Source organism: Nicotiana tomentosiformis, chromosome 3 (assembly GCF_000390325.3).
Source record: "Nicotiana tomentosiformis chromosome 3, ASM39032v3, whole genome shotgun sequence".
Lineage (NCBI taxonomy): Eukaryota > Viridiplantae > Streptophyta > Magnoliopsida > Solanales > Solanaceae > Nicotiana > Nicotiana tomentosiformis.
The window spans coordinates 149660839-149711379 of NC_090814.1; the positions used below are offsets into that span (position 1 = coordinate 149660839).

At 38.6% G+C, this 50541-nt stretch overlaps 2 protein-coding genes and 2 long non-coding RNA genes across 6 annotated transcripts; 3 read left to right on the forward strand and 1 right to left on the reverse strand.

The window, feature by feature from the left end:
- Window positions 1-18118: 18118 nt before the first annotated feature.
- On the forward strand, window positions 18119-29951 carry LOC104116021 (uncharacterized). Of its 3 annotated transcripts, XM_009626788.4 has the most exons (12): window positions 18120-18354; window positions 18471-18562; window positions 19339-19463; window positions 19550-19732; window positions 19807-19906; window positions 19997-20024; window positions 21859-21901; window positions 22013-22165; window positions 24313-26347; window positions 26489-27899; window positions 28469-28552; window positions 29542-29951. In XM_009626788.4, exons 3-12 carry the CDS (start codon window positions 19405-19407, stop codon window positions 29604-29606), a joined length of 4161 nt encoding a protein of 1386 aa, XP_009625083.1. In that variant the 5' UTR covers window positions 18120-18354; window positions 18471-18562; window positions 19339-19404; the 3' UTR covers window positions 29607-29951. The 3 variants fall into 3 exon arrangements, with proteins under 3 accessions (XP_009625084.1, XP_009625083.1, XP_018633140.1); XM_009626789.4 differs by having other exon boundaries at window positions 18119-18562; window positions 26495-27899; XM_018777624.3 differs by having other exon boundaries at window positions 18120-18562; window positions 19273-19463.
- Window positions 29952-32372: 2421 nt separating this feature from the next.
- On the forward strand, window positions 32373-39592 carry LOC104116022 (ABC transporter B family member 19-like). The gene is made up of 11 exons (XM_009626792.4): window positions 32373-32542; window positions 32688-33143; window positions 33585-34032; window positions 34753-34807; window positions 34903-35078; window positions 35256-35420; window positions 35751-36046; window positions 36333-36649; window positions 36740-36963; window positions 37063-38979; window positions 39064-39592. Exons 1-11 carry the CDS (start codon window positions 32373-32375, stop codon window positions 39409-39411), a joined length of 4572 nt encoding a protein of 1523 aa, XP_009625087.1. The 3' UTR covers window positions 39412-39592.
- Window positions 32641-40157, reverse strand: LOC117281411 (uncharacterized). Its single transcript, XR_004512044.2, has 2 exons — window positions 39940-40157; window positions 32641-33156 (listed from the first exon to the last, which is right to left on the reverse strand). It is a non-coding gene; the product is annotated as an uncharacterized lncRNA (long non-coding RNA).
- A 12-nt stretch (window positions 40158-40169) lies between these two features.
- LOC138907269 (uncharacterized) lies at window positions 40170-41974 on the forward strand. Its single transcript, XR_011415079.1, has 2 exons — window positions 40170-40299; window positions 41461-41974. It is a non-coding gene; the product is annotated as an uncharacterized lncRNA (long non-coding RNA).
- Window positions 41975-50541: the final 8567 nt, after the last annotated feature.

Sequence of the window (50541 nt, forward strand, 5' to 3'; positions counted from 1 at the left end):
GCTCGGGTCAAAATCGAGCTCGAGTCAATATCATGCTCATAGACAAGAGCCATTGTAACCGCACTAGAGGAGAGAATCCTGGCAGGAATTATGGAAAAGCTGATTTATCATGGGTCTCCCATTTTTTATAACCTTGTTTATTTTTTATTTTCTACAGTCACCACTTGATATTCCTATTTACTCTTACGATTTGTGTCAAGTTATACCACATACCCTTAGAACTACGTACAAATTCAACTCTATCCGCTTTTCGGGTAAACAAGTTAAAAGACAATTTGGTCTATATTAGTTTAAACACTTTAGTTTAAAACTCATCAATCAAGTAAAACGTGAGGATACAGGGGCAACGACGTATGTAGCCTTTCGGCTATGGGTTCATGAACCCATAACTTTCGAAATTAAGTATGTGTGTATATATATATATATATACACACACACACACACAAAATTTCAACAAATATTATATTTAAACGTCATAATTTTAATAGTATGATTAGTTTAGTGCAAAGTTGTACTCATTAAGTTCCAATCTTGAATCCGTCTTTATGCGCAAGATATGGAACAATAGATCCATAGTCAATGCAAAAGTCAAACTGAAAAACCCTCAAGTTGCAACTGATCATAAGCTTTAGTCTCGAAATGCGACTTAAAACACGCATTGAAAATGTTTCCTTAAACTGCTCTTCCGTTAAAATAGAGAATCAATGACATGCATGTGCGACGACGATGAATATCAGCAAATGCCAGAGGCAGAGCCAATATAGATGACCAATGATTCGATGAACATAATTCGTGCAAGATTTGCGAACTTATAGCTTGTCTTAGTTACTGATTTATAATTAAATATTTATGCATATTTAACGAATGTCCAAATACAAATATAATGTTTTAGCAAAATTGACAAAGTTCGACTAAATCTGCACTTTGTTTACCCTCAAAATCAGATAATAATTAAATTTGTAAGTGGTTTTGAGGATACTCGAATTTGTTTGACACGAAGCAGTAAATAAAGACAAATTAAATAAATAAGGATAAAGTAAGCTTAAACCACACGATGATGACGAATTAAGCCTTAGTGAAGTATTTGCCCTCGATCTGGGCTCGTAACAACAAGCACTAACGAACGAAAGCAGGAGAATTAATAACATAAAAAGTAATGATATATTGCCTTGGAATGCGTGTTACAATGTATTTTATGAATTATCAGACCTCTTTTATATAGTAGAGGAGTCCTATTTTAGGTATAATTCTATGAAAGGTAAAAAATCTTTTAATTACTGATTGCCAGTTCTTTATTGGTACGTGCCGAGATTCCATCATAATATTCGGTCGGTCATGGATATTTCGATTTTCTGTTGGCTATGCTAACAATGTTTCCTCAAAGTCATTTGAGGCTGGTACCGGTACCGGGATCATGGCCTCGATATTCTCGAAGACATGCATCTTGTCTCCGGGTTCTAACCTAGTGGGACTTGGAGTCGATCTTTAGTCTTTTATTGTCATGTCTCGAGCCTGGCTTACCATGTCGGAGGCTGGGATAGCTCGAATTCGACTGTATACATATAGTCCCCTCATTTTTTAGAGAGTAGACGGCAAGAACCAACATGAGATTCTAATTCTCACTTCGATACACCGTGACATGAACGACAAAATAACTGAAATGTCTCGTTAGTCAAGTCCCGATGGCATTAAATGCATGTCAGCCGCCGATCGACCATTCCTGGATGCGAACCGTCACTGAAACACCATAAATACCTCTTCCTTTGTTCATTTTAACTTTACATTCACACCTTCTACCCTAGTACCCTTAAGATTTCAATACTTTTTAACACTTTCACTCCAATTATCTCAGATCCTTTGCAAGAACTCTTGTTTGTCTTTATCTCAAGCCAACAATTACAATCCTTCAACTTCCTTTATTTCTCCACTTTTCCTCCATCTTTTAAAGAAATGCCAAACACTTCCAAAATCGTCCCCCCAGAAAGAAACCCCTTCTACTTCCCGGTCGACTACTGAGATCGAGGAGACTGTTCCTCGTACTACCGTCGATGAACCAGTACCAGAACTCCCTTTAAAAATGTTCATCCCCAGAGGATGCTCGGCCAACGACGACTTCAAGGTTGAAAAGCCTTCCTCCGTACAAGGCCGGTGTGAGGAGGTCTCGAGATACATATGCTCGATCATGGAAGAAGTCATACATACGGTCTAAAAAGGCTGCAATTGGGCAGGTAAGGGCATAGTGATCCCTTACCCCAATGAAGCCATCACCACCCATGTCGAGGGATACCAAGATGTTTACACTCATCCTTTTACATTGGGCCCGATATACCCGGTCATTATTGATTTCTGTAAGAGATACGAGATGTGCCTCGGTCAGATTCATCCTTTGCTGTAAAGGATCGTGATACTCCTCCGGTTCTTCATGAGCAGAATTAATGGATGCTCGTTCACCGTCGACCATCTTCTACGCTTGTACAGTCCCAAAATCTTTTTTTGGGAGGGGGGACTGATAAAGCTCGTGCGCCGGGCGAGCAAAGCCCCATTATCGAGTATTGATGAAGACCGAGATCGGGGCTGGCAAAGCCGTTTTGTCCGAGTGAGAACTTTGGACCTGATTCCAGTTGAGTGCATGTCATTCCCCTAGAAGTGGAATATATCACGTAAGTACAATTTTATTTTCGAAAGTCGATTTTATACTTACTTCATTCTTCCTTATCAGTGTTTTGTGGATGTGCAACCATCGCTCGGGTACCGAATGTTGTCCCTCGACTCAAGGAGTGGGTTGAAGGTATCGTATCATAGATGCCCTACTCTGAGCGCTCATGGCACAAGCTCTCGAAGGGCCGTTGGGAGGCTCGTTCCTATGGTGAGACTCATTTCCTAAGTAGGTAATATTTGGATTCTTTTTTTATCATTAAGTATTTATTCCCTTTACTTCTTTTTGCAGGTTTGTCCAAGAATGCCGAACATAGGTCTCCAGCCGGTAGTGAGGACTTACCTACCGAGTCCCTTGATCCGAGACGGGCCAAATAGAAGAAAAGAAAAGAAAAAGGGCTCTGAGTTCCCTGAGCTTGGGGAAGAAGATAACATAAATAAGGCTAGTGCGCAAGCCAAAAGATAGCACCAGTGCCCTAGAACCACCTTTAGATTCGCTTTACTAGCTGAGAGACAAGTCCAAAGAAGAAGAAGAAACCTTTATCCCGATAGCCCGTGTGCCGTCACAGCTCGAAGGGCAAGGGGCCTCCGAACCAGAGAATCTCGAGACCGAACTGCCTCAAACTAAGGAGGTCGATGAGGAGGTTGGGGCCGAGGCTTCCCGGGATGCGGGCAGTGTCCCAAAGGAAGCACTCGGTGTGATAGACATCATTGAATCACCCTCATTTACTGAGTCCATGTATAACGAGGACCAAACAGTGAAAGAGCATCCCGACGAGGGGGCCCGTGGAGCAGACGACCCCTTCCGCAACTTTTTTGATGGCGTGGACTCCACCGCCACGGAGGACGTCACCGAATTGGGTGACTTAGAGGTACCGAAGAAGAGTCCTTCTTCGGGATAAAGCGGGCCTTCCTCAAGCTTGAAACTGATCAACGGGTTCCAGCTCCGAGTGTGGATCCTAACCGAAAGTGGTCCATCATCATCTCCATTCCGGAGGATGCTCGGGTCCTTTCTGCCCCCGTAGGGGTAGCCAGTTACCTTCAGTGTCTGGTGACCGAGATAGACCAACTCAAGATGAACGAGGTAGATGCGCCCTGCCTCTTCAACAAAGCACAATATGCGCTAAACTGGGTAACTTTAGATATCTCTTGATGACTTTAGTTCGTACTTAGACTAATTCATAGATAACCCTAACATTCTTCTTTTGTGTTTATAGGCCTCGGTGCTTCACCATGAAAATTTCCTTCGATATCCGGATGAGCTAAACCAACTTGAAGCCTAGGTCCGAGGGCTCACTGAGAAGAGAGATACTTACAAACTCCTCAGTGAGCAGCGTGAAGGTGAGGCTAAGAGCCTCCGAGCTGAGCTGAGCTGGAGGTGGCTCAGAAGGAGCATGCTGACCTGGTCGAACAGGTAAAAATATTTGAAGTTAGTGACGATGAGATAGACACAGTGACTAATGGTTGGAATCTGCAGGTCCAACAGAAGATCGATTGGATCGACCAACTCCGAGCTAAGATGGATGCAGTTAAAGCCGAGGCCGAAGAATGGAAAGGTATGAGGGACCCCCTGGCCTCGAAAACTCTTGCCAATGAGCTCGAAATGGCCAAGTCGGTGGTTGCTGTGGTCAAAGCTGATGCCAACGAGATGGTGGCTCAATATAAGGCCGATGCTTAGGCGGTCCAGGATTGACTCAAAGATGTCGTCGAGTACGCGAAGCGAAAATCCCGAAGAGAGGCCCTCGGGGAAATTCATGCTCGGGGTTTCGACTTATCGGCTAAGATTGAGAGTGCTAAGGGACTCAAAGCCGAGGCCAAGAAGTTGGTGTATCCCGAGGATGAAGAAGACTCCAAGGGTTCGAGCGGATCCGAAGGTGGAGGGGACTTCGAAGACCCTAGCGACGAGGCGGGCTCCGGTGAAGACCAGGCCGTTTAGGTGCCTTGTACATTTTTCTTTGTTTTTGTACTTTTGTACTTTTTGTTAAGGCAGTTTGGCCTTTGTAAAGACTATATATATATATATATATATATATATATATATATATATATATATATATATATATATATATATATATAGGCTTCTTTTTTCCCTTTGACAGTTTCTAAGTTTGTTTTTCTTTGCTTTATTTTTTATGTTTGCAAAGATCGAAATGCCTTAGCATGTAATAGTTAGGTCTTGTTCGGAGGTTCGAACAGGCCTTTCTTTCGATAATATTTCATTTACGATTCGTGAGGCTCGGTATGATCGGAAGCTTTCCCCAAAATACTTCGAACGTTTTAGATGATAATTTTGCCGATGGTAGCCTTTCAAACCAGTTTAGAAATTTTGAAGTCCTTATTTTTTATTACGGGTCTCAGACGTCTCCTAGCCATTTAAATATGATCGTAGCCTTTTTAGTTCGGGTGTTTCCTAGTGGGATTGTTACCCCGAGTTATCCAGGCTTGCCCAAGATAACAGTCCCCGAATGGGGATGGCCGTAGCCTTTAAGGTTCGGGCACTGCCTAATAGGTCTTGTTCCCCCGGGCTCTGATATCGCATACCGTCCGAGTTTGTCTTTGGATGGCAGTCCCCGAGTGAGAGCAATTCGTTGGACCCAGATAAATCGGCCCTTGGGCTCGATATCTTTAGGGGATCGAATGTAGGAAATTCCTTAAGAGAAAAGAAAGAAAAGAAAAAAATTTAAGGGACGCGATATTTATCCGCAAGGTAGGAACTCCTTTTATTTCTGTGTGTAATATATATGGTTGCACATGTGTATAAGCTTTGTGTCAGGGCTCGAGCAGTGTATGTGGGCACAGTTCATTTGACTATTTGGCCCTTACAACAAATCATGTCGATCGAGCCGAGACCATTCAATCACAATGTTTCTTTCCTTGCTAAAGTCATTATCCGAGAGTGATGCCCCCCCTCCCCCTCAAGTGTTCAAGGCCAATCATAGAGAAGCCTCGAATTCTGTTGTCATGATCTTCGATACCGGTTCGTAACCGGTCTTCAATTCCAAGTTAGCACAATTTACTGTTGTCTTGTTAAAAACCTTGTCGGAAAACCCATTTGGGACAAACCCGATTCAAGGGAAAAAGAGTGAAACGCGTGCTTTCAGGTCTAAAAATTGTGTCGTTCTTCAACGGTCGCCTGCAAGTGTTAGTTCAAAATGTAAATAAGTAAAAGGAATGATTGGGGTCGTACCTTAACAGTAGTATCGCTTCAAGTGAGTTATGTTCCATTTGTTCGTTAGTTGCTCACCGTTCATTGTTCCGAGTTTATATGATCCCTTTCAGGTGATCTCGATTATATGATAAGGACCTTCCCAGTTCGGCCCCAACTTTCCTTTGCTCGGGTTTCGAGTGCTTAGCATGACCTTCTTTAACACTAAGTCCCCGATATTGGACTGTCGAAGGTTGGCTCTTCGATTGTAATACCTCTCAAACAAGGGCGGCTTCACGCCTTTCATCTATTAGGTCCAGGCTCGTATTCATGGCTTCGTCGTTTGATTATTTTATTGCATATCAGAATGTGAGACTCGGTTCTCCAACTTCGACCGGTATTAGAGCTTCGACGCTGTAAATCAGCAAGAAAGGGGTGGACCTAGTACTGGAATGTGAAGACGTACGGTACACCCATAGGACTTCGGGCATGGTCTACCTCTTTTTGAGGTCTTGGAGTATGGTTTTTTTAGTGGACCCTGCTTGTCCGTTCCCACTAGGGTGCTAGGGTGTTGATAGGATCCTTTTGATCTTATGGTCTTCGAGAAACTTGCTTACTTTGTTGTCGATGAACTGTTTCCCATTGCCAACACGATCTCGGCCGACATTCCGAACCGACATATGATGTGGTCCCAAATGAAATCGATGACTTCCTTCTCCCTCACCTTCTCATATACCTGGGCTTCCACCCACTTAGAAAAATAATGCGTCATAAATAATATAAATTGAGACTTACTGGGTGCCCATGGAAGGGGGGCAACGATATCCATCCCCCATTACATGAATGGCCAGGGTGATAAGACCGAATGTAGCAGCTCCCTGGCTCGATGAATCATCGGATCATGCCTTTGACATTCATCACATTTTCGTATGAACTCCTTCACATCCTTTTCCATGTCGATCCAGTAGTAGTCGTCTCTAATTATTTTTCAAACCAATGATTCGGCGCATGAATGATTTCTGCATGTGCCTTCGTGAATTTCCCTCAGAACGTACTCGGTATCTCCCGGTCCTAGTCATATCGCGAGCGGGCTATCGAATATTCTTTTGAACAGTGTTCCATCTTCGCACAAACTAAATCAGGTTTCCTTCATACATAGGGCCCTCGATTCCTTTGGATCCGAGAGCAATTTTTCGATCCTTGGATATTCTATATATTTGTTTTCACAGTCTCAAGTTAGGCTCGTTGAGTTTATCTCGGCGTGGACTTCTTCCACCACCGATCTCATAAGTTGCACGACTTTCCCTGAGTTGAACTCATCGCCTTTTACCGAAAGTAAGGGCATCGGCCTCACTGTTTTGATCCCGAGATACGTGTTGTAGAGTCTACTCCTTGAACCAGTGTAATGTTACCTGCAACTTATCCAGGTGCCTTTGCATTCGTTCCTCTCTAACCTCGAACGTCCTATTAACTTGGTTTTACCACAAAAAAGGGAGTCACACTTAGCTAAGATTACCTCCGCCCCCAAGCTTTTGGCTAGTTCGAGAATTGCAATCATGGACTCATATTCGGCCTCGTTGTTAGTCAATTTTACAGTCCTAATAGATTATCTAACTACATTGCATGTTGGTGGCTTTAATACGATGCCAAGTTCGGACCCTTTTGCATTCTAGGCGTCGTCCGTAAAGAGGGTCTAGATCCCTGAAGAAGTCCCCGAGTTCAACAATAACTCTCTTTCGACCTCAAGTATCAGGGCCGGCGTAAAGTAGGGCATAAAGTCTACCAAAATTTGAGACTTAATGACGGTCTGGGGCAGATATTCAATATCGTACAAGCTGATCTCCATGGCCCATTTGGCCAACCGTCCCGAGAGATCGGGTTTATGCATTACATTCCTCAATGGGTAAGTAGTCACAAAGCATAAGGGGTGATATTGAAAATACGGTTTCAGCTTCCTGGAGGCGCTTAGCAAAGCGAGCGCCAATTTTTTGAGGTGAGGGTATCTAGTTTCAGCATTGCTAAAGTCCTGCTAATATAGTAAATTGGAAATTGCGTACCTTTCTCTTCCCGAACTAGGACTCCGCTTACCGCTATCTCTGATACTTCCAGGTACAGGTATAACTGCTCATATGTCTTCGGCGTGTGGAGTAGCGGCAGGCTCGATAGATATTGCTTGAACTCCTCCAAGACCCGTTAGCACTCCGGGGTCCACGAGAAGTTATTCTTCTTTTTCAACAATGAGAAGAACCGGTGGCTCTTGTCAGAAGACCTCGAGATGAATTGCCCAGGGCGGCTATGCATCCAGTTAATCTTTGTACGGCCTTCACGTTGTCCACAACAGTGATATCTTCGATGGCTTTGATCTTATTGGGGTTGATATTGATTCCCCAGTTGGATACCATGAATCCGAGGAATTTACCGGATCTGACTCCAAATGCACACTTCTCCGTATTCGGCTTCATATTGTATTTCTTCAATATGCCGAAGGTTTCCTGCAAATGTTTCAAATGGTCCTCTACTCATAGGGACTTAACCCACATATCATCAATGTAAGCCTCCATTGATTTTCCTATTTGTTCCTCGAACATCCGGTTTACTAGGCGTTGGTAGGTCGCACCGGCAGTTTTAGTCCAAATGCCATCACGTTATAGCAGTAAGTGTCGTACTTAGTGATGAATGAGGCTTTTTACTGATCGCCCCGGATCATCCTTATTTGGTTGTACCTGGAATAGGTGTCGAGTAAACTAAGGATCTCGTGACCAACTGTTGCACCGATCATGTGATCGATGTTGGGCAAAGGGAAGAGTCTTTGGGACATGCCTTATTCAAGTCTTTATAATCTACACACATTCTTAATTTATTCCCCTTTTAGGAACTACCACTACGTTTGCTAACTAATTCAGGTATTTAAACTCCCGAATGGACCCTATTTTAAGGAGTTTAGATACCTCATCCTTGATGAAAGCATGCTTGACCTCGGACTGGGGTCTCCTCTTCTGCTTGGCCGGGTAGAACTTCGAGTCCATGCTTAGCTTGTGAGAGGTTATTTCTGACGGGATCCTTATCATATAAATGTGGGACCAAGCAAAACAATCTTCATTAGATATAAGAAATTAAATGAGTTTTTTCCTGAGCTTAGGGCTTAACCCCGTGCCCAGGTATACCTTTCGATCGGGCAAGTGATCAATTAGTACGACTTGCTTCAGTTCCTCGGTCGTTGATTTGGTAGCGTCCGAATCGTCAAGGGCTATGAAAGATTTGGGAACTCCATAGTCGTCATCCTCGTCTACCCCTTGGCAGTCGGTTGCTCTCCGTACACTGTCTTGATTTCCTCCGGGCGTCGGAAATTTCAGCTCCCGGTGTAGTGTTGAGGGTATTGCTCTCATGTTGTGAATCCATGGCCTCCCGAACAAAGCGTTGTATCTCATATCTCCTTCGATTACATAGAACTTGGCTTCCTTAATGGTTCCGGTGACATTCACTCGTAATGTTATATCCCCTTTAGTGGTCTCACATACCATGTTGAACCCGTTCTGGACTAGTACCGCATGTACGATCTGATCTTGTAGGCCGAGTTATTCCACGACCCTCGATCTGATGATGTTGGTTGAGCTACCTGGATCAATTAATACACGCTTAACTTGAGATTTATTTATGAGGACCGATATTATCAGTGCATCGTTATGGGGCTGCACGATCCCCTCAGCGTCTTCGTCGTTGAAAGACAATGTTCCTTCCGGTACGTAATCCCGAGTCCGTTTTTCCTTGTGATGGATACTTTTGTGCGCTTCAGCATCGGCCCCACTAATGATCATGTTAATGATGTGCTGAGGTTCCTCCTGCTCGGTCTATTTACTAGAATCCCTGTTCCTGAAGTGGTTCTTGGCCCGATCACTCAGGAACTCTCGGAGATGTCCGTTGTTGAACAGCCGAGCCATCTCCTCTCTTAGTTGCTGTCACTCTTCGGTTCTGTGGCCATGAGTGTCGTGATATTTGCACATTAGGTTAGGAACCCTTTGGACTGGATCAGACTGTAGAGGTCGAGGCCAATTGGTATCTTTGATACGTCTGATGGCAGATACGATAGTGGCAGCATCAACGTTGAAGTTGTACTTTTGATAATCTTGGCGCTTCTTTAGGCCCGACGGGCCTGTCAAAGCTATTTTTGCTCATGAGTCCCCAGTTGTTTTGACCTCGGTCATTCTTCCTTTCATTTCTCATAGGATTTCGCCCAAAACCACCATTTCTTCGGTCTCTATTGTACGACTGATATCGATCCCTGATTGATCTTGGTTCACGAGTGATATCTCTCTTGACTTTGTCGATGGTTCTGACGGGATACACGGACCCGGAAGGGGCCCCAAGCTGATCATCTTCAACTCTGATTTTAGATTGATACTGGTTGTGGATATCGACCCAAGTGACATCTGGATATTCTACCAAGTTTTGCTTTAACTGTTGCGAAGCCAACGAGCTTCGAATGTTGAGTCCTCGGGTGAAATCCTGAACGACCCAATCATCAGCGACCGACGGTAGGTCCATCCGTTCCATTTGAAACCGTGACATGAACTCTTTAAGCATCTCATTATCCTTTTGTTTTAATTTGAAAAGGTCTGACTTTCTAGTCTCGACCTTGATAGCCCCGGCGTGTGCCTTTATGAAGGAATATGCAAGCATAGCAAACGAGTCAATTGAATTAGGAAGTAAGTTGTGATACCATATCATATCTCCTTTTGACAGGGTCTCCCCAAAATTTTTCAATAAGACATACTCGATCTCATTATCCTTCAAGTTGTTCCCTTTGATGGCATATGTATAGGAGGTCACATGCTCATTTGGATCGGTCGTTCCATTGTACTTAGGAATCTCGGGCATGCAAAACTTCTTAGGGATCGGCTTAGGAGCCGTGCTCGGAGGGAAAGGTTTTTGAATGAAATTCTTGGAATCCAAGCCTTTTACTATCGGTGGTGCTCCTGGGATTTGGTCGACCCTGGAGTTGTAGGTTTTCACCTTTTTGTCATTAGCTTCGATTTTCTTCTCCCATGATTCTACCTGTGTCGTTAGTTCCTCCAGCATCTTTATGATCTCGGGGTTGGTCCCCGATTCATTTTCATTCGGCCTCTCTACGACCGGTTCATTTCTGCGGGTCACTTCCCGGGATGGATCGAGTTCAATTCTGCTCGATGCGTTACTTTGGTTCTATAGCTGGGCTATCGCTACCTGTTAAGCGTGTAACATTTCGAAGATTACCCGTAAATTGATCCCGTCCCCTCCATTGTCTTGTGTATTTTGGACTGTTGATCGGGCTTCACCACAGACGCTATTCTCGGGGTCGGTAGGCAGATTTGCGTTGATGGCCATATGCGAGTTGGCGTCAATCGGGTCAGCGACCGGAATTCCAACGGGATCAACGGGTGGTGTCCCGCCACTGGGCACTATGTTATTTTCGTTGTGATGACCGGACTCATTGCCAATATGTAGAGGTGTTGACTGAGAGTTTGACATTTTGAGCTTTAACCTGAAATTAGAGACACTCAAAAGAATAAGTGTAAAGTAGTATGCGTAATAGAACTTTGTATCAAACAACCACTATTATCCTTAGCCCTACGGTGGGCGCTAAATTGTTTACCCTCAAAATCAGATAACAATTAAATTTGTAAGTGGTTTTGAGGATACACGAATTTGTTTGACACGAAGCAACAAATAAAGATAAATTAAATAAATAAGGATAAAGTAAGCTCAAACCACACGAGAGTGGCGATTTAATCCTTAGTGAAGTATTTGCCCTCGATCTGGGCTCCTAACAACAAGCAATGACGAACGAAAGCAGAAGAATTTATAAGAGAAAAAGTAATGATATATTGCCTTGGAATGCATGTTACAATGTGTTTTATGAGTTATCAGACTCCTTTATATAGTAGATGAATCCTATTTTAGGTACAATTCTATAAAAAGTAAAAAAAATTTCTGATTTATTGATTGCCGGTTCTTTATCGGCACGTGCCGAGATTCCCGCCGTAATATCTGGTCGGTCATGGATATTTCGGTTTTCCGTTGGTTATGCTGACAATGTTTTCTCAAAGTCGTATGAGGCTGGGACCGGTATGGGGATCATGGCCTCGATATTCTCGAAGACAGGCGTCATGTCTTCGGGTTCTAATTGAAGTCGATCTTCACTCCTTTATTGTCATGTCTCGAGCATGGCTTACCATGTCGGAGTCTGGGATGCACCACGAGCTCGACTTCGACTGTATACACACTTAATAGACTAATTCCGCTTCTGGTGAAAGCAATAGCCATCAATAGCATTTATTTTCCCGTTAGGCCATACAGTGGCAGGACCAGAATTTTTGTTAAGGGGTGTCAAAATATATAAAAGTAAACATACCACGAAATTAAGGGGAATCAATACATAGTATATATATATATATATAAATCTTTACCTAACTACACATTGTATTTTTTCACGCGAAGGGGTGTCATTTGACACAACTTCCTGTAAGGTGGCTCCGCCACTGGGGCCATAGACGTGAGAAACAAGCTAAGCTCGTCCATTAATATGTAGCTCGATATCTTTGATGGGTTTTACACATGAGAATGTACAGAAGGGGGGCCATACTTCTCTCAAAAGGGGATTTACAAAAAAAAGAGAGGAAAAAAGACGAAGAGATGAAGGAGACCCTTACTATTCACAATACACGCTCACGCACGCATACGCACACAGACAATTAGTAGAAGATGAAAAGGTGAGAAAAATTTAAGCAAGATTCTTTAATGACTTGAATGTTATCTCTAATTTTTTCGTTTTTAATACTATTTTTTATATATGTGAAAGTGAAACATTTTGGTAAAAACGGGATTCTATTGCAACTTTTCAATGAGTAGGTGGTCGCTGGTCAGAATTGACACAAGTTGAAAGCGAAATCTCATAAATTTTGCGGGGAGCAAATTCAAATGCTAATCGACGTAGCTCTCTAATACCTGTTATTTACCTTGATCGTTGCCGTTAATGCATTTCTATCATCTCAACATCACTGAATGTCATTGTTAATTCAATAAAATATGACTTTTTTTTTTGTTAGTTAACTAAAAGTTGTGTCTTATCTAAGTCTATATAGTCTAGCCTGTTTGGCGCAAAAATCAGCTTATATTTTTTAGATTTTTTTTCTTCTTAAAAATACTTTTGGCGAGATCCAGTTTGTGTTTGACTAATTAATTTGAAAAGTACTTCTGAGCAACAATTAGTGTTTGGCCAAACTTTTAAAAACTGTTTCTAAGTGTATTTTTCTCAAAAGTGCTTCTCAAAAAAATTTTTTTGGAGAGAAATTACTTTTTCTGCTTCTCCGAAACTGCTTTTGCTTCTCTTCAAAATCATTTTTTTTCCTTCTAAAAGCTTAGCCAAACACCTCAAATTTTGGAAAAAAAAAATATTTTTGGCTAAAAAAGAAGTTTGACCAAACATGCTATTAATGTAATATTCTGATTCAGAAGTAAATTTCTTGTATATGAATATATTGTTATTTTTTTATTTTAAGAATAAGAAAAAGTCTTTTTTTACTCAATCATCTGGGCCAGTGTATTTGGAATGCATTGGCCCGATTATTTAAATTCACGCAATATATAGTTCATTTAAGGGAAAATTAAAGCTCTTCCTACTATAAAAGAAATTTTATTAATGTGTGAAAATCGGTCAAATATTCTTATCCAAAACTTAATTCTTGATATAAATAATTATTTTTTGGGGTGGTAGTGGTGGTGGTGGGGGTGGGGGATGTGGAGAATATCTTGCTACCCATTTTTTTCTTCTTTTTTCTCCATATTAAAGGTCTTCAGATAGCTTTTACTAATAAATTAAGTTTCTTTAGTTCGTGGGTTAATTAAGGTAATGAGAAGAACATGATCTTTAATTAATAAAGTCAAAGAAAGAACATCTCCTTTGCTAGTATGTCAGAGAACTAAAGCAGATACAATTAGTTGATACTGCTAGAAACATACCATTGCACGTTAATATAGAGATTTTTAATGTCTGTAATACATTTATCTTATATTAATAAAAACTAGTATTAGTACCGGCGCGATGCGCGGACAAATATCAAATTATGATTTGGATTATTTGAATTATATGCAAATTACGTTAAAATTTTAAAAAATTACATATAATTATTAAATATCAGTTAAGAAGCAAGACATTAAACTGTTTATCATATTTCGTACTAGGTAGTATTTTATTTTATTTTATTATATATGTAGCAACCCAACCCCTTAATCTTAGTACTTGTATTTTATTCTGTGGTCAATAATAATAAATACTAAATATATCATGTTGTAATATGTCTTGTTTGAGAATATTGTTTTAACAAAATTCTTACTACCACTTTATGTTTTACCTCAAAGTCAAATAAGTCTTGTCATTCTACATTTTCACCTAAAAGAATTTTCTTTAATCTTTGCTTATAGTTGCTGCATTATTCACTGCTTAATATTGTTATATTTTTATATGATCTTTTATTAGCTTACCAATTGATTTAATATCTTTCTTATTACCCTTCTGATAATCATATATAAATATAAATTTTTATTCCTAAAATGTAATATATTTTTATTTTTTAATCCTCTTACTCAGAGCTCTTCCGTTATTTAAATCTATCAATAATATTTTTTAGTATTATTTAATTATTTAATATACTTATCCTTAAATTAAATCAAATTATAAATATTCTCTCTCTATATCTCTATTTCTCTTTATATATTTTTACCCCTATTATGAAATTTAATTAGATTTTTATATTAATATTTTATTGTATAATCAAAACATGTAGTATCACATTTTATTTTAAGTTATAACTCCCAATTAGTCTAAAATATTAATACATGTATTTTTAATTATTATATTTTAAATCTATTGTATTTTCTTATAATTATTTTTATATCACGTCCAATTAAATTTTCTTTCTCTTTTAGTTTCAGGATACAAATTTAACTTTTAATTTCGTTACTAAATTACCTACATGAGACATTTAATTTGTATTCTTAAAATTTTAATTTGTTATCCAATTATTATTTTTATTTATCTAGTAAAATTTTAATTTTGTAGCCCTATCCATAGTTTGAGCTTTTTTACCATAATTTTAATCTAATCTCAAGTTCAAATCATCTTTTCTTTCTATTTCTAATAATAAATATTTTTGAATTTTAATTATTGCTATTATGTTATATAATATATAGTATTTCATGTTTTCATGTGGCATTCATTAAATTTCCTCTTTATTTCATATTATTTAATATAATTTAGATAATGAGTAATTTTTTAATATTGATATACATATTTATATTATTTTAAATTAATACTCGAAATTATTAAATTATTTACATTTATTAATATTTTTTTAAGATTATATAGTAATATTTCCTATATTTTGATTTAGTTATTTATTATTAATAATTTAGAAATAAGTTATATGTGGCTTTTTTGATTATGCCATATGCTGAATTAGTTATTAGTTAATAGTAGTTAAGTGTTATTATATTATATGTGGCTAATATTAAGGTTGCCACTTGACTTAAGTGAATGACTTTTTCCTCTCCTTTTAATAATAAATCTCCTTTTAATAGTAAATAGATGTCATGAACAGTTACCAGTAACCATCTAATGCATACATGACGTAATTTAATGAAGCATGATTTATTTTCTAGAGTTATGCTTAAATTCCGGTAACATTTTTGCTTAAGAAGCAAGTTATAAATGTTTGTGGTATGTGGGTAATGGATATTCATTATTAGGCTATTAGCAATTTAATTAGTAAACAACTGCAGATTAACTAGATTTTCAATATAATTATTCATGAAGGGAAAGTACAGCGTGTCTGTTTCAAACCCGATTAGAAGTCTATAAAGTAGTTATTTTATATTAGCTAGCCGTTAATTGGTAATTTTTTATTACTTGGTTTTGCATTCTTATTTTGGCCGATTAAATTATGTTTTGTGATAAAAATAGCAAGGGGCTGAGGCAATTGGATGCTTGAGTACGCGACGCGTAATTAGTCCCTGTTGCTAAATGCTACCATTGCTCTTTCTTTCCGTCTTAAAATTGAACTACTAATTATTATTCATCTACTTCTCAATCCTGAATTAATGATTACGTAAAAAGAAAAAAAATAGTGACTACGTCATTGTTGGGTGTGTTTGTGACATCTTAATTCTAAGTATGTATTTAAGTATATTTTAAAAAAAAAAAACTTCTTCGGTATCAAAATTTTTTACTGTATTGCACGAGGTGATTCTTTTTAAAGATCAAATGTGTAATCTTTGAAAAATATTGTTATTTAACCTAAACTACATAGAATACTATAAATATTTTTTTAATTTAAAATATAAAAAATGATTGCAAAAATATAATCAAAGAAAAATATACTTGATTCTCCATAATAACACATTTTTTAAATTGTGACACAACTAATTTGAAATTTGTTGGCTTAATTTTCCTTTTTTATTATCATGTTTTATCGCTCATTTCATTGCAAAACTTTTTTTTTATGAAACATAGTATAAGAAAATGGTTCACATATGATTAACAATGTTTTTAATATCTACCCAAATAAATAGTTTCTTCCATCTCAATGAGAGGAAAAGAGTACAACAATAATCCAGTAGAATCCCACTAATGGGGTCTGGGGAGGGTAGTGTGTACGCAGACCTTACTCCTACTCTAAAGGAGTAGAGCGCCTGTTTCCGAAAGACCCTCGGCTCAAGAAAACAAAAAGACAAAACGACAAGAGGAGACAACATTAGTATCACCACAATAATCATAGAAAAAATAGGAACACCATGAAATGCATAAGAAAGATGCAAAGCAAAAACGATAGCTAGTAAATAGGACATGCACTGAAAAGCAAAGTAGTAAAACACAACATTGTCACTAGCTACCCTAGACAAAAACCCTACGTGGCCAGTCCCACAATGGTACGAAGTAAGTCAAGACTCAACTACATCCTAACCTACAACTTTAATACTCGACCTCCACATCTTCCTATCAAGTGTCATATCCTCGAAAATCTGGAGCCTCGCCATATCCTGTATGATCACCTCTCCCCAATACTTCTTAGGCCGCCCTCTACCTCTTCTCATGCCCTCTACAACCAGTCGCTCACACCTCCGTACCAGAGCATCTGGGCTTCTCCTTTGAACATGTCCGAACCATCTAAGCCTCGCTTCCCGCATCTTGGTCATCAATGGGAGCCACGTGCACCTTCTCCCCAATAACATCATTCCTAATCTTATCTATCCTAGTGTGCCCGCACATCCACCTCAACATCCTCATTTCTGCTACTTTCATCTTCTGGATATGTGAGTTCTTAACGGGTTAACACTCAGTCCCATACAACATGGCTGGTCTAACCACCGCTTTATAGAACTTACCTTTGAGTATTGGTGGCACTCTCTTGTCACACAAGACTCCAGATACTAACTTCCACTTTATCCATCCTACCCCAATACAGTGTGTGACATCCTCGTCGATCTCCCTTCCCCCTGGATAACCGAACCAAGGTACTTGAAGCTGCCTCTACTCGGGATGACCTGTGATTCAAGCCTCACATCCACGCCCACTTCCCCTGGCTCAACGCTGAATTTACATTCCAGGTATTCTGTCTTCGTCCTGCTCAACTCGAAACCCTTAGACTCAAGAGCCTGTCTTTAAACCTCTAGCCTCTCGTTAACACCGGCTCGCGACTCATCAATCAGAACTATGTCATCGGCAAATAGCATGCACCATGGCACCTCCCTTTGAATATGGTGTGTTAACGCATCGATCACGAGGGCGAATAAGAACAGACTGAGCGCAGAACCTTGGTGTAACTCCATTACAACCGGAAACTGCTCAAGGTCGCCTCCTACTGTCCTAACCCGAGTCTTAACCCCATCATACATGTCCTTAATCGCTATAATGTAAGGAACCGATACACCTTTTTGCCTCTAGGCATCTCCAGAGAACTTCTCCAAAGGAAAAGAGTATGATAGGAAATATAATAATTAACTATACGTCCAACTTATTTTAATTAGGAAATCAAATGCAACAACAATAAAACTTTGAAAGAAAAAGGAGCCAAAAGGAGTAATTCAAAAATTGTTGGTGCTAATTTTCTTTCCAAAAGGGGATATAACTTAAACCTTAAATAAAAAACTCTACACAGCTTGCGAATAAAAATATGGGCGACAAATGACAGATGGCAATCGATCATTAGCTAATTTGAAAACATCTACCCGCAAAAGACTTTTCTCTTTTGTCTTTCATCTTAGTTAAAGATTACAAAATACTGTAAAGATTGCTTATTTTGTCCGAAGCACTGCACTCTATGCCTCCACTCAAACTATTTCTTCTCTCTCTACTGTATCTACTCTTCACTCTCCATTTTTTCCTCTGTAACTGTGTGACTGTGTGTACATACATATAAATAAAGGGGGGGAGAGAGAGAGAGAGAGAGAGAGAGAGAGAGAGACAGAGAAAGAAGATCATTTGAGAAAGGAGTAAAGCGAAATCCATTTGACGACAGCTAGAAGTTAGTCCACTGTACATTGTAGGGTTTTCTTTGAAATTGGGGAAAACCCTTAAAAACACAATCCTTAGAAAAAAATTTAAAAGGGGTTTTAATTGTTTTTTCTAACTGACATTCAGCTTAAAGAAAATCAAAATGTCGGTTCGGATATGAACCGGATATCCGCCGATCTAGCTCGGTAATTCAAGATCTCCGCCTTCACATTGCTTAGGTGGGTTTTGATTTCTATGATCCTGTATCATTTCTCGCTATTCCTAATTGTTAGGGTTTTTGTGTTCAATGAATAATTTGTTTCATTTGTGCTCGGTTTGACTTGTGAAGACTTCAATGTTTTACTTTCTATATTTACAATGTCGTACATTGCCTTTTTGGCATTTGAAATTATATTTTGCCTGTAACTGGATCTGAAGAAAATGTGCTTTTGAGCAATGCATATTCGGTTATCACCCATTTTCAGATAAGATCTATCTATTAAATTGTCCCACATTGGTTGAGGGAGTGGGATGTTGCCTATTATATGGTATTGGGAAACCGCCGCTTCATGAGCTAGCATTTGGGATTAAGTTAGGCCCAAAATCCATTTTCCTGACATGGTTTTAGAGCTAGACCCATCCATATTCTCGGTTTACTCAATGCTGGCCCCTTATATTATGCTTTCCACGCCCAATTAACTAAGGCCTGGGCATGCAAAGGGTGTTAGATCGTCCCGCACTGGTTAAGGGATTCAGCTGTTATCTCCTTATATGATCTTAGGCAATCTCCCTCATGAACTAGTTTTTGGGCAAAGGTCCATATTATTGACACTATTATCTTTTAAAAGCATGTCTCATTTCCTTCTTTTGTTATGCTTATGAAACTGCTGAATACTACTGATTCTGAACATAGACTTAATTTTCTTTCTATTATATACCTGTGGAACAGTTGCGTGCTTTAGATTTGGAAGTGGCTTATGCTCATCGTTGACTATATTTTTCTGAAATTTAAAAGGCGGGGAGGTTATATGAAAGAAGCTAAAGGGAACATTGTGCTGATTTAGTGAGGGTGAGGGCAAAGATGGAATCTGATTCACTCCTTGATTATGCGGTCTTCCAGCTGTCACCAAAGCGCTCTCGGTGAGTGGTAGATATGCTTTTGTTTATGTATGAAAAGGTATATGAATTCGCTAATATTTCTTGTATTGTTGGAATTGCTTGGGCAGATGCGAATTGTTTGTTTCTCGTGGTGGAAACACAGAGAAACTGGCATCGGGATTGGTAAAGCCCTTTGTGACTCATTTAAAAATTGCAGAAGAGCAAGTTGCATTGGCAGTTCAGTCTATCAAGCTTGAAGTTGAAAGGCGCAGAAAGGCTGAATCATGGTTCACAAAAGGAACCCTGGAGAGGTAATGGCTTTTGTAGCTTGCCCGAAAAAAGATGGGAAAATGAAGAATGATTTGATTTTGTTTCTTCTTTGCAGGTTTGTGAGGTTTGTCAGCACGCCAGAAGTTCTGGAGCTTGTCAACACATTAGATGCGGAAATGTCTCAGCTTGAGGCAGCCCGAAAATTATATTCGCAGGTGGCAAACGCTATCATGAACTCACTGTAACCTTCATTTAGAAATGACTAAAATTATCAGATAATAATAGAATCTGTTCCTTTATTTCAGGGAACGGGCGACCAGTTTAATGGGACTGGTAAGATTACCTCATAACCAAATTTGGCTTTCACATTTTATTAAGTACTTCATGCCTGTAACCTCAGAAGAACACGACTGCCTGTGTCACCTCAAAGTGATCTTCTGTGCTGGCTAAGCTACCTCCCTTCTCGTCTAATTAGTCATCTCGTCTAATTAGTCATCTCCTTAAATTTCTGTGCATTCTCTCTTGGTGGTTGTTGCTGTTTCCCTTTTAGTATCACATCATGCTATTCATAATTTTCACCAGAAAGCATATGTAAATACTGAAATTATCTCTAGATTTTGGTTTTCCATCTTACTAGGGTCTACATTGTAAGCCAAGGTTAGGATTGTCAGTCGTGGGAGATATGATGGTGTCTGCATGGTTTATATGTCTGTTATCTGCTGAGATATGTTGAGATAAGACCATAAAACCTAAATAAACTACCAAATCAATTTTCATAAAGAAATATCTTTTACTTTTAGTTTGATAGAGAAGACATGAAAAAATTACTGACAAATATAATTGTGTTTTATACCTCTAACTGATTTGTTCTCAAAAAAAAAAAAGGGAAGGATGAGGAGAGACCTAGTCCTCTTCTATTTATTCGTCCTCATTAAGAATAAAAGTGGCATAACTTATTTTTGGTTGAATAAATTTTTTTACTTTTACCAAAAAAAGGTGGCATAACTTATAGGGGTCATCTATTGCCTACTTTTTGTTAGTTCAAATTTTCAATTGAACAATAAGAAGAATGAAAACACAAGGAGTTGTTGCTGGGGGATGGAGTTGTTGCTGGGGGATTCTCTCCTGAAATACCTGAACTAGGTATCTTCCTTTAGTAAACTAGGTATTTTCCTAAAGCATCTATCCTTTAGGAGTGATTATTAGGTATAATGCAATCTGCCATAACATAATTGCATCCATGGAGGACTAGAATACTCTGTCCCTCTACCTGTGCCAATCTTGTTGAGCAAACTGCAACCTGCTCCTCATGGATTGACAAACTCATTAATTACCCTATTGGTAGAGAAGAGGTTCACTATCTCCAATACTTTAGCATTTTTTGCTGTTCTTATATGTTAGCTGCATATCTGTTAGCTCATGCATCCCGTGCATTGTCTTCACGACCAGGATTCTTAATACCTAGGAGCTGCGTAAGTTTGGGGCTTAATTACTCTTCTCTTCCATAGAGACCAAAGGTTAACCTTTGTCTATAAATGGATTAGCCATCACCATCCATGATTACTTTGATGACCAAAGATGCCACGGGAACTAGCACTTTCTTCTATTTCTTGTTGTTCCCTGTGGACAATAAACAGTATTGTATAATTGAACTGTAAAGATCAGCTTACAAAATGAATAATCCTTGTATCACACTGGTAATTAAAGGTTAGAAATAGATTGCATGTTGTTAGATCCTGTGATCAAGATGATAAAGCTTACAAAATGAATAGACTGCTTTTGACGTATTTGGGTAGTCATCAACGTCTTTTATAAACATCCAACAAACGTTAGTTTTGATAAGTCTTTGTTTTCTTTAATACTGTTGTAGCAAACCGTGAAGTCTAAATTTGAAAGGAAAGTTTTTTCTTTATGTAGCTGTACCAACTCTATTGATTCCATTTTTCATGTGGAAGTGATCACGAAAGAAAAAAATTCATGCCTCATGTGGAAGCTTTGCTGCCTGGCCCCCGAATTAATTCTTTCATCTTATATATCGCTTTTGTTAAATTTGGGCATGAGAAGTGAAGACTGAATTTATTAAGAATTATCTTGTTTAAACATCACTGATTCTACGGCCCTATAGTGGTCTTTATCTGACAACCTTTTTGCTTTATTACTTATCCAGGTAGTGGTGGATCCGGGGTTACAATAGCAGCTGATGCGACAAAGTAACTTCCTCACTCTGCTTCTTCACGCATCGATTGCTTGTTACTGTTGGTTTTTTAGTTTGCTGCCCAGTAAAGCATCTTCATTTCATGTTCACTACTACCTATTTACAGGAAGGAGCTACTGCGAGCCATTGATTTGAGGCTTACTACAGTTCAGCAGGACTTATCTACTGCTTGTTCTCGTGCAGCAGCTGCTGGTTTCAATCAGGAGACTGTATCTGAACTTCAAACTTTTGCAGAACGGTTTGGTGCCCCTAGATTGAAGTAAGATTCTGGTGCTTTGACTTTGTTCATAGATTTCTCAGCCCCTCCATCCCTCCCTGCGTATCTGCTCGCAGAAGAATTATGGCTCGTCAAAATATTCTAGTTTTTGTAGTTCACGTAGGAGGGCATTGCTGTTCGGATTCTGTGTTTCTGCCAAATGACAGCCAGCTGACCATTGTGTTTAATTTAGCTGGTTAACAAAGAAAGGGGAACAATGTTTAGTTCAGGGTATTCCTATGAGATGCAATTTTGGTGGTTAGGTGACTGAGAAAGCAAATAACTGACCAAGCGCAGTTGCTTCCGAGGCGCATTAAAGCTTCTTTTTTTCTTAAGGATCCTTGACCTAGTCCAAATGAAACTTGACTCGTTGAAGCCCAAAATTGACTATAGTGATGGCTCAATAAATAGCAAAGTGATACCAATATTGTGTCCTTTTATCGCGTGGTAAGAGTAGATAAAAGTTCTCGTGCTTGGTTTCAGAGTGATAATATTTTCTAAGATCAACGGGAGTAATTGATTGATCTAGTAAAATGGAGAACTGTATACCTCTCTTGTCCAGATGGTAGTGAAGTATTTAGATTCTCAGCACCTAGATAAAGGCGGGCCAAAACCTGGGAGAAGCTGGAAGGGGTCACTGAAGCAAACCGTGTTTCCAGAAACTCCAACTGAGCTATCTTCAAGGTCCAGGGTAAAGCACACCGACAAGACCTGAGAGACCTTAATCAACACATCAAAGATAAAAGACACCTATCTGATTATGAATGTTAGAACAAGACTGAGGAAATAAAGTGAAATTAAGAAAAAGGAGATCTGCTGTATTGTGGGCCTAGCTGGCAAATGTGCGTTGGGGAATTTTATTCAAGGTCATATAGCTCTTAATATTCTACTTCTTTTACATTAATATAATTTGTGCCACATTCTGATTTTGAAGTATGATGCTGATACGGTGATACCAACCACTTTAATCATTTGATGAGTGGGTTTAGCTTCTTAGATGACCCACAAACTAGTGTCCATGACTATTTTGGATTTAAAACATCCGTTGCGAAGTACGGTGAATTTAAAATGAAAGGGCGCAATTAAGATTCTTTCTCTGACGTCGGGAGTGCAGAAGGTGTATCCGATTTTCTCTTTGTTCTTGCAGTTTTCCCCACGTAAAATTGGAAGAGTGATTCTGACATGTCTATAAGGACATCCACTGCACAGTTGAATTTAACCATGAACACCAGGTCCTTTCTTTACTTGCACAAAAAAGTTTGGTCGTAGCAATAGGATAATCTTTCTTGCTCTGCTGTTTGTGTCAGCGGGATTTAGTCATCTAGAGTTGACTGCTGAGATCTAAAGAAATGAAATCTTCTTGAGCTACTTTATGTATCACTTTTGTGTCAACGCCCTTTGGTTGAAACAACTGATTGCACTGGTTAAACTAGTGAGAGGCTATACTCCTTTAGTTTTTATTTCTGAGTATTTAGTTTATCAATAGGCAGCCTATGAAGTACTAGTACATTCCTTCTGTTTGACCAATTCTAGGAATGGTGTCAGGAAAAGATAGTGGAGAGAGGAAAGAAAACTTTTATGTTGTTTTCTTCCTGGTCACTTAAATAACTGGAGAATAAGAGAGTGATTTAATGCAACTTTCCTGTCTATTTGGCAAATTGATAGGAAATAAATGGATGAAAATTAAATGGAGCTAAAATTGAAGAAATTATATCTTGTTTGACAAGGGGGAATTGAAACAAATAGCTTCTTTTTAATTAAGCCTGCTATATGTGCTTTATGAGATCACACTGTGGTTAATAGAAATATGCTGTGCTTGTTTAAAAAAAAAGAAGAGATTATTGCTTGCAAATTGTAGCTTAGTTTTTTTATATTACAAACGTCAATTAAGAATCATAAAATGTTTTGACTTATATAATATTTTTCTCACAATTAAATTAAGATATCAATTAATTTAGCTAATTAAATTACACCTATATTTGTTTGTCCCATTTTTTGTTTTTTCACAACAGGGTTAACAATAAAACACACTAGGGGCGTCTATATTTTTTATCCGTATTATATTTCTGGTGATTGCAAAATAATTTTTGCACTGATTAAAAAAGTAGATTTGCGTTGACGACTGATAAGGTTCTATTGTTTTTTTTCAGGGAAGCCTGCAACAAATTTTTAACATTAAGGGAGAGGCGACCAGAATTGATCAAGTCACGAAAGGTGTCTGAAAGAGATGACGGAGCCGTACGTTGCTCGTATGGATCCGACATGTCTATCGACGAGGACCCCACTACTCCAGACCAACTACTTTCTGGGTCCCACTCCGCCGGCCCCCAGAAGTCCTCAACGTGTCAGCAACCAAAACCCCTTTTCGTTGCCTCCACTTCTCAATGTAACAGCAGAGAGTCCAGCGTGGAACCATTCGAGAACAGCAACGAAAAAAATTCCACTGCTGAAAAAGGGAAGGAGGACGTGAAAGAGGAAGAGAAATCCTCTGATCAACCTCAAGGTCCTCAACTGAAAAGGAGGCTAAGCGTGCAGGAACGAATCAACTTATTCGAGAACAAGCAAAAGGAGAATTCTGGGGGAAGTGGGAAAGCTGCTGTGGCAAAAGCCCCAGAGCTTCGTAGGTTGTCATCTGATGTGTCAGCCCCACCGGTGTTGAGAAGATGGAGCGGCGCCAGTGACATGAGCATTGATTTGGGTGGTGACAGGAAGGATATAGAGAGTCCTCTATGCACCCCATCTTCTGCCTCTGTTTCTCAGTCTAAGTCCAATGAGCAGAAGTCATTGAGTTTGGCTGATGCAGCAAGTCTAGAGACTAACTCTAATCTGCAGGTTCCATATACAAATGGGAAGGAGGAAGCTGATGGGGCGAAGCTTTTGACTGATTCTTCGAGGAGTATTCAAGATTCTACCAAGCTCATATCAAACTCAAATTCGGGCATCTTTGATAGTGATAAGGGTCGTGGGAAGATCAGGTCAAGCTCACATATCAGCGGGGCTGAGGATAAGAGTGTGAAATATCAACTGGATTCTGGAGGGCCATTTGCTGAGGTTGGTTTGACTAGTAACGCAAACTTCAAAGTTTCTCAAGGCGGTAAGGAGCTTGGGTGGAGCAAAGGACAAACTAGTCATCAGGTTATTGGCCTGAAAGATCAGAGTAGTCTACTGGGAGCTGCGCAGGCTGAGATTTGGCATCAGAAGGAGGATACTGTATCAACTGATCACTTGGTTTCTAAGCGCGATAAAGCTCCTCAAAGGACTGCGGTGGCCTCTGCCCAGTTGGTTAGTGGTTCAAGCTCAACAGTTACAGAAACTCCCGCTGCTCAAGTCCTTGAAGGTAATACACCGTATCTGCAGTCAAGGCGGCAATCACTTCCAGAATCTGAGGAAGTTGAAAAAAATAAGTTACCCCCAACTGAGAAATTAGCTAGTGCTTCTCAATCAAAGGTCAAAGAGCTTGGACATGTACCAATGAAATTTAAGAAGCAAGGGGGTGCTACTGAATTGGTTAAGAAGACTCAAGATAGGACGGACGAGATCATGATTGGAACTAGCAAAACACCGCTGTCAAGTAAAATGGTTTTGGAGCCTGAGGGGCTTGACTCATTTTTGACACCTCCTATTGAGCAAGTTCAGAGGGTACGGCAGCCCAAAGCAAACCAGGAAATGAATGATGAGTTGAAATTGAAAGCTAATGAGCTAGAAAAGCTTTTCGCTGAGCACAAATTACGTGCTCCTGGCGATAAATCTAATTCTACCAAGAGAAGCAGGCCAGGTGACGTGCAAAGCCGTCCAGTTGCTAGTTCATCCTACAGGAAATCTGTGATAGATAATTCTAATGTTGGAATTTCTGACAATTACACGTCCAATGAACCTGCCTCAAGTTTCAATGATGTTTTAAATAGGAGTTTCTCTGAACTAAGTTTTTCGGATGGTTCTCGAGGGAAATTCTATGAGAGCTATATGCAGAAAAGGGATACCAAACTCCGGGAAGAATGGAATTCTAAGAGAGCAGAGAAGGAAGCCAAACAGAAGGCTATGGAGGATAGCCTTGAGAGGAGTAGAGCTGAGATGAAGGCCAAGTTTGCTGGATCTGCTGATAAAGACAGTATGGTTTCTAGTTCTCGTCGGCGTGCTGAGAGACTCAGATCATTTAATTCGAGGTCTATTATGAGAAGAGAGCAGGTATAGTTCTTTTTCTATTCTGTAATAGATGCAGCAATACTTACTCATACATAACGTAGCCATTTCTATTTCTTGTTCTGTCTGTTGGTTTGGTTCTCTTGCATTACATGTAACTGACCTTGAAACAATTTGTTTTGGCAGCAACAGTTAGTTTTTGAGCAAAGTGATGACGAAGAAGATATGTCTGAATTATCAAAGCAGAAAAAATACGGTGAAGACAGGTCTTTCGACGAAACATCTTTTGGGGATGATGTTCGTAAGAACACTCGGAGTAAGAAGCCTTTACCTGTCAAAGGTTTGTCTTCATCAACACCTCGCACCACAGTAGCACCTGTTTCGAGGTCTTCTGGGAAAGCTTCTAGTAATACATCAGGTAGGCGAAGAATTCAATCTGAAAATCCTCTGGCGCAGTCTGTCCCAAACTTCTCTGATCTGAGAAAGGAGAACACCAAGCCTTCTTCCACAGCTGGTAAGACAACTCGTTCACAATCTAGAAACTACACCCGTAGCAAAAGCACAACTGAAGAGATACCCCTTGTCAGGGAGGACAAATCACGAAGATCACAATCCTTGAGAAAAAGCACTGCCAATATGGTGGAATTTAGGGAGACATCCGCTTTCGATTCTGAGGGTGTTGTTCTGACACCTCTCAAATATGACAAAGATGAGATGGAGCGGGGTATCATTGAAAAATTTCCAAAGAGTTCAGGTTCAAAGACTTTACTAAAGAAGGGCAAGAATACTGACTTCAGCTCTAGAGGTGGTCTGACTAAGACAAGACCTTCTGCTGCATCTAAGATTGTGGATGGCGATGACGAGTACAATGATATGGTATATGAGCCGGAAAACTCAGAAAGCAGGGGCCAGGATGAAGAAGAGGATGAATTTGAGAACATGACAGCTGATATTCAGGAAAACTTTGACAACGGGGAACCAAGACTGAGCCATGATTCAGAGAAATTGGAAAACTCCGGATCAGAAAACGATGGTGTTCTGAGATCATTTTCTCAAGTGAACTCTGCTTCAGAAGCTGTATTGACTTCTGTTGTGACTTCCAAGTTGTTATCTGGTGGACTTGTACAAGATTCACCGGGAGAAAGTCCTGTCTCATGGAATACACATGCTCATCATCCATTTTCGTATCCTCATGAGATGTCTGATGTTGATGCATCCGTGGACTCTCCTGTGGGAAGTCCTGCGTCCTGGAATTCACATTCTCTAAGTCAAACGGAGAGTGATGCAGCTAGAATGAGGAAGAAATGGGGAATGGCTCAGAAACCTATGCTCGTGGCAAATTCTTCTCAAAATCAATCGCGCAAGGATACAGCCAGAGGATTTAAACGGTTTTTGAAATTTGGGAGGAAAAATCGTGGCACAGATAGTCTAGTTGACTGGATTTCTGCTACCACTTCTGAAGGAGATGATGATACAGAAGATGGACGTGACCCTTCTAATCGATCTTCAGAAGATCTGAGAAAGTCAAGAATGGGCTTCTCACAGGAGCATCCATCTGATGATAGCTTTTATGAGAATGAGTTTTTCAGTGAACAAGGTGAAATAATATGCTTCACTCCCTAAAACAAAACATCTAGTTTCTGTATGGTGGATATTTATTGTTGCCTCAAGAATAGCTTCTGATGCTTGATTCTGTTTCTTGAGTTTAACAGTTCTTATTTCTCTTTTTGTGGGTACATTAATACCCGGAAAAGTTAACTGCCAGCACCTGACAGTAGTACGATCATTGTGCTGTTTTCTTGTTTATTAAGTGAAGATCCAGGGAGGATATCAAAATTCTTTTACATAATAGAAAAATAATAGGAAATGTCGGGAAGCAAAGGCGAGCCTCAATTCTAGCTTTATCTGTTATTGGTGGTAGTTTTGCAAATGGTCTTTGTGTAGAGAATGAAGCATATTAAAGGAACTTAGCAATGGGGTTTGAAGTTTAGTTCATACCTTAAACTAGGATAACTGGAATTCAGATTGTTTGGGAATTGCTCAGCTGGTGCTCTTGCTTGTTCACTTTGCTTTTGATTCCATCTTTTTTGTTTGTTGTTCTTCAGTCTTTCAACTTCAGTATAGAGCTTCTTCAAGTCACTAACCAATGATCCTTTCTTCTGGCAGTTCAATCCTTGCGCAGCTCAATCCCGGCACCTCCAACTAACTTCAAATTGCGGGAGGATCATTTATCAGGGAGCTCAATAAAAGGTGACCAGCTAGTATAAGAAGTTTGTCCTTCCTGTCTTATTGCTTGTGTTTTGTGCATGATAAAATTTCATTATGTGAAGAAGTCATCTTGGCTGAAGGAGAAAAACTAAATATAAAAAGTTTAGAAAGCCTCTTGTATTTGGTCTATTTGCAACTTAGCTCCATGAAATTGTAACCATAAAGGTCATTTTCAATTTATGCATTAAAGTCACAATCCTGACTTACATTAGGAGGTTGAACATGGCCTTACATTAAGAGATTAAACATGGAGGAAAAATAAAGCTTTGTTTTGTTTGGGTTGGGCAAAGAGCACTCCTTACTAACTTCATCTGACAGAGTTGGTTTTGACACTTCTTTTTGGTCTTGTCAGACATATTTTGTTGGGGTTTGCTCTTTTAATGGAAACTAATGTGTTTTTAAACAGATATCCTTGTTTATGTCACCAGCTTAAATTATATGGAGTCTATCTAGCTCTAGTTCTGGTGGGAGTATGGCAAAATTTGGATTCTAAAAGGTAATGATCATACCATCGCGAACTGATCACAAGAAGCAAAACTTGTCCAACAACCTAAACCTTGCAATATTCTGCTTAGAACTCAAGAATACAGTTGTACGAGCCTATAGAGCAGATCCTGTTCTACTAAGGTCGTAACCTTGCAAAAGTTCTGCTTACTACCAAAAATATTCTCTTTAGGACTTTCTTCTTATTAGCAACACACAGCACTCTATCATCTGTGTAATGTTAGCATAGACACGCAGAAAGTTGGACATAAACTTGTGTGAATCAGACTTGGTTATTCTCTTCCCCATGAGTTCTTATGTAGAACTGATCCAATCTAAGGTGATTATCAAAATATATAATACACAGAATATATAACTAACTTAATGATCACACTAGTTCTGATTTAGAATTTATAAATAAATCTTAATGCTTCCGTAATTTGAGGATATGCGCTCTTAACTTTTGTCACTTCCTAATTATTTTACAGCTCCAAGATCATTCTTCTCCTTATCGACATTCAGAAGCAAGGGAAGTGACTCAAAGCCAAAGTGACTATCCGAAGCCAAAGATAACTATTTTAAAGGATAAAGTTCCACTAATGCTTGGAATTGCCTTGTGATTGTACCAAACTTCAGACAATATTTCGCAGCAAGAGGTTGAGGTAGATGAGCTTCAATCATCGAAATATGATGTATACTTGTACTTAGTAATCACGGGGCTTGTGAAGCCTTTCTTGTGCTTAGCTGTTTCTAGTAGTTGTCTCAGAATATATGTTGTATATTGTCTTGAGAGGACACTGGCGGAATATTAATGTGATTTTGGTAGTCATAGCATTCTTTCTTATGTTGTTATTTACTCTTGATTTATGGTAAATATCAGAAGTTAAATTTTGTTCAATCAAGTATTGACAGTTTAGAAAGGTCCAGGGTTGAACTATTTGATTATGCTACCTTTACCTTTGTATGATACATACTATGACAGATTTGATGACCTTGTTATCTGGTTGCACAATTATTTGTTGCCTAGACGGCTAGACCCCTCTGGATATTTTACAATGACACACATAAAAAAAACACATTTGTCTTCATGCTAAGTACAGCATGCTGTCCAAATTTGCATATATTGTTGAAGGAATATCATAAAATTATCTTTTTTTTTAAAAATCACAATTATAGGATGTTGTCCAAATTTGCATAGAAATTGTTGAAGGAATATCTTAAAATTATGTTTGTTTTCATACCAAGTATAGCATGCTGCCAAATTTGCATAGAAGTTGTTGAAGGAATGTCTAAATCATCCAGTCAGAGCCTTACTCATGTTAGGGAAATTTCTTTAATCCTTGTTGCATAAATTAATTAGAGCTGATTCTAAAGCATCTCCACGGAGTTATTGAAGGGTGCTTTATAAGGATTAATTATTTTTGCGGTTTGTTAATTTCTACGTAGAATAATTTATTTACGTTTAGCTCTTGAATTTGAAATATGTTAGAGTGTCAACGCCAGAAAATTGCCAGATTTAATGCTAAGTGCAGAATTAGAAATGTTTAAATGGATCACCGAAATGTAGTGTCGTGGAATGATTGGAATTCTTTTAATTTTATGCTAAAGTGCAGAACTAGAAATGTATAAATCGACCACCAAACTGTAGTACTTTTTTTTATCCTTAACTAGAGGTCTTGAGTTTGAGCTGACTTGACAATCTTTCGGTAGAAAATTTGAATATGACGGGCGAACTAACAAAATAACAGTCCATTCAAAATGTATGGGAGAGATCTCCTTGTGACATTTGGATACATGATGTTTGATTTGCCCGAAAGGACACAGAATTACATCAATTTCCGGGGATCACTTTCGCTTGTTTCGTTGTCGGAGTGCATATTGTTTTATCGTTTAATTGACTTCTTCTAGAGGGAGGAACATGAGATTAATTAGTTTAGTAACAAAGTCATGATTTACCTCTTTCTATAATTAAGTTTTTTGCCAAGAAGGGAATCACAGAAGAGAAACAATGTCCTCTTTCAAGTGGCATTATAGGCAATTGTCACTTCAAAGGACAAGATACAGACATGACCAAAGGTAAACAAATAAAAGATAAGAAACAAACAACTACGTAAAAGCCGTTAATTCACTAATTCCTACGTTTTTGCATGGAAATCTGACCCCCTCATTAGCCGAAGGCCGACTTCAAGAGGGACAACTTTCTTCATAAAAGATTTTTCTTAATAAAACAGCTGGAGTTGAATGCTACTTTAACCAAAACGACCATGCGACCAAATCACAGATTGTCAAAATTAATAGTTCCCACTACTATGTGATTAAGAGTTTGAACTTAACATAAATCTAAAAATTGTTTAGTTTACTAACCTCTCTTTATATGCGGAGTCTAGAGAAAGGTCGGACCACATTAGGTCCACTGTATGCAGTCTTACCTCGCATTTCTGCAAGAGGCCATTTCCATGGCTTAAATCCAGAACTATTTATGTAGCCTTATCTTGCAATTTCTGCAAGAGGTTGTTTTCACGTCTTGAACGCGTGACTTCATCCGGGACGAAGCTAGAGTGTCGGCTACGGGTACGGCTGAACCCAATAACTTTGGTTCAAACCCTATATTTATCTTAAAAAATTCATCCGGGACGAAGCTAGAGTGTCGGGTACGGGTACGGCTGAACCCAATAACTTTGGTTCAAACCCTATATTTGTCTTAAAAAATTTATTGAATATATACAAATTATTAATTTAAAAACCCGTAACTTAAAATAATTACAACCTGACGTCCTTCAAATCCGGCTTTGTACTTTATTGTTATATGGCGACTAACTCTTAGCTCCGTGCCAACTGCCTAGGCTCCCCCTCTGCCCAATGTCTAGACCACAAATCATTCTCGCGCCGGCTGGTCAGCATATCCTATAAACTAAAAGCCGGCCTACCAAAGTCACTAATTAAAACTAAGTGACCTAAGATAAATCTTTTTTCTTTTTCTTTTTCTCTATAGATTACGAGAGCAGTCGACAGTCATCAGCTTTATTTATAGAAAATGATGATTGGTCAATCATATATTGTCCTGAAATACTTAAAAACTTTACAACGTTTGAAAAACACAAATGCAAAACCACTTATTTTTGGTCTTCGAGAAGTCAGAAGGCATCTTAATAAGGCGGATTGATCAAAGGCATTTTGTTGTTCAAAAACATTCATCCTAGGAAAATTTTGCTAAGAGAGAGCTGTAAATATACCTTTTTATGTTCATATTTGTCTACTACCATTCTATAACTTGAAAAGAGACAATCAGAATTCTTCACCATCAACAGCATTAATCCAAATGGCTCATTCTGAGTTTTCATCTTCCACTAGGCAGAGACGCCATACTACACCTGTGGTGTCACAGCAACCTTCCACATCATTCTCAATGTCAATGTCTACCTCCTACAACAACTTTAGTCGTGCGCGCAATCCCACGCCTGCTAGTCCTTTTGCCTCCGATGATGACAGGTCAGTCGCGTAGTTAAATGTATTGAAAGATGTACAACTGAATCCCATTGTCGGAAAGTCTTACTGTGCAAATAGGCTAAAACAATGTTATATATATATATATATATAAATTGTTGAAGTAAAAGTGACACAAATAGTTTGACAGGTCATGGCAAGGCGAGCTTTCTTGGCAATTTGAGCCAATAGGGTGGCGCGATAATCGCAACCTTAGTGCAGCACTAAGTCCGTGGACAGCTTCTGATGCTTCTTTCACTTCAGCAGCACATGGGAGTAGGATTTTCAGGAAATCAGCTAATGATTATTACTTATCGCGGACGACTAATGGTGTTTTCCATAGCTTCATTAATCCATCATATGATCATTCTTATTCTGGCCTCCAGCCTTCTGGAAGGCTTGAGCTTCAAAGTTTTGATTCCAGGGCCAGTGGGAATTCCTATGCCTCTCGTGATTATAAGGGCAAGCCCCACAAATCTTCAAAATTGGCAACTATTACAGAAGGGACCAGTGCTGGGAAAAGTGGTCCTTTGGCTGTGAAAGACGAGCTCCAGTCGATAGAGTTTGACAGAATAGAAGATCTTGAAAGGCAAATCCAGATTGACGGGTCAGATACCAACCTATATCATTAGTAACAATGTTAAATTGTGTGACTATATCATCTAAAAGCTAAAACTGTTATAAAGAGCACACATTTTTTTACGTGCATGTCTGATTCTTTTTACATGGGCTAAGCATGTGGAAGAGCACACTTTTAATCACCCCTTACTTAATGAAGACTTAACCTAAATAGCCACCCGCCTAACCGCGTAAATTAGGAATAGCCGACGAATGTATAATCCATGTATAATATGTGTATAACTATGTATAATCAGTGTATAATCTATATATACTGGGGCTAGGAAAAGTAAACAGTGAATCCAGTCGACTATTTGTGTAAAGATCCACTTAATTATATTATGTATTCAACAAACACAATGACTCAAAATGGTTTCAGTATCAAAAGCTTATACACAGGCAATACTAATCATGCTAAACTACGTTGCAGGTCAAATGCTCATAATCATGGCATCGTTAGAGATCATCATGGACACCTTGATCAGATGGAACATAGCTTCAATATTAATGATACCTCTGATTGTGACGTGAAATGTGTTGATCATGTTTACGACGAACACAGCCACCATGTTCAATATTCTAAACAATCAAATTTCCAGCAGTATGGAAATGATTTGTACAATGATATTGACAAGAATCCTATAATACACGATGAAGAAAATGATGCAGAGGATGAGGCAGCAGCTCCTAAGCCAGTAGGGTTGTTGAGCTTGTTCAAATACTCCAGCAAGTTGGATATACTATTACTGCTGTTGGGTTGTATGGGGGCTCTAATAAATGGAGGATCTCTTCCTTGGTATTCTTATCTTTTTGGTAATTTCGTAAACAAAATTGCCCTGGACAAAGACAAAGATCGGATGATGAAGGATGTGGAAATGGTAATATATACTTACTATTTCATTGTATGCTCCTCCTTCCCTGCAATTTTTTATCCGTAGAAAAGTTGACATAGAAGAATTTGGTAGAGGTGTAGGTGGCAAAAGGGCGGGTTGGGTCAACGGGTCAAATCAATAAGCTAGTCATAACTCAACCTGCTGAAAGTTTGCTTGGGTCAAAATGGGTTAAGTAACAAGTCATAACCCAACTTGTCTAAAGATGACCCAACTTTCCCTCCTTTTTTATTTTGTTTTTTTAAGAAAAAATGCGAAGCTAATGTATTTTTGTTAAATTATTAGCTTCAGTTCTTTCAAATTTACATAATTACCGATCTCCAAATTATATTGTATATTTGGGTTTGAGTTGCATTTTGACCCGTCAGTTACATTGTTTTGACCCATTTTGGATCAATAGTTTGATCAGCCATTTCGGGTTCAACCCGTTCAGTCTAGTTAACAAACGAGTCAGAAGTAAACCGCTTAAACTTGGGCGGGTTACTAAAAATGGGTTGATCTTGAGACCTCTGTATGGAGGATTTGAATAGAGTTAGAGTAAGAATGAAGAATCTGTCAAGGATCTCAGTTAATAACTCCTTTCTCTCCTGCTAGCGGTTAAAAGAGAAAAATGAATGAATACTATTAATCCTAAATAGAGCAACTAATTGCCTATACACTCATTATCTAAATCTCAAGAGATCTTATAATAATTGATACAATCTTCAGGTGTGTGTGCTTATGACAGGGCTAACAGCAGTAGTCGTGGTTGGAGCATACTTAGGTAATTTAGACATTTGTATTCTCATATATACTATTCTGGATTTTAGAGTTTAAAGGAGAGTAATCACAGTTGACACTTTAATCATCTTATGCCAGAGACAACTTGCTGGAGATTGGTGGGAGAAAGATCAGCTCATAGAATAAGAACAAAGTACCTAAGAGCTGTTTTACGACAGGACATTGGATTTTTTGATACAGAACTGAATACTGGTGAAATCATGCATGGAATTTCAAGTGATGTGGCACAAATCCAAGAAGTGATGGGAGAAAAGGTACTTCTTTTTGCCCATTGATACTCTAAACTGATAAGTTTTCACTTCTTAATAGTGAAATAAGCTGTGTGTTAACCTTTACCACACTTATACAATGGCTAAACTAATCCAAAGAGAACTCACACCAAATGCATACAACAGCCTCTCTGATCCCGTGTAGTTTTGTACTTCATGCAGATGGCACATTTTGTTCACCATATCTTCACTTTCATCAACGGCTACGCAGTTGGTTTTAGAAGATCGTGGAAGGTTTCCCTGGCAGTTTTTGCAGTCACACCACTGTCTATGTTCTGTGGCCTTGCTTATAAAGCCATCTATGTTGGCCTCACACAGAAAGAAGAGGTGAGAGGCATGCAATGCAATTCAGCGTAACTCCTCCTCTCCCAATTTATATGACACTCTTTCTGTTTGGACCGTCCAAAATTGTTTCACAGCATTCCTAAAACCTTCACAAGTTCCAAAATCAGCTACAATATTGAAGTGGCATTTTCTCCATCAAACTAACAGTTTCCTTGTTATTTTAATACTTTCGCCTACTATTATTTCTGTAACAAATGCATCAAAATGCCGTTCCTATTCAAATAGTTTAAACTGCACACTGAGTTCACTTTAATATTTCTCTGTTTAGTTCACTTTAAACTGCACACTGAGTTTTGTTGTTCTTTTGTAAAGGAATCTTATAGAAAAGCTGGCAGCATTGCAGAGCAAGCAATGAGTTCAATTAGGACCGTTACTGCTTTTGTAGCAGAGGACTTTTTAGATGCAAAATATGTGGAATCTCTGGAGAATTCGGGGCGTTTGGGGGCAAAGGTTGGTTTTGCTAAAGGAGCAGGAATTGGAGTTATTTATTTAGTTACTTATGCGACATGGGCATTGGCTTTCTGGTACGGTTCAATCCTTGTAGCAAAGGGAGAGCTTTCAGGTGGTGAAGCCATTGCTTGTTTCTTTGGGGTTAACGTCGGGGGCAGGTAAATAATTCTGTCATTTTTCTCTCTATCTTCCCTCCACCAGAAGAAGATTTAATAAGCTAATCAACTTAAATTAATAAATGAAATTTGAGGAAGTCTCAAACTTTAAAGGAAGCAAACATTTAACAATCATCAATGTATTGCAGAAGAATTCAGCTTATTGACAACTATTCCATAATAGGGAAATCATAATAATTTACCAATTGATGTAAACAGAACTACTAAATTTTTGCCATTGGCAGCATATCTGGTCTGGCTTAAGTAAACCATATGTCTATTTGTGCAGGGGCTTGGCTCTATCCTTATCTTACTTTGCTCAGTTTGCACAAGGAACAGTTGCAGCTACTAGGGTATTTGAAGTTATAGACAGGATTCCAGAGATAGATCCCTACAGTTCAGAGGGAAGGAGGTTGTCAACTGTAAGAGGGAAAATTGAATTTAAATGTGTTACCTTTGCATATCCGGCTCGTCCAACTGTCCAGATTCTCCAGTCTCTTAACTTAGTCATTCCAGCTTCTAGGACATTAGCATTAGTAGGCACCAGTGGAGGGGGAAAGTCAACGATCTTTGCTCTTATAGAAAGGTTTTATGATCCTGTTCAGGGTAAGCATATGAATCTTTCTTATATAGCAAGTATAACTGTTTGTGGATATTTTTCATGTCTGATTAAGGAAATTACAAATATCTGGGCAGGTCTAATTACCTTGGATGGTCATGATATAAGAACATTGCAAGTGAAGTGGCTGAGAAGTCAGATAGGTATGGTTGGTCAAGAACCGGTACTATTTGGGACAAGCATACTTGAAAATGTGATGATGGGAAAAGAAAATGCTACCAAGAAAGAGGCTATGGCTGCTTGCGTTGCGGCAAATGCTCACAGTTTTATCTCAAGACTTCCAGAAGGCTATGATACACAGGTGCAGTATATGGATTATCAGTTCATATTCCACAATAATCTAACAAGATAACGATATGCATATTAAAAGGGTACTTCTAAACTTAATGTACCTGTACAGGTTGGAGACCGAGGAACCCAACTCTCTGGAGGACAAAAGCAGCGGATTGCTCTTGCTCGAGCAATGGTTAAAGACCCAAAAATTCTTCTGTTAGACGAACCAACAAGTGCCTTAGACCCCGAGTCTGAGGCCATTGTACAACGCGCCATTGACAAGATCTCCAAGGGCAGAACCACGTTAGTGATTGCCCATAGGTTAGCTACCGTAAGAAATGCTCACACTATAGTCGTTCTTGATCGTGGTTCAGTTGTTGAGACAGGTAACCATGATCAGCTAATGGAAAAGGCTGGGGTCTACTTTGGCCTCATCAAGCTTGCTTCAGAAGCAGTCCCAAAACCTATGTCAAAAGAGGGAGATGTTCCAAAGGAAATGGAATTCTCTGCCTATGAGAAATCAATTTATGATGTCTCGAGAGTAAAAAGTGTATATGAAATCTCAAAATCAAAGTACCTAGAATCTATGCAAGAAGGAAGCCACAGAAAAGAAGAAGGAAAGATCAACAGCTATCGTCTCTCAGAATTATGGAACCTGCAGCGACCCGAGCTGATAATGCTATTAGTTGGGCTAATATTGGGTATGCTTGCAGGTGCAATTCTCTCCCTCTATCCCTTAGTTCTAGGGCAAGCACTTAAAGTCTACTTTTATACAGACATGTCAAGATTGAAAAGGGAAGTTGGATACCTCTGCTTGATACTAGTTGGTCTTGGATTTGGGTGTATATTCACTATGGTAGGCCAACAAGGCTTCTGTGGTTGGGCTGGTACCAGGCTAACCATGAGAGTTAGAAGTTTATTGTTTAAAGCTATACTCAAACAAGAACCTGGTTGGTTTGATCTTGACGAGAATTCCACTGGAGTTCTAGTGTCAAGGCTTTCTGTTGATTGTGTCAGTGTCAGGTCTGTTGTTGGTGATAGGTTTTCTGTACTGCTAATGGGCCTGAGCTCAGCAGCTGTTGGACTTGGTGTGTCATTCAAACTTGAATGGAGATTAGCTCTTTTGGCCACTGCTCTCACACCATTTACTCTAGGAGCAAGCTACCTCACTTTGATTATAAATGTAGGAGGAAAACTAGACAACAGCTCTTATGCGAAAGCTAGCAGTATAGCTGCAGGGGCTGTGTCAAATATAAGAACTGTGGCAACATTCTCAACTCAGGAGCAAATAGTTAAATCATTTGAACAAGCTTTATCTGAGCCCAAGCGAACATCAGTCAGAAGGTCACAAATGCTTGGTCTAGCACTAGGCCTTTCTCAAGGTGCAATGTATGGAGCATATACCCTGACTCTCTGGTTTGGTGCTTACTTGGTAAAGCAAGGCTATACCAATTTCGGTGACGTATATAAGATTTTCCTAATACTTGTGCTGAGCTCATTTGCTGTTGGACAACTTGCTGGCCTTGCCCCAGATACTTCTATGGCTTCAACCGCAATACCCGCTGTTCTTGCTATCATTAACCGTAGGCCTACAATAGGCAATGAGCGTGTGAAAGGAAAAAAGATTGAAATATCAAAGCCATTTGATATAGAGTTTAAGATGGTCACATTTGCATATCCGTCAAGGCCGGACGTCATAGTGATGAGAAACTTTACTCTTAAGATCAGAGGTGGGACAATGGTAGCATTGGTTGGAGCAAGTGGATCTGGAAAGTCAACAGCGATATGGTTGATACAGAGGTTTTACGACCCAACACAAGGAAGAGTACTAATGGAAGGGGTTGATCTGAGGGAGCTGAATTTGAAGTGGTTGAGAAGGCAGACAGCTCTGGTCAGTCAAGAACCAGCCTTATTTGCTGGCACCATTAGAGAGAATATTGCATTTGGCAAGCCTAATGCTTCATGGGCTGAAATTGAAGATGCAGCAAAGGAAGCTCACATTCATAAATTTATCAGTGGGCTTCCTCAAGGTTATGAAACAGAGGTAAGCCTCACATATGTTTTTGATTTTAAGAGTAAGGTGGGCATGACTTGACTAATCTCTAGAGTTTGGCATGCTATTTTACAGGTTGGTCAGAGTGGCGTTCAGTTATCAGGTGGACAGAAACAGAGGATAGCAATTGCAAGAGCCATACTAAAGAAATCAAAGGTGCTCTTACTGGATGAAGCTAGCAGTGCATTGGACTTAGAATCAGAGAAGCATGTTCAAGATGCACTCAGGAAGATTTCCAAGAGGGCTACCACAGTTGTGGTAGCTCATCGCCTTTCTACAATTAGAGAAGCCAGTATGATTGCTGTTGTGAAGGAGGGCACAATAGCAGAATATGGAAGCCATGACAAACTCATGGCTTCCCACCTTGATGGTCTATATGCTAGCTTAGTTTGGGCAGAAACAGAAGCCTTGGCGTTTTCTTGATCTTGATTATGAAATATTTGGAAGCTCATCAAAACATTGTCCTTAGGAATTACTTCATCATATATATTAAAAAATCCATAGCTTATTCAGTAATCTCGGGAAATAATGTAAAAGTTTACGATGAACAAGTATCATTTTTGGCTTTAAGGATGTTCTTGATTCTTGAACAGATTAAATCGAACACACTGTACTCAGGCGGATAAGCTTTAGTATATGGGTTGTGGAACCTAGTAGTTTTGGCTCAAACCATATATTAAGAAATTCCACTAAATATGTAAAAATTTAAATTCATAACCCAATTAATTACTAGCACTCGAAGTCGAGTCCGTAAATTCAGAACCCAAAAAGTTCAAATCTTGGATCCACCTCTGACTGTACTTAGTATCAAGTATGCAAAACAGATCAATGCTTTGAAGAAATAAGCTCGGAAGACTCTATAAGCTGAAGCTCAGATATGAAAGTACATTACATGTCATTTTCAATAGTCCTACATACAACTGCAAAGTCAAAATCCAATACTTTTCTTACCTCTCGAAATAGTTACACCTCCTCTTCCGGGAAGTGACCCTGCGACCAGCACAACATTCAAGAGAAAAGTGACCGGATTACCCTCAAAGTTCCAACACATCATATTCAGGATTTGGACAAAAAGGGTCATCTGAAATCAAACTAGATAATGGAATGGCCCGGCGTCTTGGCTTAGAAGCTAAGGAAAGTTTGAAGCCTTGCAATGGAAAAATATAAAATTTGCTTCTTGGCTTGGTTTCCACATCGTTCCGGCTCTGGGATTCCCCTCCGTCTTCAGTTTTTGTTTTTTCTTGGCCCACTATATACTTGATCGTAAGCTTTAGTGCCTCCTCCCATTCACACTGGCAAAATCACAAACAGGTAAACTACATTCTTGGTCATAACTGGAGTACTTGAAAACTAAGAGTAGAGGTCTTATATGCCATCGGAATATAATTTGCGTAATGTATAGGTCTTATATGCCGTCGGAAATATAATATGCGTAATGTATAGGTCTTATATGCCACCGGAAATGTCATTTTCCTCATACTTTTCACCATTGTCTGATGCTCTGCTTCCTGTGAAAAAGGATTTGCTGTTTTAGTTAGAAGCATAAATGAGTTTTGGTGGCGGCCAATGAGTTATGCAGGATTATTGCACTTTGGAGTAATAATAAATTTGACAAAACACATGGGTAGTTTAAATGGTTTAACAATAAAAAAATTATTAAATTTGTCAAGATTCACGAGCAGCAGGATAAAACTGCACATTTCAATTATTTGAACCTTAAATATATTAACTAAATATCAGAGGACCAGATTCGACATTTATTAATATTTCAGGGACTAAACATGCAAATTTGTATAGTTATGTTCTTTTGCAGTACGTACGCATGAACTCCACTTCCATAGACTACTTGGAAAGAACATAGTGCAGTTTATGATCAAAGAAATATGACAATTAAATATGTAAGGATTCGTTATGCTGAGATTAATTTTACTGTGATTAGTTATCATCATATTATTTATTATTGATTATTTAGTATGTTGTATTAATTCTAGGGTTGTTGAATTTACTGTTTTATCCTGGGATAACTTATCCTGGATTACTATTTCACTATCTGGCAGGTATAATTTATTCTGGTACTATTTTTAATCCTGGAATAACTTATGTCATGATTAGTGACCAAACAAGGAATAAAATATTACTAAGTTTTTATTCCATGATTATTTTTGCTTATCCATAGTTAGTGGATTAGTTGTATGGAAATGCAGTAATGCCTATCTCGTTTTTCTTAGGTTCTTCTTGATTTGGATTTCCTTTGATGTTATCGTTCCACTGTGCCATTGTTACTGCTTATTGTTACTGCTCCACCGTCCTTTACCATCGTCGTGAGCCTAGGGTCTATCAGAAACATCCTCTCTACTCCTCCGTAGTCCAAACTCCACTTGTGGATTCTACAGGGTCATTGTTGTTGTTGTCTTCTTGATTTGGATTAGTTTTATTTAATTCATTTAACATGCATATATTTGGCATAACCAGGAGCAAAACAAGATGGAATCCCTCGTACAAGTACTTATTAAGCTTCTTCACAGTATGAATACCAATAAGAAAGTTCGTGGGGAATATATATAGATCAATCCATTTACAAGTAATCAGCATTGTCCCTGCCTTAAATGGATATGAACTGTGGCCAAACCACGGCTTCGTTGTTAAAGTCTCAGATTCTTCTCATTCACATGCATTACACTATCTAAAGAGGAGAACGAGCTCATTTAGAACTACAAATTGCAACTTGGGCAGCCCGGTGCACAAAGCATCCCGCGATCACGCAGGGTCCAGAGAAGGATCGCACCCCAAGGGTGTGATGTAGGAAACAAGAAACTGTTGGAGAAAACAATCAATCCTCAGAACATTATTCATGCCCTGGTCTTGGCTACCAGTAGTGACAGGGGCGGAGCTACCGTATATATAGTTTATAGATTCGGCTGAACCCAATATCTTTGGTCCAAATAACCTTGTATTTATTTTAAGAAATCTATTGAATATGTTAGGATCGGGAACCCGAGTAGTGCGGAATTTAGCCAAACAACGGTATAGTGACAATAACAAAGACAATGAAAGTTGATAACAACGACAATTAAAGCATATAAAGAAGACACAAATTTAACGTGGTTCGGTCAAAGTGACCTACGTCTACAAGCGGAAAGAAGCAATTTTACTATGCCAATAAGAGTACAAAAGAGAATACAAAATTAGAGTAAACACTCTAATTAATCCCAAAAACCCTAAGAGAATAACCTCACAAGATCACTCCAAAGAAAAGGTTCATACAAGTGCTTCCCAATACTTAACTTTCATACAAAATACTCTTAATAAAGAAAGAAAGGAAGAAACAAGAAATGAAGACTCAAATCTTGTTGGTGTGTCTAAAATGAACTAATGACCTTCCCTTTTATAGGCAAAAAAGTCTTGACTTTTTAGGTGTAAAAGAAGAGATACAACTTGTGCACATGATGTCCATCACACAATGTAGTATTTTGGGTCCTAAAGAATATTGCCAACAAAGTCTACACTTTACAAAGATGCTTATACTTATGTGAGATTGACTCCATTAGCCAAAATATTGGCCATAATTATAGAATATGTACAAAAGCAAGTGCTTAGCGCCAAACGGAACCAAAATACCAAATAGCTCTTACATTATCACAGCTTAAGCTTGCATTTAAATGGTTGGACAAGCTAAGAAGTACCTTAAGCTCAGAAAAAAAAAACAGTGTGGTTGAGAAAGTTGATAGATTGAAGCTAAAACTCTACACTTGCTTACTACTTTACGTGGATTCAGCCGCTTCAGCTCTTGGAAAGCCAACCTCATTGTGAATGATTTAATTGACGTGTTCTTCATATTCTATTTAGATAAACATTATGCAATAAGCTATATATTTAAAGGTGGTCAATGTTAATAATTCTATATGCAATTATTTCATGTATTTAAAAAAGAATGGTGGCTATAGTAAATTAATGAGGACTTACCTGCATTGCTCACTGTCTAATCTTTTTGGTAGCCATAAACTCGGGTTAAGACCCGAGTGTCATTATTGGCGGGGGTTTAAGCTGGAGGGCGAGGGCACATGCAAAATTCTCAAAGGATAGAAATCCGAGTAATCTAGCATGTGCCCTGCTTCTCCAGCTTAAATAATCCGTCATCTACAAATCATTACCTCGACTAATTAACCAGATACCTACTATATTCTTTGGTTAACGTAAGCCGTTTGCCCAAGGAATGTGGATGATCAAGCAACCTTTGATGTCTTTAATTTTGCTTTTAGTAAGCTTGAATAATTTTTCCTTTTTTTGCTGGAAAGAGTACATGTTGCTTGTATATATATAACACTAAGAATACTTGGTAGCACTTTTCAGGTTAGATTGGTAGTTGATCTTGTGTTTCTTCTTTACAAATTATTTGTTCTTTTTTTAATACAGTAAATGCCAAGCAATAAAAACCATTTTTGCTTTGCGACTGTTGAAGTTTGGCAGCCAAAAAGGAAATGCATAAAACCGGACGTCCACTAATTCAGGGAAGAAGGAGATACTCTACCAAATGCAACCTAAATATACAAAGACAGGCCACCCACCCTTATGGCCTATTAAAACTTCAAAACTTAAAAAAACTGAGGTATAGGAAAAACATTCACCAATTCCTAAGGCTTTATTCAGTTACTTTCAGCTCTAATTAGGTCTGCCAATTTGCTTATTAAATTGAAAGAATGAAACTAAATAACTATTAGACTAGAAGAAACGATTTCTTTGTAACAAAGTGCATGCTTCTATGTATTTTCTACAAAAGTTAATGTTGTTAGTTAATTACAGGTTAGACATGAACAAAAAATTAGACATTACATGCCCTTCCATGCCCTTGTAGAGTACTTTGTCGTGCTCAGGGGCGGATCTATAACCCCAATTATGGGGCACGTGAATCCGTGGTCTCATAGCCAAACTAGGTATTTTATGTATGTATTTTCTAGAATTAGTCAGTCTCTACAACATCATATGAGATATGGAAAGGACGTAAGCCTAACCTTAAACATATTAAAGTTTGGGGTTGTCTAGCTTATGTTAAGAGACTGCAGTCTGATAAACTTGATTCAAGATCTGATAAGTGTAGGCTCATTGGGTATCTCAAAGAAATAATGGGATATTATTTCTATCACCCTTCTAACCATAAAGTGTTTGTGGTTAGAAGAGCAACCTTTTTGGAAAAGTAATTTCGTTTGGAAAGAAATTATAGTGGAGAAATAGAACTTGATGAAGTTCAAGAAATTAATGAATCAACACAAAATCAAGATCACGAGACACAAGTTGAAGAACCTTTATTCGATATTTTGAAGTTGACAAAGAAGTTTCCATCTTCAACGGTTGAAGTTCAAGAACTAAATGTAGTTCAAGAACAAGTTAATGAACCAGTTCCAATACAAATTGAATAACAACCAAATCCAACACAAGGTGAGCAAATTGTACAAGAGCCTCTTAGAAGGTCTACATAAGAATGTCACGTACCAACTAGATTGAATCTAATGGTACAAGATGATGTATCAAATGAGGTTGATCATAATGATGATGGCCCTAAGACCTATGAAGAGGTGATACAAGGTTCTGACTATAAGAAATGGCAAAAAGTCATGAAATCCGAAATGGAATCCATGAAGGAAAATTAAGTATGGATTTTAGTTGAATCTTCAAAGGATATAAAACCTATAGTGGAATATTCGCTTTAACAAGACAATTGAAAGTTTCAATTTTGTTAGATGCGAAAAAGAACCTTGTGTGTACAAAAGGGTTAGTGGGAGCACAATTATATTCTTAGTAGTGTATGCTGATGATATATTACTCATAGGGAATGATACACCGGCATTGCAAAGTACCAAGATTTGGCTAACTGAACAATTTTCCATGAAAGACTTGGGAGAAACAACTTATATATTAGGAATAAAGATCTATAGAGATAGATCGAGGAAGCTGCTTGGACTTTTCCAGTTTTTGTATATTGGTACCATTTTGAAAAGGTATAACATGGATAATTCCAAAAGAGGCTATCTATCGATAGGCACTGGAATTACTCTCAGTAGGGAGGATTGTCCTAAAACACCTGAAGAGAGAGAATTCATGAGTAGTATCCCATACGCTAGTGCAATGGGAGTTATCATGTATACCATGACATGTACACGTCCTGATATGGCTTATTGTAACGACCCGACCGGTCGTTTTGAGAGTTATAACCCCGTTTTCTCCATTCCTACTTCTTTTATGTTATTCAGCTATATTATGTTATATCGGGTTAGTTGGTTCGAGTCCGGAAGGAACTCGGAGTGAAATGAGATACTTAGTCTCATAATTAAAAATTTTAAGTTAGAAAAGTGGACCGGATATAGACCTATGTGTAAACGACCTCGGATTTGAATTTTAATGATTCCAATAGCTCCGTATGGTGAATTTGGGCTTAGGAGCGTGTCCGGTATATTATTTGGAAGTTCGTAGAGGAATTAGGCTTGAAATGCCGAAAGTTTTATTTTTGAGAAGTTTGACCGGGGGTTGACTTTTTGATATCGGGGTCGGAATCCGATTCTAAAAAATGGAATACCTCTGTTATGTCATTTAGGACTTGTGTGCAAAATTTGAGGTCAATCGGACGTGATTTGATTGGTTCCGGAGTTGTTTGTAGAAATTAGAAATTTCAAAATTCATTAGGCTTGAATTGGGGTGTAATTCATGGTTTTACCGTTGTTTGAGGTGATTTGAGGATTCGACTAAGTTCGTATGATATTTTAGGACTTGTTGGTATATTCGGTTGAGGTCCCGAGGGCCTCAGGTGAGTTTCAAATGGTTAACGAATCAAATATTGAACTAGAACAACTGCTGCAATTTCCTTCTGTTGGAAATTGCTTCTACCCAGAAATCGAGCCCAGATGTGAGCCCAGATCGAGCTCAGGGTTGAGGGACACGATCAAAGCCAGATCGAGCTCCGGGTCGAGGGCCACGATCGAAGCCATGATCGAGCCCAGAGTCGAGGGCCACGATCGAAGGCATGATCGAGCCCAGGGTCGAGGGTCACAGTCGTAGGCCGGTCGAAGACATAATCGAGGGCCAGGATCGAGAACCAGGATCGAGGGGCAGGACCGAGGACCTCGATCGAAGGCCAAGATCGAGGCAGAACCGAGGATGTCTGGGCAGAATTATAAAACAGGGACTTCGTCCCATTTGCCATTTTTGACAAATTGGAGCTTGAGGAGAGGCGATTTTTGATATATTTTCAAGGAAAACTTGAGGTAAGTCCCTTGTGATCATTTCTACTCCATAATATTGAATTATCATCGAATAATCTGACTAGATTACATGATTTTGAGGTGTAAATCGGAGATTGAAACTTAGAAATTTGGAAATAAGATTTATAGATTTGAGGGTCGAGTTGAGGTCGGATTTTGGTAAAATTGGTATGGGTAGACTCGTGGTTGAATGGGCTTTCGGATTTTATAACTTTTGTCGGGTTCCGAGACGTGGGCCCCACGGGCGATTTTTGAGCTAATTTTTGGATTTTTATGGAAAAATCATTATTATCTTGTGAAATTAATTCCAATGAATTTTATTGACTGAAACGAATTATTTGTGACTAGATTCGAGGTATTCGGAGGTCGATTTGCGAGGCAAAGGCATAGCAGAGTAAAAAGTTTCACGTTTTGAGGTAAGTAACGATTGTAAATCTAGTCCTGAGGGTATGAAACCCCGGATTTTGTATCATTCTGCTATTTTTAGTGACGCACATGCTAGGTGACGGGCGTGTGGGCGTGCACTGTTGGGGATTTATGACTTGGTCCGCCCCATAGCAACTGTAAAGTTGCATACTTTGTTGAAACCATTGATACTTATATGTTTTAGAAAGATTTTCTGTAAATTGGGCTGAATGCCATGTTTGGGCCTTGCGCCAATGCTGTTTGGACCCTTAGGGGTTGTTTCTTACCATCCTCTCACTGTTTTCGATTGAAAATCTATACTCAGTCATGTTTATACTTGTTTACCGCATAACCCAGTTTTATGACTCTATTTTGATGCATATAAATGTTTTGGGCCGAATGCCCTGTTTTACTGAAATGCCAGAGTGGCCTGATTTGTGAGGATGAGTGTGGATCGGGGCTGCCCGCCTGCAACATACTTTATGACTGAGTGAGGCCGAGGGCCTGATTTGTGAGGATGAGTGTGGATCGGAGCTGCCCGCCTGCAGCATACTTTATTATTATCGCACGTGAGTTGTCCGTGCAGATTATAGCGCTTGGGCTGAAGGAACCCCTCCGGAGTTTGTACACACCCCCAGTGAGCGCAGGTACCTACTGAGTGCGAGTGCCGAGTGCCGAGTGCCGTGTGCTGAGTGACTGGGAGGCATGAGCGATTGTGAGGTATGCCCGAGTGGCAAGAGTGATTATGAGGTATGCCCGAGTGGCACGAGTGACTGTGAGGTTTGTCCGAGGGGCTGTATATGAGTGATGTTTTGTCCGAGGGGCTATTTATGATTTCATCATTTTTGCTCACCTTTGCATTGAGACTTTGTTTGAAAAATTGTTGGAAAACTGTCTTAAAATGATTTTTACTGGAACTGGGTTTAAACGAGATGTTTGATTCAAATCCTGATTTTTAAAAGCATGTGGTATTTTACTGAGATTTCATGATATGAGCGTTATATGCTTTAGTGCTCGTCACTACTGCTCAGTCTTTATTTATTGTTGTTACTTACTGAGTTAGCGTACTCACGTTACTCCCTGCACCTTGTGTGCAGATTCAGGTGTAGCTGGACACGGTAGCGGTTATTGAGTGTTCTGGTTGCAGATTTTCTTGGAGATAGCAAGGTAGCTGTTTGGCGATCGCAGCCCCTGCTCTTCTCCCTCTTATCTTCCTCTAGTTGTATTTAGCTATTTTTCGGGCTGAGTTAGCCTTGATATTGTTAGACAGATTGTAGTATATGCTCATGATTAGTGACACTCCAATGTCGGGCTTTTCTTTTCCGCACTTCTATTTTTCTTTGATTTGAACTCTTTAAATGGAGGTTTTATGTTAAATAACCTTAAAATTATCTTTGAAATAAAAATATTATTTTGTTTTGGAAATGAGTCGGCTTGCCTAGTTCTACGATAGGCGCCATCACGACATGGGTTAGTTTTGGGTCGTGACAATATAGCAGCCAGTGAAGCTGCTAATTGTTCTTAAGTGAACTAGGTGTGGTTCCTTCAATAAAAGGTGCGGTTCCATTGTTGTGTGACAATACTGGAGCCATTGCTCAAGCAAAAGAACCAAGATCACACCAAAAATCCAAACACATTTTGCGAAGGTATCACTTAATAAGAAAATCATTGAACGTGGAGACGTCGTGATTCAAAAGGTTGATGTAAAGGAAAATGATGCACACCCATTCACTAAAATTCTTGGCACAAAAGAGTTTGACAAGAACAAGTGGAAATTGGGAATGAAGTAGAAGAATGATTGGCTCTAGTGCAAGTGGGAGATTGTTAGGGATATAGTAGATATGCCCTAGATCCAATCTCATATGTGATGATTTGAACATATTTTTGTGAACGTTATTTGATATAAAGATATATGAAGTTTGATATTCGTTTATCATAGTTATTATTAATTAATTGATTAATTTAACAAGGTTCTTGATTACATTTTGAGACATGTCATCGTGATGGAGATCATGATAATGAGAATAAAGTTTCTTATAATTTAATCTAAATTTTATTCTTGATCATAGGATTATTAATTTGGACATTAGTAATCCGGTTAGATCAATATTTATGTGATCGTCTTTATGTGATAAAGATTAGTTGATATCATTAACTAAATTACATGGATAGATGATGCATATAGAGATATGATCATTGAACCGACTCATTGGATAATTCCTAATGGTTAGAATTACCATAAACTGTCAATAGAATATTCTCTTGAAGAATGTAGTGTAAGAGTTTCCTTTGACCTAAGATCATCATAGTAATTGACAAGTTATTTATTGTGCTTTGATATTAGACACCTATGGCCCTACGACGATAGTTGAAAGGATATTGGGTACGATTAAATACTTGTAAAATTAGTGATTGATCAAGATGGAATCTGTCGACTCTTGGTAATGAGTTTAAACTCCATGTTGTCATGAATTATAAACGACCAAATTAAGACCTTGGCCAGGGTAATTGAATGAAAAGAAGAAAAGAGTTTCTTAGGTCATTCAATGGCCGATTATATTTAACATGAACACATAGTTCATCGCCTATTACGATTTGACAGTTGAACCATATCCTATGGTGATCTAGAGCTATAAGGACAGAAGAAATTACTACATTATTCTTCTACTGGTTCTTGAGAGTAAATTGTATACTTCATTCTATCCGGTCGTTAAGGAGTGTTGCTAGATGCCACCCTTGATTAGTATATTGATATGATTAGTTTACTACCGATTTAGTATTGAACCTATGGGGTCGCACACTAACGAGTGTTCTGCTCTTTGCTAAAGGATTAATTATTTTATTGTTTGGTAATTAAATTATAAAATTTAATTAGTCAAATAATTTAAATTATTAGTCTAAATAAAATATTATTATATTCTTTGCTAGCACAGAGGATATAGTTAATATTGTGAACAAATTGAAGTTTTTTATTTGGAATAAAAAATTAAATTATATCTCTTGGTTGTAATATATATGTGATATATTTAATTAATATTTATTTATATAATAGTATATATATAATATTAATATAAAAGTTTTATAAGTTAGAATCCAAATTTGAATTGGATAACTAACATGTAATGTCCAAAAAGGGACTTGTAGGCAGTTTCATCCCAATTGAAATGTGATTAATATTTTCCTTAATATGAAAAGTTCATAAATAAGAGAATCCAACTTTGAGTTGGAGGAATCACGTGAAGGACTCGGCAGTCACGTTTTTATTAGTTACGTGATTTTCTAATTTTTCATAAAATTCCATGAAGTTTATTTTGGAATAAACTTTTACCCTAAGTAAATCATTACCTCAACCAAATAGAAAAAGGGTTTAAAGGTGATGTTATATAAAGGGTGATGGAAAACATTTGCCGTAGCAATTCTTGAGAAGGAAAATCACTTTGTGAAAGTGAGAGTGCAACACAAGCCAAGAGAGAGAATATCATTACAAGAAAAGTATTTCTTGTTCTTCTAACATTGAGTTGGGATTTTTGAGAAATATTTCAGCACAATATTTTGTTCAATTTGTTCGCTGGTTTCATTGATCAAAGAGTTGATAGCAAGAACCGGTCTCGGTGTGGATACGCATAGAGTCTCCGCACTATCGAAGAATTTTTGAAACGAGACTCTCTTCACCAGATACATCTTAGATCCGATCTTTGACATGTAAATAAATTTTAAACACGAAAAGATCTTCCTAGGATTGTTATTGTCTTTTACTGCGTGTTACGAACACCTATACGTAATCCTTCAGTGGTATCAGAGCCGTGGTTTATTATGTCTAAATTTATTTACGAAATATTTTAAGATAATATTTGAAGTGTTCAAATCTGTCACGACCTGAAATCCACCTAGTCGGGAT

Bases quoted from the DNA above. Each gene is read 5' to 3' on its own strand.
- LOC104116021 (XM_018777624.3), top strand. From the start codon at position 19,405: ATGGAATCTGATTCACTCCTTGATTATGCGGTCTTCCAGCTGTCACCA. The intron at 26,348-26,488 runs GTATAGTTCTTT...TTGTTTTGGCAG, and splicing joins CTATTATGAGAAGAGAGCAG to CAACAGTTAGTTTTTGAGCA. The intron at 27,900-28,468 runs GTGAAATAATAT...TTCTTCTGGCAG, and splicing joins TGAGTTTTTCAGTGAACAAG to TTCAATCCTTGCGCAGCTCA.
- LOC104116022 (XM_009626792.4), top strand. From the start codon at position 32,373: ATGGCTCATTCTGAGTTTTCATCTTCCACTAGGCAGAGACGCCATACT. The intron at 34,033-34,752 runs GTAATATATACT...TACAATCTTCAG, and splicing joins TGATGAAGGATGTGGAAATG to GTGTGTGTGCTTATGACAGG. The intron at 34,808-34,902 runs GTAATTTAGACA...ATCTTATGCCAG, and splicing joins CGTGGTTGGAGCATACTTAG to AGACAACTTGCTGGAGATTG.